At 44.6% G+C, this 64,680-nt stretch overlaps 1 protein-coding gene across 1 annotated transcript; it reads right to left on the reverse strand.

The window, feature by feature from the left end:
* Window positions 1-17,044: 17,044 nt before the first annotated feature.
* Window positions 17,045-60,251, reverse strand: glg1a (golgi glycoprotein 1a). The gene is made up of 26 exons (XM_056281512.1): window positions 59,866-60,251; window positions 51,937-51,966; window positions 50,769-50,855; window positions 49,990-50,205; window positions 44,998-45,204; window positions 44,249-44,320; window positions 43,108-43,294; window positions 42,248-42,462; window positions 39,760-39,881; window positions 39,472-39,573; window positions 37,702-37,855; window positions 36,476-36,613; window positions 34,248-34,334; window positions 34,043-34,105; window positions 33,771-33,884; window positions 33,246-33,334; window positions 31,750-31,867; window positions 29,154-29,246; window positions 27,875-28,012; window positions 26,729-26,852; window positions 26,289-26,431; window positions 24,269-24,370; window positions 23,485-23,592; window positions 22,781-22,901; window positions 21,198-21,304; window positions 17,045-19,716 (listed from the first exon to the last, which is right to left on the reverse strand). Exons 1-26 carry the CDS (start codon window positions 60,196-60,198, stop codon window positions 19,549-19,551), a joined length of 3,438 nt encoding a protein of 1,145 aa, XP_056137487.1. The 5' UTR covers window positions 60,199-60,251; the 3' UTR covers window positions 17,045-19,548.
* Between the last annotated feature and the right edge of the window lie 4,429 nt (window positions 60,252-64,680).

Here is a 64,680-nt window from a genome sequence, read left to right on the forward strand (position 1 = left end):
AGAGTCCTACGTTGCCTCATAGAGAGGTGAATACAGCTGTGGTAGAAAGAGTCAAGCTGCCTTCCAATCATACAACGTTGTTCATTGCAGTTGAAACTGAGATATTGCATGAGAAACTGTCTGATGAGTTGTCTTTTGGCGCGTTGTCACCAAACGACAGAGCAACATTTCAATTTCTCCTATACCTGACATATTGCTGCAAAGGGGAGTGTCTCCAAGTAACTTTGGACAACCCGGATTTCTGCAGCATGTCCCCTCCTATCAGAGAGGACTTCGCCCACGGGCACCTAATATGTTTCGTCCTAGACATAAGCAATGAGGAGTTGTATGGAACAATTGCTCGATCCTCAAGCCATGGTGTGCAATCCAGGTCGGGCACACTGGCTGCCTTTGATGACACGGACGATTACGTGTCCGGTACCCAGCTGTTCAGTGTCATGAGCATGAGTGTCAACATGGACGTGTTCAGACGAGATGACGGTGAGGATGACAATGACAACGATACGTTCTCGCATCGAGAAACCTCGGCAGCAGCAACCGAACTGTTGGAGGAGGCATTCAATGCGTTCATGCGACTGCAATTGGTTAGGAAAAAGGCAACATCTCTCAACAACGCTATGATAGCCATGAGAGACAACAATGGGGAACTGGGCTCCGTGTTTGACTGGGTGGACATCGTCAAAGACACACTGAATTCTAACAAGGTGGACAAGAAGAAAGTCAAGGAACTACAAGGTTCCATGTACACGCCAACCTGTCAGTCAGGGAGGCAGGTGGTTGTCCTACCAGAGCCTATAACAGACCTAAATCTCAAGGTTCTGGAGAACTCCATAAGTAGGATTACGGACAGCGCGAGCGAAGGAGAAGGTAAGACGTTGTTCCTTTCGCTCGTGTCTAAACTCACCAGCACCCAGTGGCTGAAACAGAAAGTTATACAAACGGGGTATAACGCAAATATGACAGATGACATGAGATTCCTGGAAAGACTGAAGGGTTTCACGAGTGACCTCAATCAGTCCACAGGAAGCGGCGAGGTGAACATCAGAGGATTGTTGGTATTCAGGTATTCCCTGGACAAGCTCATCGACAGGGAGACCCCCGACTTGTTTGTCCAAGCGTTGATCCACAGGCATGTGCCCATATCGAAGACCCGTATCGACAAGGTGTTATGTGACATGAAGAGCAAACGCAGCACCCGAGAACTTGCGTCTTTGCTGACGAATGGACAGTGTTATTGTAACCGAAGGCACATTGAGGACCACAGTGGAGCGTGTAGCGGAGAGTGCCAGACCGCGTACGCGTGTTTCTACAACTCGTCTGAGCGCCACCCATTCATTGTGAGCAAAGATGACCACAGTTACTACTTTGCGCAACTGTACCCTCATCTGGGTAAACTGGAGCGCCTGAGCAAAGAAATGAAAGTCAAGTACAGAGGACGCAGGCAGTTCGAGAGCATAGCGGATATGGTCTTCAATATCCTGGTCAGGGCCCAGTTTAGCGCCACCGAGTCGCTGTACGAAGGTTTGAGCGACGTGATAGACGATGACATGAGCAACTCGAACCTGTCTCTCGGTCATAGTCTCGTCGAGATCCACGAGTCGTTGTACCTTGCGCCAGGTGATCATGATGACTATTCGGAAAAGCACAGCGCTCTGGATCCGGTGAAAGTGTACGACCACGCATTGGTGCGCTACTTGTTTTGTGACAGCCTGCAAGTGGGCAGGCTGTTCCAGGCGTCGACGATGTTCAATTACATTATTGCCAACACCGCTCCCAGATATACGATCGAACGGGTGATGCTCTTCAACATCACCGGTCCTGGAGAAGGTAAGAGTTAAGCCAACAAGGTGCTGAAATACCAGTTCAGGAGGGTAAGAGGTTGCATAGAGACGCTGACGTCTTTCACTCCGCAAGCTTTCAAATACAAGCAGAAGAGGTCCTCTTGTGTAGTCATGATAGACAACGCCCATATAACCCACGAGAAGAACATGAAAGCTGTAGACAGGGAGTCTAATGTGATCCCCAATACGTTCAAGAACCTCCTGGACACCAGCGTACTGGAGAGCGATGTAGTGACCAGAGACATGAGTAGCGGCAAGGTGGACACGATCAAGTACCACGCCGTGCAGTGGAACACAAACACGATGGGGTTTGTGAGCGAAGCATGGGCCGATCGGTGTGTGATCATGGAATCCGAGTTTCCTGAGCGTGTGACTCGCATGCGTAGCACCAAGCAGATACAGGACACGCTGGAGAAACGAAAGATGGAGCACATAGCTGCAGTGTGCTTGTACAGGCAGAACCTGATCCAATCCGCTACAATGATTGCAGAGTCTGAGATCATACAGTTCAGCGAGAGGTTCGACTATGCCAGAGACGCCTGTGTGGCTGCCTTATACGCTAGCCATATTGTGTGCACGGGAATCATACGTCGGAGGGTTTCGTTCTGCATCAACCAGCTGGTGTTTGCAGAGGCCATGAAGTTAGCATGTCACTTTGTGTTCGACATATGGATCCCTCCGTGGACCGAGATCCCGGATAAGAAGAATTATCCCAACGTGAGGGGTTACATGAAGCAGAGGAACAAGAACAGACTGGAAGCACTGAACAAGCTATCCTACGGACAGATCTGCCTGGAGACCAATGCTGTCTACAAGCTGTGCGTTGCGGCCTGTCTGCCGGACATATGTCCCCGTGCAGTTGACATACAGGGTCGATTTGCCTGTAAGGTGCTAGGGTACATCTTAACCCAGATCCATGAGCAGCACCTGAAGACGAGTTTGAAAAAGTGCCACTTGTGCATTAAGGGTATAGATGCTATGTTTTTTCTGATAAAGACATCAAGGGTGGCAACGATGTGGCGCATGAGATGATCCTGCTGTGCTCGACATGCAAAGTCCCGGCTCGCGAAGGTAAGAACCCTACCGTGAAGAACTACAAGTTGTGTACGTACAGATATGCCACCAACCAGAACACTCCGCATATCAGGAGAGGCCACACTAAGCCGTACAGGAAAGTAGGTTCCATCACAGTTCCACTTGAAGCGATGTATGATATGCTGGCCCTATACGCACCAAGTTCTCACTCAGGCTTTTGGGATCAGGTGCGCGAAGCGACGGTTGAGGCGTACGAGAAAAGACACTTCGAAGACGGCAATGCTTTCGGGCAGTGTTCGAATGATAGTGGCGACGAGCATGCACCTACGTGCAGATTGCTATTCACCTTGGACTTCAACAAGGACCCGGTGCGCTCTGTGATACTGGAAGGGACAGCGGCCATCGAACCCCTGAACGAACTCACGTTTAACAAGTGCGTGCTGGGAGGGGAAACGTTCCAGTGCTCCGCGCCCTTGTATTACGGAGGGGTTCTCAGAAGGGCGATGTCTCAGAATGCACCTAAGGAAACGTACAACAAAGGGTATGGCGACAGAATAGTGCCAAAAAGAACTCGCGCGATAAAACATGCATTCGGGCGTATTATATTATTTCACACACGTAGATATTAACTGCGAGCGCGCAAATTATCTTTGGGCGTGCGCACTCAGAGGAAACTGCTCCCCGAGCGAGGAAAAAAATGCTGCGAGCGAGGAGGAATCTGTGACCAGCGCGCCAAACAACCACTCGAAAATCACTCCACTCTCTCCAAGTTGATTTCTGCTCGCGCGAAGTGAATTTCTGCTCTCTCGCGCGAAACTTAAGGGGCGGTATTGGCACTTTGGGGGAGGGAACAAGGGGAGGTCGGTACTTGCTCTGCTGTGATTGGTCGTTTCTGAATAGCGCGATTTGATTGACAGCCCTTTTCTCATGGAAGTCTGCTGAAACGAAGAAGACAACGGCGTCTGGGCAGAGGTTCCTTCAGGTAAGAAACCCTTGGCTGAATTCGGGCATTTATGATGAACAAAAACAGTGGCTTGTGTAAAATTTCATCTAAGTATGTTTCTGAGAAATATGTTACTGTAGCTAAACATCAACATAAGTCTTTGTATAGTCTATAACGTTATTAGATAGTCCATAACGTTAACCGTAGCTAGCGCTAGCGAACAGCTAACGTTAACTTACAGCGTATATGTCAGGTTAACAATCATTTTTGACAAATGACTCTAAATATTGTTCTATTGTATTTAAAGTTGAAATTTTCAAGAGAAATCTCTTCTCACTACTATTTTGCTTCACTTCGCTTCATTTGTCAAAAATGATTTTTAACCTGACATAGGTTAACATTATGTAGCCCGTGGAATTAGATACCACACAGGACACAATTACTTCCGGGGTTCTTGTAGCTTTAATTTTATTGTTTGAACCTTCGAATGCAGATCGTTTTACTGAGTGCATAAATTCCTGTGTGTTTCGAGCAAACAGCTCATAAATGTTCACAGATGTGGCAAGTTTAACAGAAAAGATTTTAAAAGGAAAATAATAAATACAAAATACAACATACGGTGCAAAATACGGCAGTGGACTATGTATGTTAAACAGGGTTTAACAAAGACGTGTGGAACTTCCTGAAGATCGCGCAACTTCTCACTCTGTCAGTTACCTTTAAACAGAATTAAAATGCATATAAAACCTTTACATTTCCCTTACTGCCCAAATACAATGGCATGGTGTGGCTTTATGCACGCCAACATTACCTTGTCATGCCTGCAATGGCGAACAGTGGTCGACGGCTCGCGCCCAAAATCACCGAACATCAATTCCAGTAGCGTCTAAATCAAACCATCTTGTCAAATTACCGACATACAATATTGTTTGGAATAATGTTACAGGTATATTTCACAAGATATTTACCCTTACTTACTGCGGAGTCAGAGCACCGTCACACTGCAATCTTCAGGTGCTTCACATAAGAAAAAAAGAAAGAATACCCAAGATGCACTTGGATAACTTGCGGAAAGAGTACCCAAGATGCACTTGGATGACTTGCACGGAGTTACAATAAAAGTCCACAATACTGCCACTTACTGGTCAAAACATGCAATGACAACCAAAACTATAAAAATACACTCACAATCTACTTCACAATTTAAATACATCAAATGACATTTTACATGGCTTGACAGTGTAACAATTACATATATTAACAGTTAAACTATACTAAATTTAAGTGGAAAATCATTTAACATATTTAACAGATTTACCACCCGGCTACAATTAGTTAGCGCCATGTCTGGCTGGCAACAATGAATATTACGTTATTAACTGAACTACATTAAATATATATTAGTAAATATTATTTTAGAAACTTGCTGGTTGTGGCATTGGTCAAAAGTTGATGCATGTTCGTACGCATTTCTCCCCACCCCTCATGTTTGTGCCCTCAAACTCATAGATTTCACCGAGTTTCTGTACTAGCAGCAGCATCTAGAATGGAGGTAAGTCGGTCAGCTGTACCACTTAGGTTAGGAGTTGTATTTGTGCAATGCGCTGTCAAGGCATGTTGCTGTACCGACAGACATAGTACAGGCCCTAGAGAACTTTTTTAGGCATGTGAGGGACCACCTTGAGAGGCAACACACTGGTAGTGTCCAGCCCGATACAGTACCTGGGGAGGTGGGGCGTCCCAGGTTTGATATTGATAGGGAATGCTTGGAGGAAGTCCTGGAGCTAGACCTCCCTGTTCCCTGCATCGCAAAGATGCTCAGTGTGTCAAGGAGGACAGTGTTTAGAAGGATGAATGAATTTGGTCTTTCTGCTAGACGTTACCATGAAATTGATTATGAGGAGCTGGATAATGTTGTGCGGACCATAAAGAATGAGATGCCAACTACAGGCTACCGCATGGTTAAGGGGAGGTTGCGGTCTATGGGTATCCATGTTCAGTGGAGGAGAGTGGCTGCATCATTGCACCGTGTAGACTCCCTGGGCATTCTCTCAAGACTGTCAGGCCTATGCTGCATTTTGCGAAGGACCTACCCTGTCAGGGCCCCTCTTTCTCTGTAGCATGTGGAAACAAACCATAAATTAATCAGGTTGGTACTTATGAATAATAATAGAATGGTATACATATATAGGCTATTTATTGTGCTGGTGTAGTAATTACAGTCAAAACTTTGCTCCCAAGGTACAACATTGTGCTGTTTGGAGCAGTGGACGGGTACTCCGGGAAGATAAATTATCGTTTTGTGTAACATGGTTTGTCTCTTGAAGCTAAAAAGATATTTTTGGTAATGTATTGTGCATGACTGCCTGAAACTTACCATAACTTAAAAGAATTTGCATTGTAATTTTATAAAACAGATAATGTGCCTCAATGCTGCCACCAACAACCTGGCTTCAATGGCATTTGCTGCCTTCAAGCAGTCTACGGAAAGATATGGCATTCCCTCAAGGTAAACATTTTTTTTAAAATGTGAACATATTTGGCATGGGATCAGAAAGATCCACTTCATTTTGATCATTTCAGTTCAGTTCTTCACCTTAATACTTTCCTGTAAGACTGAATTTTATGTGCTCAAAGCTGTGTGGAGAGGTAAATGTTAAGTAGAGGTTGTAATGGGTCTCTTGTACTTGAGTCGGTTGTATGGCACTATCAATGTTACCAGGGCACAAGTTGCCACAATAGTGTCACCCTCTTTCTAGGGATGGGTCGGAGCCTTTAAAAAGCTGACAGACTGTTGCCATGTATGCTGTATATTAACTTAATACACAAACACTGGTGTTCAGTGGTTTGGATGTTGAGATGTATCTAAGCCACACTTGACATGTTTACACAAATCTGACAAAACTTGTCACAAACTTTGCCATTTTGCACTACTTTATCTCCTGTGCATCATAGGGTCAGAGGTGATCAAGGCATTGAGAATGTTGACATTGCCAGGTTTATGTTCACTATGCGGGGTACCGACAGGGGAAGCGTCATGTCAGGAAAAGGCGTTCACAACCAAAGGTTTGTCATGTCTGCCTCGTTCATTAATTCTCTATAACAGTGCACCTCAGCGGCCATTGTGCCTTACTTATTAAAATTCTTCTGGCTGATGTACATTTGGCAGGGTTAAAGAGATTGTATTTGTCGTTGTCATTAGAATCGAATGTCTGTGGCGGGACGTGAAGACCTGTGTCACCTCCAAATACTACAATATGCTTCGGAGTCTGGAACAGGATCAGTTGCTGGATGTTTCTTCCACAGGTTCGAACCAAAATCACTTTTACGGAGCTTGTCTGAAGAGTATTGCTAATGGCGTGAATAACATTGTCAAAAAAGGTTATTTGGTTCTAAAAACATTTACATGTGACTATTGTGCTATTTTGTGTTAGCCTTGATTCAAGCAGTCTTCAGAGGCAAAATTAATTTGAAATGTTTGACTGCCAGTACTGGCTAAAACCTAACCTTCATATTACCGACAGTGGATATGTATGCATTACTCATTTCATGGTTTAACCCCTGCCTTTACCTATCATGAACTCAACAGAAGACCTTTCTGTGTCCACCTGGTCTTTCTCCCCAAACTGAAGATGGACCTTGAAAGTTTTGTGGAAGGTTGGAACAATCATCCTGTCTGAACTGAAAATGATAGAACTCCTGAGCAGTTGTGGTGGCTGGGTTTGATGACCACAGATATTGACCAGCCAGAAAACATTGAGGCATGTTTTCTAAATATTGTTAAGTGTTAAAACCTTGTATAGTGTCTGATAATTGGGTCAGGTTTTGGAATCCTGTAACCTTGGGGGTGGTATTGTTCTATGCAAACAAGTACTATTATGTCAGATACATATTCTGGGAGGATAGACTACCAGCCACAAATGCCATGTAAAATTCTGCTTTTTCTCTTCTAGGACATTGAGGAGCCAGACATTGACTGGGATATTGCCATAGACCACAATGGTGAAACAGAAGGAGTTATTGTGGTTCCTCACATTGGCTGTCCGGTGAGCGAGGAACAAAGGGAAGGTGTTCAGGCCCTCCTTGAGCAGAGCGACCCAGACATGGCCGCTAGGGAATTGTACCTCCTATGCCGCGAATATTTGAGCCCCTCTTAACTCCCACCACACCCCTCAAGAACTCCCCCACCCACTGGTCTCTGGTGCGACCCTGATTAATTGTATTAATAAACAGCTCATTCAGTTACATCAGCCTACCTCCTTGTGTGCCATGCCAGAAAATCTATTAGTTCTCTTGTAGATAATTTATCTAATTTAACTGTGCCTTTTAGGTAGCAGTCCACTAGTTTTCTGAATTGTTTCAATTTCAATAGATTCTTGGTCATGCTTTGTACAATTAACAAAGTTGGGGTTCACTCCAATATGTTTGGAAATACAACAGTGTATGTAGAGGTACCTAGCTATGCTTTGCAGCATTTACTTATTTTGAAGTTTTTCTGAAGTAGGCCTATTAAAATCTGGCAAAACAAGATTAACAATAAAGCATTATTTGTAGGTCCAATCTTAAAACATCTACAGACATACAGCAGCAGATTTGGAACATTACTGATGTCAAAATGTATGACTTGTTCTGATATTACAGGGGACATACAACAGGGTGGTAGTTGAATGTCACATTCTACCTTGTTCCTTGGCTCTACTGTATTTAATGCAATGCAAGTGTGAATGGTACATGGAACCACCAAAATTGCTTTTAAACAATCTAGAGGCAAGTGATAACCGTAGCCTATTTTGGGGTGTATCAACATTTCCCATTTAAAATTTGCTATTCAAACTTAAACACTTTGGTAATTGCAAAAAGGTCCCTAATTTAAATAACATATTTGGTTTTACATAAACCAATTTTGGGAGGCTGTCTGTGACACTACATAGCTCTAATGGATAAATAGAATTACAAATGTAGTCGTTTTATGTACAGAATTTTATTTCAAGACAAGTTGACCGGGATAAAAATAGTAAACACATTCGGCCCTCTACCATTAACATGGCTGTGCCCACTAAACTCATAGCAACAATCTACTGGCCAAGATACATTTCTTCTAGACGACCTGTTAAAATGATCAAGGGAAACAGTTTCTTGGCAGAATCTTTACTTCGAGACAGGCAGTAGAAATGTTGACAAAAGAAAAAAAATAGCAGCGGAGTTCAAAAACGAAGTGGTAATGGAGTCTTCTTCTTCAGGGACTGGGAGTTCACTGTCCTGGGCTGTCCGAAAGGAGGGCTGTCAATCAAATCTCGCTCGTCAGAAACGACCAATCACAGCAGAGCCAGTACCGACCCCCCCCCCTGGTTCCCTCCCCCACAGTGCCAAAAGTTTCGAGCGAGAGAGCAGAAATTCACGGCTACAACGGCGTTTATGTATTGTGCAAAGTCTATGGGTCGACCTAGGACATAATCACGTGACAGAGGGAGCCTTTGATGCTGTGTTGGACCGTAGACACGCGTCGACTGCACTTATCAACAAATACAGTATCACGCACACAGCCATTAGACCAACAGTCAGCTTTTACGATCATGTAAGTACCATGGTAGCATTAGCGAAAGGGTACAAGTGGATCCTACAATGGCACTGGTCTCCTTGTACAGCACTGTGTGACCACAACATGACGGTAGTTACTGTCAACAGGCTCACTGTAATGTCCGTAGACGCCTTGTCTTACTGACATAAGAATAATTCAAGAACGAGCCGACTTCGTAGGTTCTTAACTGTGTAGCTTTTACTAGCGTTCATCCAACATACAACCTTCATAACATGCGCTTCTAACTTCCTGTATACGTCACACACACTGCACGTACATCCGTGAGTAGGTCAAGTTAAACACGTGACCTTTCATTCATTACATCTCCCCCTCTAAGATTATTTTCTAAACATTTCTCTGAACATTTACTGCCAACAATTTTAACCTGTATATCACCCCCCTTTTCACAAAAAATTAAAAATCTCCCACAGTACACAAGTCCATACGCCTCACAAATCCAGCCGGATTGCTGGCTTGCTCACCCTGCCAGAGCGAGTAACATATGGTGTGGAAGTTGGCATTTCTGCTGCTCGGGACTCATCCGTGTTTCCACTCTCCCCTGGAGTGACATGGTCAGGATCCCTGCTGACAGAGGTGAGTGTTTTGGGTGTAGCCAACAGGTGGCGCCTGTTCCGTCTGTAATGTTCACCTTGAGCTGTCTCCACTATGTAGGATCTGGGAGTGGAGCTCTGACTGTGAACAACTGCTGGCATTGTCCATGTTTTCTGTCCATCAGGTTTGGTGAGTACTGCGTCACCCGAGTTCAGTGGGCGCAGTGTCCGCACGCCGTTCCTGCGGTTGTAGTAGAAAGCCTGCCTCGATTTGGCTGCGGCGTCAGCGGTTTTGATCAGTTCCTCTATAGGCCAGGCCGGTTTCAGGTTATGCTGCAATGTGGGTAAGGTGGTTCTGAGTCTCCTACCCATGAGCAATTCCGCTGCACTGGCTCCAGTGGAAGAAGAGGGTGTAGCTCTGTATGTCAACAGGGCGAGGAGAGGGTCTTCCTGCCTTAATATGCTTTTGGCTATCTGAACAGCCCTCTCTGCCTGTCCATTACTCTGGGGGTAGTGTGGGCTTGAAGTCACATGGATGAAATCATAATCCTCACTGAACCTCCTCATCTCTTCTGAAACTAGCTGTGGCCCATTATCGCTAACTACAATTTCAGGGATACCAAAACGTGCAAATGTAGCCTTCAGCCTAGCTACAACCTGACTGCTAGTAGTTGTTGGTAGATTTAGGATCTCCAAAAACCTGGAATAATAGTCAGACACTATCAAGTAGTTTTGCTTTTTGTACTCACACAGGTCTATGCCAACTTTCTGCCATGGTCTGGATGGGAGCTCACTTGACATTAAAGGCTCTTTTCTCTGTGTGTTCTTGTGTTCTCTGCAGAATTGACATTGCTGTATCTTTGTTGTAATGTGCTCTGTCATTTTGGGCCACCACACTGACTGGCTAGCTCTCTCTCTGCACTTAACTATCCCCTGGTGCCCGTCGTGTATTCTGTCTAAGATCACCTCCCTCATCTCTGTGGGAATGACGATACGACTGCCTCTGATGACTAAACCATCTACCGCAGATAACTCCCCTCTCACCTGATAAAAGTCTCTGACTGTCTCCGGCACTTTATCGACATACTCAGGCCAGCCGTGTCTGATGAAGCCCAACACTGTCTGGAGCTGCAGATCCCCATCCGTGCTCTGTTTTATCTCCTGCATCCTTTGAGGTGTGGCAGGCACCTGGCACACGATGGCATCAATGTGCGCTGCAACATCATCATGAGAAGCACCATCTCCGTAGCGCTGCTCTGGGCCTCTGGAGAGTGCATCAGCCACAGCTAAAGTTTTGCCTGGTGCGTATTCAGCCACTGCATTGAAACGCATCAGCCTCATTAACAGTCTCTGGCACCTAATGGGCACATTATCCAAGTCTTTGCTGTTCATGAGAGGCACTAGTGGTTTATGATCGGTGACAAGTCTGAAATTGTCAAGCCCAAACAGGTACTTCTCGAACCTTTCACATGCCCAGACGCTGGCTAAGCACTCTTTCTCGATCTGTGCGTACCTTGTCTCTGCGTCACTCAGCCGTCGGGAGCAGTAGGCCACGGGCTTCCAGTGTTCCCCGTGCTGCTGGAGCAGAACGCCTCCCAGCCCGTAGCTGCTGGCATCTGCTGACACCACCGTAGCCTTAGTGACGTCGTAAAAGGTGAGTACCGGGGCGGTGGCGAGTGCTGCTTTAAGGTCTTGGAATGCTGTGTTCTGTGCAGGTCCCCACAGCCACTCTGTCGTTGCTTTAAGCAGTCCATAAAGCGGCTGACCTACAGTGGACAGCTCTGGGACATATTTTGCCAAATAGTTCACCATCCCGAGGAACCTCTTGAGTTCCGTCACGTTCTGGGGCTGAGGAAAGTTCTCTATTCCGGCCACTTTGTCCGGGTCAGGTCTGATGCCTGCCTCGTTGATGATATGACCAAGGAAGCGGACTTGTTTCTGTTTGAACTTGCATTTCGCTTGGTTCAGTTTGAGACCTGCTGTTTCAATGACCCCCAGCGCTTCTGCTAGGCGCCGGTCATGGATTTCCTCAGTCTCTCCATGTATAAGGATGTCATCCATGTACACCTCTGTGCCCTCTAGCCCGGTCAGAGTTTCCGCCATCTTTCTCTGGAAAATCTCTGGAGCACTCGTTATACCAAATGGAAGGCGGCAGAAAGCATACCTCCCAAATGGGGTGATGAAAGTGGTGAGCCCCCTGCTGTCTTCATGCAAGGGGATCTGGTAAAACCCACTTGCTGCATCCAACGTTGTGAAGAACTTTGACCCTGCGAGCCTTGGCATTATTTCCTCCATAGTGGGCAGCACGTATTTCTCACGTTTCACCGCTCGATTCAGCCTCCTGAGGTCAGCGCAGCAGCGAACCTCTTTCTTGTTCGGTTTCAGCACCGGCACCATAGCGGCGCACCATTCTGTGGGCTGAGTCACTTTTTCAATAATGCCCTCATTTTCCATGCGCTGCAGTTCTTTCTTAACCAGTGGTACAAGTGGCAGTGGTATCCGTCTGGCTGTATGCACCGCGTATCCCTCCACCAGAGCTATTTTCACTGGGTCTGTTTTCAGCAGTCCACTTGAACCGAAAACTCCACTGACCTCATTCATCCGCTTCACTAGACCCATCTCCACTGCCTCTGGACGACTCAGCAGACAGCTGCCTCTCCCCTTGATCACATACACTGGAAAGGAGTATTGTTTCTCCTTGTATTTGGTTGTGGCTTGAAACTGTCCTATGCAGCTGATGTTTCCACCTGGGCTTATGAAGCATGTGTCAGGAGGTCCCAGTTTTATGTTTGGCTTCAGCTTTTTAAATGTCCCTTGGTTGATAACAGTAGCGTCAGCCCCCGTGTCAATTTTAAAGGTTATTGGTACATCACTTATTGTTAAACTAACAGTCCAATCTTCCTGACTGCTCTCTTTGCCAACTTCTCCCAGAAAGTACAGCTGTTTAACCTCTTCAGTGACTTCTCTCACCGCTTTAGAGTGACATACACGCTCCCAATGTCCCTTTTTATGACACTTGTTGCACTTACTGTTCGTTGCAGGACACTTCCGCTCATCGGTGTGCTGCGTCTTGCCACACCTCCCGCATTCATCTACTTTGTTGGTTGCCGGACTGCCGCCACCATGACGCTGTCCGCCCTTTTTGTTTTGGCGTTCGTCCCGCCATCGGACAACATTGACGTTAGCCAGCAGGGCCTCTGGTTGGTTAGCTTGGAGGCTGAGCTGCTTTGTTATTGCCTCCGCCTGGCGCACTTGTTCAATGACTTTCACCAGAGTAAGGTCCGCTGTGAGCTGGAACTGAAGGGAGAGCACCTTATCTTTTATGCCCACTACCAGACGATCTCTGATATGTTCATCCCTCTTGTCCCCAAACTCACAGTGTTCAGACAGCTCATACAATGTCCGGATGTACATCTCCGCTGTCTCTCCTGGCTGCTGGCTACGTTGATAGAAGCACGCCCTCTCATGTATGATGTTACGGCGGGGAATAAAGTAGCCGTCGAACTTTTTCAGTACGATATCATAGTCCACTTTATCACCCTCCGCCGCGAAGTCAAACGAGCTGAATATCTTTTCAGCCTCGCTGCCCATTGCATAAATCAGCGAACTCACTTGAATCTCCCCGTCGTCTTTATCCAGCTTTGTCGCGAGCCTGAAGCGCGAAAACCGTTGTTTCCACTCCCGCCATTCAACGGGGCAGTCAAACTTGAATTCACTCGGCGGATTAAACTTCGGCATGACCACTCGTGTTCCGATACACAGACTATTCTGACACCATGTAATGTCCGTAGACGCCTTGTCTTACTGACATAAGAATAATTCAAGAACGAGCCGACTTCGTATGTTCTTAACTGTGTAGCTTTTACTAGCGTTCATCCAACATACAACCTTCATAACATGCGCGTCTCACTTCCTGTATACGTCACACGCACTGCACGTACTTCCGTGAGTAGGTCAAGTTAAACACGTGACCTTTCATTCATTACACTCACCTTCAATGATGCCTTTGGGAAAGAGCCCGATGTCTCCACATTCTGCCACAACGTGTGTGGGGCCCGGGGTAATACTGCAACTGTTATGGACACGGGGCACCCCGTTTTCATTAGTTTGCATTGTTGGTCACATTAATTGGTTTGTTTATTTATCACAACTTTAATATTTGGCTCTATGAATGTGGGTTACATGTGACTGATGTGTCTGTGTCTCTGAATGATCAGATTAAAAGGAGTGAAAACCCATGCACGCCTGGAAGTCCCTCTTTGTCCAAGTGTGCAACACGTGAAACATGTTCAGATACAAACTCGGCGGAACGCACCGAGATATAAACCATACACGACGCCTCGCCGTCCAGTAGATGTACCACTTCTACCAATGTTGAGGATCCCGGGAACAAACCCCGCCGACACAGAGGTAGAGTGTACACCGGTTGCCCTGTACTACGATGATCGCATGTCCACGCTGGGCAATGTCATCAAAGCCGACGGTCGCTTCGTCCCGTCTGCCCAGTATGTGGATCCCGACGAGGGGGTGGAGGATACCTACATTGTAGAGGTGGGACCTACCAACAACCTCATGATTACAGGTATGTGCGTCATACATCACATACATTCCAACCGTTACGCACATTGCGCATTGATGTACTTGTATCAGAAAGTGATTGTGTGTCTCCGCAGGTGCTGACAGTGCTGACAGCGCAGATGGGACAGATGACGAAGTGGAGCCCATCGACCCCTTTGCTTGCTACTGCTGTTATAACACTGCCAATGCATACCTTAACTGTGGACACCTGTGTTGTACAGCATGTTTGGCACAACTGAAAAGAGAAGGTCGTAGGGCATGTGGTATTTGCAGAGAGGACGCCTGTTATTACAGACCTCTTGAGATATCCTCCGACACGGATTTCACGTGCTATGCATGCTGCAAGCAGAAGGACTGGATCGCAGATTGCGGCCATGTAACACATGTGCATGTACGTGTAACAAGACAAGATGTCCTGCTTGTGGTAAAGTGATCACCACGCTACGAAGAGCGTTTCCATCGACATCATAAAGACACAAAATAACTGTCAGATACTTTATTAGAATAGTTGCACGATACTATGCTGACACAATATGACCTGTGTTGTACTACACCCACCCTATTACATGTAGGCATATTTACATTATTTGACAAAGTACAGTATGGTATCTGTGACATGACTCTATATACCACACTGTCTTGCATATTCCATTTACAAAACAAATGCATTGTACAAACTATTCAATAAATGACATATGACAAGGGTTTGTTGTATAAGCTGTAGTTCTTATAAGTCTCCAAGTATACAAACAAATTCTCTTGTGTTCGATTCCATATACTTCATGTCCTCCCCCTGGAGTCCAAGGTATAAAAAGGGTACTTCTGAGTCTCTCGGAAAGTCGTTGCATCTGTGGGCAATGACAGGCATTTTGTGTCATTTCAGAACAGCTCATTAAGGAAGACGTCCGGAGTTCTGACGTAAGCACTGCTTAGTTTCCCAGCAGGGGGCGCTGTTTTCCACGGCCTAGCTGTTAGCTCGCTGCCACGGGAGCTTGTGCTGTGTGTCGGCGTTGTTTCGTGTGGCGAGTAAACGCACTTCGCTCGACTCGATCTCTCCGTCTCCCCATTGCTGCACTCTGCCCACAACATGTATCATCCAGCCCATCACGGCTTTGCTCATATCTGTCAGGGCGAGGACCTCAAGACTCAATATGAAAGTTATTAATATATGTTGTAGTGAATCCCTTCTCTGTCTGGATTTTTAAAGTGACCATTAATGATTGGTTTTAAATAACACGTGTAATGTTTTGCTGACCAAAAATATTTCCACCAGTGTGTGTGTGTGTGTGTGTGTGTGTGTGTGTGGGGGGGGGGTCACTAGATTATTTTTGGTGCCTGTACTGCGCTGGCTGACAAAGAGGGGCCCAGAAATTTCGCTGAGAACAGAAATTCAACAATTTTATCAGGAGGCTGTGATCTGGGCACAGGGGTTAGCGCGGTCACCTCACAGCAAGAAGGTTCTGGGTTCGAGCCCCGGGGGAGTCCAACCTTGGGGGTTGTTCCAGGTCGTCCTCTGTGTGGAGTTTGCATGTTGTCCCCGTGTCTGCGTGGGTTTCCTCCCACAGTCCAAAGACATGTAGGTCAGGTGAATCGGCCGCACCAAATTGCCGCTACGTAGGTGTGTGTGTGTGTGTGTGTGTGTGTGTGTGTGTGTGTGTGTGTGTGTGTGTGTGTGTGTGTGTGTGTGTTGGCCCTGTGTGACGGCCTGGCGGCCTGTCCAGGGTGTCTCCTCGCCTACCACCCTATGACTGCTGGGATAGGCTCCAGCATCCCAGCGACCCTGAGAGCAGCATAAGTGGTTCAGATAATGGTTGGATGGATGGATGTGATCTAGAAGCTGAACCAAAAAAATAAATAAATAAATAGAATTATAACGTCCACTTTCGGGCGTCCGGATAGCGTAGCGGTCTATTCCGTTGCCTACCAACACGGGGACCGGCGGTTCGAATCCCCGTGTTACCTCCGGCTTGGTCGGGCGTCCCTACAGACACAACTGGCCGTGTCTGTGGGTGGGAAGCCGGATGTAGGTATGTGTCCTGGTCACTGCACTAGCGCCTCCTCTGGTCGGTCGGGGCGCCTGGGCTGGGGGGAATAGCGTGTTCCTCCCACGCGCTACGTCCCCCTGGTGAAACGCCTCACTGTCAGGTGAAAAGAGGCGGCTGGCGACTGGGAGGAGGCATGTGGTAGTCTGCAGTCCTCTCCGGATCGGCAGAGGGGGTGGAGCAGCAACTGGGACGGCTCGGAAGTGTGGAGTAATTGGCCAAGTACAATTAGGGAGGGGGAAAAAGGGGGGGGATGTCCACTTTTGCAGAACAACCATCAGACAAAGTAGGCAGCAGAATCCACTCACAGTGAAAGTTAAAATGAGGAGTCAGGACAGAGGAGTAAAAACCTGCAGACTTTATTATTAACAAACTGTACAGAAAACTGAAAGAACAGAGAAGCCGACAAGGGAGGGCATCAGTATGACTCCTGCACACACCTCCACAGATTCATACACAAACAGCTTTACAAAAAAAAAAAAAAAAAAAACCCAGCTTTTTCATCATAATCTTAATCATATGTACTATGTCATAGTTCTGGTCACTTCGGACAAAAAAACAAACAAACAAAACAAACGAATTTAAAAAAAACAGCTAGGAATCGATAGATAAAACAATTTGAAGATGGCACGCACGGTCTCTCTGAGAGAGGCGCCGTTCTCCAAAATAACATCCAAACAGGGTGTGCAACATGCATACACCCTTTCCAATACACCGACACACCGACACACACACACACACACACACACACACACACACACACACACACACGCTTGCTTGCTGTTGGAGTCATGTGGTCCGTGGGGGGGGGGGGGGTTCTCTCAGCGGGGAGGTGAGAGTAGGCACACTTCGACAAATCAACATGTGATGGTTCAGCAAAAGGCATTTCGACAAGCCAATTTCAGAGGGTCTTATTTACACATGTGGAGAACAGCGCTTACCAATCCACGCAAAGCAATGGCAACTTCAAACGAAAGCATGATACATTGTTCCTGTTGTTCACCCGATACAGCACGCGTGTGTCGATATTAGAGATCTAACTTTTTTTAGGAGGTGAGTCGTTTGATTTCTACTAGTGCAAGCAGGTGAAGTTGGACGCCATCGACGAAATGTTGTGTACTTTGAGGTGGAGACGGACTTGGCGGTCTCCGTCTCGCGCCACTGAGGCAAACGGACAGTCGCCACGGAAACGAGGGATGCTCTCAGGCAGCGGAGCAACAAGGCAACAAGAGAACATTCAAACTGTAAAAAAAAAGGACTCACAAACTTTGACCATTAGTAAACAAATAAATAAGGCTATGACAAAACAATATATATTTATATAGATATATATAGATATAAAAAAAAGAACGCAAAATGTGCAATGATTCCAGTATCATCTTAAAACAAAAATGTTCACATCTCTAAAATAATCTAGCATCTTTTTTTTTACTTTTTATTTTCTTGATTTGCATTTCTCTCAGCTTTTATGTACCAACTAAGATGATACCGACTCAGACCCCTGGTATAAAACCTGCAACAACTGTGCAAACTGGGCTCTGGGGAACTGGGATGTTCTGAAAACGTTAAAAAGCTTGTCCTCAGCAAGTCTCCGCGTCAGGTTAACCTGGGAGACTCTGGACTGGGAGACTCTTGACTGGAGACTCTGGACTGGATCTATCAGTCTATCAGGATGTGTGACAATGATGTGACCAACAACAGAAACTAGACCTGGTGTTTCCAGGCAGCTAGCGTGATGCTAACCTTTTTTCACCCAAACAGCCCGTTCTGGAAGTACCTCACCAGGGTGGGAAAATACCAGCTTCAAGTCAGACGCTGCTGTAGCTTGGCAAGGACTGCTAAACTGGCGGCCACTGGGTGAGCCGCCATCATGTTCAAGTCCTAGTCTATTCCAAAAAACCCGACTCTCTGGCTTAATGGTGAAAGAGGGTTTTTCCTGCCCTGGCTTGGCTGAATTAGGAGCAACAGGAAATGTGTTTGGCACAGGGGAAACCGGATGCCAAGAGGAGAGCTGAGGTTGCCAGGTCTGCCCACAAAGTGGCTAGAAATTGAGCAACCTGTTCTAAAAGGAGCTAGCAGTGAGTCTGATAAAGTTTTGTCTGAAAGGTGGCTCTCCTCAGTGGCTCAGTGGAGGGCTGGTTCCTACCGCCCGCCTGGCAGTCCCATGGCAAAATTCAAACTAACACACATACACACCGGCAAAGTGAAATATCAAAAATGAAACACCCTTAAAACTCTCAAGAGATGAAAAACATATGATAGAAAGACAGCTTGGATCCCCCTGACCTATACGCACACACGCACGCACGCACGCACGCACGCACGCACGCACGCACGCACGCACGCACGCACGCACGCACGCACACACACACACACACACACACACACACACACACACACACACACACGCTGCGGTATTGAGTCATTTAACTGCTCAACAGATGAGCTTTTCTCCCCCACAACACTTAATGTGACCCCCCCACTCCCCTCCCCCAGCAGAAATACTGCTTCTCTATCAGGTATGAAAGAGGGACAACACTGAGAAGAAGGAAAAAAAGCCCTCTAGTGTGTTTGGGGTTTCATAGGCATTTCCTGTAGCGGCTGAGGGGACTAGAATGGAGGAGGGGCTTCAAGGCTTGTCAACTTCACATGCGTCACGTCCACTTTCATATCAGCAGTTTGGAGACTAAGCCTGGAGGATTCTGGATAACGTCATTCCAATACGGACCTCCCAAAGGCAATGTGAGAGCACTCCGTGTGCTTCACAAGACTGAGGAGCAAAGTCAATGAGAAAAAGAAACTAAGCACTAAAAACCAGAGCAAGAGAGGGGAGGAGCAAGGAAGAGCAGGGGAGGGGAGGGAGGGGAGAAATGGGTGGAGGAGGACAATCACTGGGGTACTGTTGAGAGCCAGCGAGAGGGCCTGTCTGTGGTGTGGGTTCTCTTGCAGACGTGTTGTGACCCCAGGGATCCGGCTGGGTCTACCTGTCCTTCAGTTCCTGGGTGACTCGCTTGGTGATGCGACCGCAAAGCAGGCCCATAAGGAAGAGCACAGACACGCCTAGGCCGATCATGGCCAGGATGTAGTTCTTGGACGGCGAGGTCAACACCTGATTGGCCAGGTCTGAGAAGCCTTCGGCTGGAGCAACCTAGGAAGTAGGCGGAGACTATTGTTAGGTACTGCTCACATTTGAACAGATACTAGTACCCAGTGGTACCTTTTATTGGTACTTTACTCTCTCTGTAATAACAAAAATGTAATTTCAGTTGTAAAAACTAAGTTCAGGAACATTTAAGTGGACAACCAGTATCAAATATTTAGGATTTGTAATACGGAACATTTTATTTTGTTACTCAATAATATGAAGACTGACTTGATTAAATGGATGAATCCTTCCTATCAACTTTACCAGAAGAATCTATCTGTTTGACGTGGTTTCTAACTTTTTTGGGCCTGATCGAGGATGTGTGGTGTTGAAAGATCCGAAACAACTGAGGACCTCAGAAAACAACGATGATGATGTGTCCCAGCACATCCTAGGCGTATCTCTGAATCAAGATATGTGACAGGATGCAGTGAGGGACCCCTGGAGTCAGATTATTCTTTTTTCATCAACTGTATTTAAGAAACTGATACTCCAACACTGGAGATCCACATACACATACAGTACTACACTGGAAGAAAGACACGTGTTATTATTTGAACATGGAAAAGACTACAGCCACTGAAAAGAACAAATCAACTCAATTTGGTATCATTGGGGGGGGGGGGGGAGTACTAGCAGCATTAAGTACACAAAAAAACATGGCCTTTGTACTTAAACCTGGTTTGAGGTTTTTGTTTGTTTTCTGTTCTTTGCTGCCCCCCCCCCTTTTTCTCCTCAATTGTCTTTGGCCAATTACCCCACTCTTCTGAGCCGTCCCAATCGTTGCTCCAGGCAGAAGACTACCACATGCCTCCTCCGACACATGTGGAGTTGCCAGCTGCTTCTTTTCACCTGACAGTGAGGAGTTTCACCAGGGGGAAGCAGTGCGTGGGAGGATCACGCTATTCCTCCCAGTCCCCCACCCCCGAACAGGGGCCCCGACTGACCAGAGGAGGCGCTAGTGCGGTGACCAGGACACATACTCACATCCGGCTTCCCACTCGCAGACACGGCCAATTGTGTCTGCAGGGATGCCTGACCAAGCCGGAGGTAACACGGGGATTCGAACCGGCAATCCCCATGTTGGTAGGCGACGGAATAGACCGCTACGCTACCCGGACGCCCTCATCTTCCTAGCGTATACTTTCTCATCCAGATGCACACTTGTAACAAGCGGTAAACTAGGAGGGATTTTTCCAAAGGCTCATAAAGAATCTTATCAATATTCATTGTAATTCACAACACAACCCGCTCTCACGGTACCAACATTAGTAGTACCGACATAATGGTCGGTACCCTTAAAAGTATCGCATTCAATACACAGTCCTTGTGGAGACAGGCAGACAAGGGTCAGAGTTCAAGAAATCCCCTGTGTTTAGTGCCGTGAGTTTGAGTTATAATATACAGATTTAAGGTGTGGTACACTGTGTATATAGAGATGCTAGTGCGGTGGAGAGCACAGGTGTGGTGTGGCGTTTGTGTACCTTGGCAGCGTAGCTCCACATGTCAATGCGGTCCTGTAGTCTCTTCTTACATTCAGGTTGGAGACGAACCCGCTTGTCCTGCAGGGCCTCCATTAGACATGACATCTCTGATTAAAAGTAAAAACAAATATAAAAAGTGGATCGACTAGCGCTTCCTGTTTTTGCTACAGGCGGCACGTTACCCAAGTCATCTGACCCACCCTGCTGCTTCTGTGCTGGTGCCTGTTCTGCTTTAGAGGGCGTTTTTTTTGTGGAAGTTTTTTCTGTCTAATATGTCAAAATCATTTTAATTCCTTTCCATGATATCACTGTGCTAACCTGATTTGGGACAAACCCGTTGGTTAACAGTTTCATGGATGAGCTGAACTTAAAAAAAAAAACATTACGGTAAAGTCTACGTGGGATGTGGACCAACGTGACATGGTAATCTTAAAATGACAAGTCCTCAGTCAGGGTGTGTATGTGTGCATGCATGTGTGTGCACACAACTGCAGCATTATGACTCCATAACACCCTCTAAATAGCCATACTAACATCCATCCATTCATTATCTAAGCCGCTTATCCGAATTCGGGTCGCGGAATGCTGAAGCCTGGCCCAGCAGTCATTGGGCGGCAGCTGGGGAGACACCCTGGGCAGGCTTCCAGTCTATCACAGGGCCGACACATTCACACCTAGGGACAATTTAGTATGGCCGATTCACCTGACCTACATGTCTTTGGACTGTGGGAGGAAACCGGAGCCCCCAGAGGAAACCCATGCAGACACGGGGAGAACATGCAAATGCCACACAGAGGACGACCCGGGACGACACCCAAGATAGGACTACCCCGCAGTGGCGCAGTGGTTAGCGCGGTCGCCTCACAGCAAGAAGGTGCTGGGTTCGAACCCCGGGGGTACCGATGGAAACTACAAAATCCGCTGTGGCGACCCCTGAGAAATGAATTAGCAGTGATTTCCCTGAGAGGATAGGAGTTTCGTGAAAGCTTCTCAAAACGAGGAGGTTCCCTGACTCTGTTTCCCTGCATTTCCCATTTTCAGTTCCAGTGGTTAACAACTAATTTCTCTCCCCACATTTCACTTTTATTAAGTCTTGAAAAGAAATTACGAATGGAACACAACTGGCTACCACAAATAATTAATATTGTAAAAATGGGTAGAATAAGAAAGAAAGAGGAGAACCACTTTATTTGACATTATATTCTTACAATGACTTCGTTCTCTGCATTTAACCCATCCTATTGTGTAGGAGCAGCGGGCAGCTGCAGCGCCCAGGGACCAACTCCAGTTCTTCTTTCCATTGCCTTGCTCAGGGTACAGGCAGGAGTATTAACCCTAACATGCATGTCTTTTTGATGGTGGGAGGAAACCGGAGCACCCGGAGGAAACCCACGCAGACACGGGGAGAACATGCGAACTCCACACAGAAAGGACCTGGGACATCCTGGGGTTCGAACCCCGGACCTTCTTGCTGTGAGGCAATAGTGCTAACCACTGGGCCACCATGCTGCCCTAATAACATTATGATTTATTCTATAAATATAATATAAATCTACGGCCCTAGAGTGTGTTTAGTAACTTACGGCGTCCGCGGCCAGGTGGGATAGCAGCGCAGTGGTGTTTGATATCCAGGGCGCAGGCTGTGTGGAGGACAGGGTCAACAAAGATGTCTGCCTTACTCTCCTTTAACATATTCAGCACCTCCTGCAAGGCAGAGGAAGTGAAGGGATAAATAAATTAATAAAGCTGTACATATTCACCTTGCAGACACTACTATCCAGTGTTTATTGCTCAATATGAAAAAAAAATTTGCTAAATCTTCAGAAATGAGTCAAGCTTTGACCCTTGAAGAAACAAAATAGTTCCAAGATATAACAGTCTACAAGAAGACAGAATATCGGTATTACATGCAAGTCATTCTGTTGTGGATGGTTGAAACCTTTTTTTTTTGTTGCAAGTTATGTTGTTGCTTAAAATGTTTTTGTTAGCTGACCCCATTCGCTGCCACCCAGGTTTTCATTTCAGCCCAACACTGCACAAGCCGATATCATCCATTAGTCCTCCCATCTGGTTGCAAGGGTACTACTCCGTGAAATCAGCTGGTGTTGCAATTGAAATGGAAATTTAACAGTAGGATAAACCAACTGAGATAAAACATCTCCTTTTCAAGGTAGTGTAGGGTTTCAAATTGAGACCCATACAGATGGCTTTCTGCGGTACCAATGATCCCAAGCTTGGTGCAAGTGTTGTGCTGAAACCTGCCCTGTGATGTTCTGCTGTACGGTACCTTCTTACAAGCCTCTTGTTTGATCTTCAACAGGTTGACCTTCAGACACTCCTCAACCTGACCCGTCTGTTCCTGGGCTGCTGCCTCCTCTGGACACAACCGAGAAATCTAACACAAACACACACTAGTGAACTGCGGGTATCCCCACCCTTATAAACAAAAAAGTGGCATAACGCCCGAAAACAGCGATCAGTTTCATATGCAAATTACTGTGACCATCAGCTAGAGTTTCAAAGGCCATGTGTACTATTCACAGAGGATTGGGGAGTAGTTGCAATCACAGCACTGTAAGATGGCGACAGATGTACTCTTAGCTCCCCCCCACCACCACCACCCAAAACATACATGTTTGTATGTATATTCTATGCATTTTTTTCCTTACCCTATGTATTTCTGCTATTTCATCTTTTCTCATGTAAAGTGCATTACATTTTCATGTACAAAATCCATCCATCCATCCATTAAACAAACCACTTATCCTGTTCTCAGGGTCACGGGGATGCTGGAGCCCACAAAATGCTATATAAATATGCTATGCTATATGCTATGTACAAAATGCTATATAAATAAACCTTGATTGAGTGACATATGACAAATATGCTGGAAATTTCTCCTGAGTCTCCAACCCACACACATATTCCATCTCTCCCCCCTTTTAAAAATAACACACAACATCAAGCAAACTATGAGGATGATTAATTTGTGCCATAGCTCCCTGGATGAGATGAATCAGCTAAAGGACTTGGAAATGTGGATGCGATTAAGATGTGGACAAAACTCCCACCTCCTGGGTGCAGTGGAGCTGCAGCTGTGGGTCCAGTCTGTAGTCCAGAGCAGACTCCTGAAGGATCACCCTGATCTGGTCCTCACAGTCTGGAGACAAACGCTGGCAGGAGATAGACATGACAGCCCAGTCAACACCCAACCCATAATATCAAACCACCGCTGGCTGGTTAGATTACAGAGAAAGTAGAGATATGTATAATCTACTGGTTATACATAGGGTCATCTGTATGGTCTCTATCCTGAGTGTATAAGTTTGCACTGTGGAAATTCACTGTTGGAGGTACTGTAATGTGTGTCAGTATGTACTGTGGTACTACGTTAGCTGTCGATACGCCTCTGAACCAATATCAAGATTAATTCATGTACATTGAATATTTGTGTCAGTGTTTGACAGATCAGATTTTTCAGATCAACTTAGAAAATGAAATAATTCTGAATCCAGCATTTGAATAATATGCCAAAGAGGATTGTACCAATGCTATGTTTAGACGGCCGGCAAATCTGATTTGTTTCTCAAATATGACCTTTGGGACCTACTGTCCACACTTGTTTGCAAGTGATCAGGCTGGATTTGTGTGTTCAGGCATCATTAACTTATCTGGATTGGTTGTCATGGTAATGAAAAAAGCAGAATCCGTGTGTTTAGCGAACCAAAACACCAAGCTGCAGGCTATTGCATCTAATGCATCTAATGTCTAGTCGCGGTGAAGAACTCATACCAGACAGCATCAGCAAAAGAGGAGATCGTTATATGTATACAGCCTTGTTTTGTGCCGCAGTCACAGCTGGGTCACTCTGTATCTAACGTGTTACGTAAGGTATAGCCACATGATGGCAGACATGATGGGGTTTCCTGTTCTTTGCAGGGTTTGTCATATATTGTGAGTAATCTCACATAGCTATGCCATTGTCTCGTCACTTCGTTAGATTACACTGAAAGTGATGTCAAGGCCAGTGCGAAATACAACTTCAGTGGCCAGACAGACACAGATCTAGAATTGTGATGTGTATCCCATTTCAAACTACGTACCTATGAATGTCTTTATGCATGCTCAATAATCCAGGTAAGGAAATCACAGAAAGTTGAATCGGTTCATCTGGACACGTTTATTGGGAGAAATGTTTCATCACTCATCTAAGTGACCTCTTTTGGGAGGGGCGCTAAGAGTACATCTGTCGCCATCTTACAATATTGTGATTCCAACTATTCTCCAATCCTCTGTGAATAGTACACATGGCTATTGTGACTCTAGTTAACGGTCATGGTAATTTGCATATGACACTGGTCGTTGCTTTCTGTTGTTGTGCCACTGTATTGTTTATAAGGGTGGGGATACCTGCAGTCAGCTGAGACTGAAGAGGTCACTTAGATGAGTGATGAAAAATTTCTTCCAATAAAAGTTGTGTCCAGATGGGCTGATTCAACTTTCTGTGATCACCTATGCATGTGGTTTACATCTGACTTGCAAAAATCAGTTTCCATGTGGGGGGGTTTTCTGTCCAGACTTCATGAAAGTAACCAGACTCCATTATGAATATGACAAAACTCAGATTTGAGCTGCAAGTGTGAACACAGCCGACATGTCCCAAACTTAATCTAGATATCAATTTATGGCTAACTGGCTGAAGACCTAGGTACGACAACAGTAGCAGATGATAGCATTGCATTGATTTTGACTTCCTTGAGTACACAGCAGGTGGGCTTTACCACATGAAGATGATTTAGGTTTAAGTAGAGTTGACACTCAGAAAACAGAAAAATTCACTTTAAAACTCCTACTTGTAATTGGCTAAACATACTAGCTGCCACAGCATGGTCCAAAGTGGCGAAGCCCACCCATAAGGGCCATAACAGGACGAGAAACCACAACTAAACAAACACTCTCTGGCTCAGATGGGAAATGGCCGTCGCCTTAAGTCCAGAATTTGGCAAAAATAATGACAAGTAAACAGGTGACAAAAACAGTTTCTGAGGCATGAAGGGCAAGGCAGGCTAGTGTCAGTGGACTGTGACTGACCTGGTCAGCATATTTCAGTTTGAGGCAGGAGATGACCTGGCCCTCCAGCTCGCTGTCCCCGGTTGCCTTACTCAAGATGCCCTGGCAGAATTTTGGGATGTCGGCCTTACAGGACTTCCTCAGAACCGGGTTTAGCCTGTAGTCTGAACAGGAAACATATGCCATGCACCAGTCACTCGGCTTAACCACTCTAAAAAGTGGATCTGGAGAGATGGTGGGATGAGGGTGTTTGTGTGTGTGTACACATACAGAGGGGTGGGCCTGTGTTCTAGATATGTGTGTGTTTGTATCTATACTTACGTCCTCTGCGTGTGAGTGTAGACTTGTGTTTCAGGTTTGTATGCATCTGTGCCTCAGTCTAAGTATGTGTTTATTACATGCGAGTTAACTGTGTATTGGATGGGTAATTTCTCCATGTGTGTGAGTTTGTAAATACATACCTGTATTCTGGGTGATCTGTCTCTTGGTGATCATTTGTTTACATTTAGGATCCATCAGCTCACTATTCTTGTTCTGTTTCAAACACTGAAGAACGTTCTTCCCCTCAGCCTCAGTACAGAACCGCTGAAACAAACAAACTGCTGTTACACACAAACCCCTCTATACCTCCCTTTCTCACACTATTTCTCTCTCGGGAAAGAGACAAAGGACTGGTAGATCATAGAGACCCAGTGGCTCTGTGGGAGGGGTATTCAAAGATCCATGTTTGTTGAAAAATACTACGGTCAAAACCAAGGAGTCACTCGTACTTCCAAAAAAAGGTCATTTTAATTCAAACACCATAGCTGCTAAACTGAACAGGAAAAAAAAAGAAAAAAAAACCTTCGACAAACTAATTCCATTCATGGTCCTTTTTCCGCCTCAATTAATGACCTTTTAATGATGTAAACATGACACAAACAAGCACATAGACAAAAACACACCCATAATCTGTCCACAGCCACACAAAACTCAAGTCTAAGTTCCATCCATTATCCAAACCGCTTATCCTGCTCTCAGGGTCACGGGGATGCTGGAGCCTATCCCAGCAGTCATTGGGCAGCAGGCGGGGAGACACCCTGGACAGGCCGCCAGGCCATCACAGGTCCCACACACACACACACACACACACACACACACACACACACACACACACACACACACACACACCTAGGAACAATTTTAGTACAGCCGATTCACCTGACCTACATGTCTTTGGACTGTGGGAGGAAACCGGAGCCCCCGGAGGAAACCCACACAGGGAGAACATGCAAACTCCACACAGAAGACGACCCGGGATGACCCCCAAGGTTGGACTACCTCGGGGGCTCGAACACAGGACCTTCTTGCTGTGAGGCGACCGCGCTAACCACTGCGCCACCAGGCCCAGGTCTAAGTTGGTAAACTTCATTACTAGTAGAAATTTGGCACACCCAAAACTCCTACAATCTACAAAGAATGCACTCCCTTGAAATATTTAACTCAAGTACTCATTCTAATTCTACTAATAAAGCAATACTAATGGTGCTCCCCATAGAAGTAGGATAATGATGCTGTACCCACTGGGAGCTGTTCTGGGTGGCACCGACATGCAGTCTCTGTCTTACCCTGATCATATGCTTGCAGACTCTCATCAGCTGGTAGTCCAGCTCTGGATCCATCATCTCCACCTCTTGAAGTTTAAACACACGCTGGTGGCAACGCTGAGACAACTTTTGCTTATTTTCCTTCAGACACTCTATCACCTAGAGACAGACACAGACAGGTAAAGTGAGAGTGAGTAAGAGTGAAGCCAAGAGACAGTGTTTTGTTTATGATCTATACTGTGCTACGGGAGATCCTGATTTATACAGTAAAACTGCCAATTAAGTGTTAATCAAACTTTATTCATGTTGAAAACTTGAATCTGCAGCGTTAAAGCGGCGATCTAAGATTTACAGGAAAATGCCAATTCTGATGCTTTCAAATCACTGGAGTATTTAAGACAACTCACAAATGTCCAAATTATGAGCGCTTGTGTATTTGCTCATTTCAATGGTTAATGTTGGAGAGGAGCTGCCCCAGAAAACAATCACTTCCATGGCCAGATGCAGAAGAAGAGGGTAGGGCAGTGAAAAGTTTGAAGAAGAGGCAAACCTATAAAGGTAACAAGATCTCAACAGCTAAACCATGTTCAACCATGTTTTTCTATTTAGGGGTGAGAAACGTGCCGACAACAACAACAACACTGGTGACCATTTCATTTCAAATGGAGTGGGACTTACACCAGCACCAACACAACTGCCAGCATCGCCACAGTCGGAAACAAAAACGATGATCTTCAGGATTGCAGCTTTTAATAGGGCTAGCAGCCCTATTGAATGGAGCAACACTGCTCTCTGCTGGAGATTTGAGACTATGACTAAGGCAACTAGGGTCCCTACTACCAAAGTTCATTGCGTCCACGTGTAAATTCCACACAATTCCAGGATGTTTGCTGTCATCGACTAGAAATATAACCAACTTGACCATATCTCAGGAGTTACACATTATTACACAACAACTAACATAACAACGCAACTGTCAGCTACACCATATTGTTTTATAGTTGAACATTTTTGTACATTTGCAGCTAATATTACAATATTTCCCTTTGTAGGTCTCATGTTGTGTGATGTTACCAACCTGAGGATTTTTCCAGACTTTGTGTCATTATCCAATTTTTCATGACCTGGAAAACTTTAAATTATTTTCCAAGCCTGTATGGAGAACCGTGTTTATTTAGACCAAAACTAAAAACCATTTTTCCCACCAATAAGATTTGATCTTAAACGGAATAAACGATTTCACAGGAAATGATTAAGGCCAAAATGTCAATTCTCAGGATATCCCTGGAGCAAAACTGACCTGTGCATTTCCAAAAGCGACATTCTGACACAGCTTGTTAATGTCCTGTTTACAGGAGTCGTACAGCTCCGGCTCCAGACGGATGTCCTCTGACTGGGGGAGAGATTCACAGTAAGGATTAGCGGATTCAGACAGATAATGAACAGAGAACAGACAACTATGTCCTGGTGAGCCAAAGAAACATGGCTTTCTAGAAACATCGGCAGGGCAAGATGAAAATTATATAATAAAACCAAAATAGCAGAATTTAAAACTTCCCATCAGGACTCGTCTTGCTGTTGGATTAAGATTAAATAGGGCTGGACAATAATTTTACATTTATTGTCATTCAATGGTATCGTATCGGGATAAAATTCAGATATTGTCATATTGTGTTTCACAATTTTGTTGTCTAAATTAATAAGAATCTATATTATTAGGCTATATTATTTGTATACTTTACATTCCCAAACAGTTCAACATGCTGAACCTCAGCTGGATTCTTAAATATGGTATTTCTGCATATCTTTTTCGGGCGGTGTGTCTCTTCCTCAAGCTTGGGTCCTCTACCAGAGGCCTGGGAGTTTGAGGGTTGTGTGCAGTATCTCAACAGTTCCTAGGACTGCACTCTTCTGGACAGAGACCTCAGATGTTGTTCCTGGAATCTGCTGGAACCACTCTCCCAGTGGGGGGGGGGGGTCACAGCCCCTAGTGCTCCTATTACCACTGGGACTACTGTGGATTTGACCTTCACAGCCGATCTAGTTCTTCCTTCAGCTCTTGGTATTTCTTTAGCTTCTCATGCTCTTTCTTCCTGATGTCGCTGTCGCTCGGGATTGCTACATCAGTCACTAGCGTAATCCTGACTCTCCAGGATTATGGTTACAGTGGTATATACATGCTAGTTGGTCTCTGTTATGGTGGCTGTCGAGATATTGCATAAGGCTGTGTTCTCATCTGCAAGCAGGCTTTGTGATGGCACTTTTTCACCAAGTCATGGAAGCAGAGACCAGGGTTGAATGGCTTCATTCTGGCCAGGATTCTCTCATTTGAACCTCAGTAGCTTCCGCTGTCATGGCTGGTAGGATAGTTTCAGCTGGTTGGAGTATGTCCTCATGTATCTCCTGCCTCCTGGGCAGCCCTTCAGGGTGCTGAATTGTATAGTCATCCTGTTGGAGCTTCTCCCTCTCAAGTTGTGACAGTAGCTTCCTTCAATTGATGTTTGAGCATTGAGCCACGAGCTGCTTCTGAGTCACATGTGGAAGTAGGTCTCCTACTAGTCCACAGTTCTCACATACACTTCATATAACCCTATATATACACACATACATATGACGATGTCCACAATGAAACATCGTGATGGACGATGACGTCGTTGTTGGGGAGGGCAGCGAGTACTCCTATACAGATACTATAATTTTTTTATATACTTTCTCCAAGTTCAAGTTTCACTTAATTAACATGTACATATAAAAAGTACCATGTACCTTCAAATGCAATGAAATGCATGTGCCCTGGCTCTCAGCCCTTAAGGAAATAAATAATAAAAACAATAAATAAGAAATTAGAAATCCCACACTGAGGTTATGTAGGCGCCTCCTTTTCATTACTCTGACCGCCTGGGTGTGGTGTAAAAACTGTCTTTGAGGCAGCTGGCCTGAGCTGATGCTCTGCAAGCACTGTCCTGAGGAGAGGAGTGAGAACACACCATGTGCTGGGTGGCTGGTGTCCTTAATGACACTTAGGGCCTTCCTTCTGCAGCAGGTGGTGTAAATGTCCTGAAGCTGTGGCAGTACTGTTCCTATGTGTGTGTGTGCACGCCTGCGTGCACTGAATGGGAAATGAGAGGAGAGTGGTTGTTGAGAGTGTGGGAGGATGAGAGACCAGGGGAAACTTTTCACAATAACAGACAGAGGATAGGCGTTATAGTCCGGAAAGCATACAAGCTTGTGACCGCTCCTGCCGTCATGTAAATAATTGGGAATGATTTCCTGAAATGAAAACACGTTAAAACTAAAACAGAATTCACAAGTGATGCAACAGTTGCAGCATTTGCATGATGCAAAGAAGTGATGACTTGATTTTTTTTTCCTTATCTTGGTAAAACTTGAAGTTCTCTGGCTCAGGAAATTTGAAGTGTGTAGAGCAGTACACTGACAGAGTTGTTGAGGGGAGTGACAATATTGTGAGGGAGTACCACCCAGTGGTTCCACCCAACAACAAAAGATGTTTTTTGCAACCGTCTCACACCGTTACCAAGTTCCTCTTAATACAGAATTGTTTTTAACAAAACTGTCCAGATGGCAGTGGTAAATTTCAGACGGGACCACCCATTATGGTTGCTGAATCAAAAGCTTTCTTACTTTTGTTCCCTTTTAGAGTTGTGATTTTAATCATTCAATTGTTTTTGCTTCATGCCCCTTCAACTGTTCTATTCTTTCTTTAATTGTTGCCTTTTTTTCTTCTTTTTTTGCTCTACTGATCTTTTACTCTGTTAAGTGCTCTTGAGCTTTGGCGAGGCCCTATATATTTCACTTGTACTTGTCTGCCTAGGTTCTGCATCTTGTTTTATCGATGTCTGTTAAGCAAAGCATGGACTTGGTGTTAGGTAACATACCATCTCCAGCTCCTCCACACGGAGCTGCTTACGGCACTTGACGGAGACACGCTGCTCCTTCACGTCCTGCAGGGTGTCATTCCTCACTGTGGTACTCAGGCAGATCACCACATCCACCCTGACGGGAGAAGAGGAGTGGATACACAATACTCCATCACTGCCTCCACATCAAGTCAGCATATCAGAAGTCTGTGTGTTAAGTACAACCTAATTCTACAACACTAAGGTTCGCTGAAGCATGTCAGCAGATTTTGAATACGAGTTTACAGGTTCTATGTGCAACAATGCTCGACTCTCCTGACCACCACCATTTAGCAATACAAGTAAGCCATGGTAGAACATTACTATCAGCTTGTAAATTTTGTGTCTAGTAAGCAAGTCTACCGTATCAGCCACTTTGACAGACGACCAGCCACTATCTAGAGGCTTTGTTCTAATTTTTTTCCTTTTTTCTTTTTTTTTTTTGGGGGGGGGGGGGGGCTTTTTTTTCTTCCCAATTGTACTTGGCCAATTACCCCACTCTACGGGGCCATCCCGGTCTCTACTACACCCCTCTGCCGATCCAGGGAGGGCTGAAGACTACCACATACCTCCTCCGATACACGTGGAGTCACCAGCCGCTTCTTTTCACCTGACAGTGAGGAGTTTCACCAGGGGGACGAAGCACATGGGAGGATCATGCTATTCCCCCAAGTTCCCCCTCCCCCCCAAACAGGCGCCCCGACCAACCAGAGGAGGTGCAAGTGCAGTGACCAGGACACATACCCACATCCGGCTTCCCACCTGCAGACACGGCCAACTGTGTCTGTGGGGACACCCGACCAAGCCTGAGGTAACACGGGGATTCGAACCGGCGATCCCCGTGTTGGTAGGCAACGGTGGCTTTGTTCTATTCTATTCTCTCTCCTTTTTTTTTTTATAATTTATTTCTGATTTTCTCCCAATTTAGTGGCCAATCGATCCCTATTTTAGTTCAAACTCCCACCCTCACACTGCATGGATTCGCCAACTGCATCTCACCAGCCGGCAGTCTTGAAGGAGATGCCTCCCCACTTTCGCGACAAGGTGAATCAAGGTCGAACCACTGCTTTTTCCCCACACACACAGAGACACATTCATGTGACGAACACAAGCCGACTCCGCCCCCCTCCCAAAGACAGCGTTGCCAATTATTGCTGCTTCGTCGAGTCCGGCCATAGTCGGATCTGACGAGACCGGGGCGTGAACCCCGGTCCCCAGTGGGCAACTGCATCGACACAGAGCCGATGCTTAGACCGCTACACCACCGCAGACCCCGGCTTTGTTCTATTCTTAAAGTGTTCTCTCTGGCTAGTAAAATCGTTATGTGGCAGTTGGTCTCTGGGATTAACAAGCCACTAGGATTCTTAGACAAAAAAAGCAAGTTAAGCCACTGGTCTTGACAATAACACCATCTTTGGACTCGAGTATGCTTTTTTATACAAATTTCATTTTATAATCAAATATCTGTCCCTTACTTCTTCTTGATGTTGGGGCAGAGTTTCAGTACATCCTCCTTGCAGGCTATCTTGAACTTGTAGGAGAAACGGAATTCTTTGATCTGGATCTGCAGTTGACAGAGAAACACATTTGATATGCACATTTGTCTTTTTGAATATACTGAAGATATAAATCACAGTAGTGAGAAGTGTCTTCTTAGGGGGAATATCTCCCTGATAGACACTTTTGTGTAGAATAAAGTCTACCAAAAAATATGATACCATAATAAAATGTACATTGCTTGCCAGGAACAAGCTTTACTTTGGACTCAAACTCATAAAGATCTGAAAACTAGCATCTAATTTCCCCTCTTCCACACCTCTGGTGGAATTCTCTATCAACCCTGTAAAATCCAAATAAATAAATAAATAAATAAAAACTCATCATAAAATACTGAATTTATGATTCCACAAGTTCACAGTCAAGATTTCAGCAAGAGAGCGAGTTAATCATGTCTCTGGCAAACAGTCCTGAGGAGAGAGATGCTCCTCCTGCAGACTCACCAGCTGGAAGTGGGTGACTCCCACGGCACACTTGTCATTCATCTCCTTCTGATGTTTATTCTGAACCAGGCACTCCATAAGGTCGCCTGTGTCTATCTGATTATCTGCCACCTCCTAAGGGACAGAGACAAAGACAGATCAGACAAACACACACACATCATATGTCAACAGCCCCTAACCAAAAAAAAAAAAATGTCAAGTCTCCAAACCTGTATGTGTGACTCTCACAGAGGTCAGAAATTGCAGAGAGAGAAAGAGACCGAGATGCTTACATGACAGTGGGATTGAATGACCGGATCACAGGCTCTCATCAACAGCGCCTCAATCTGGATATCCTGTGAGAAGGGCTTATTAGAAAAACATAGGCTGGAGATTTCTGGGATGTCTGAAATGGCTTACCTCAGACTCCAGCTCTGTATATTATACAGAGCTAGATTACCTGAGACTCCAGCTTTGTTTATTATAAAGTTATCTTGCCTCGGACTCCAGCTCCGTCAGGTTTGCCACCACTCCTCTGCAATCTAACACCAGGTCCTCCAGGTGGTCCTGAAGACACTCCAACTCCTGCATTACCCCACCCCCAAAAAAACCCAGTTGTCAATCACAGCATTCAGATACAAGCCAAGATGCTTTTGATGAGCTCACTGTGCACATGATCTTTTCCTTACTGATGTGCTTTGCTCTTCTTTTGGTTATTCTGTGGTCTGTGGGGTATTTTAATACAGTTCCTCTGTTGGGTGGGGCAGGCAAAACAATGTCCTCTAAAGTTGATGGGACTGATTCATTCTTAGTTACCATGTCAGAGTGGCCAGGGCTTTTATTTACCACAACCAAAGAAAGAACAATGGCTTTGAGACAGGCAAATATTGTAATTTGTTCCTTTTTCCTCTCGGTAGTATAATTCATAATATTTTTGAAAAGTATTTTTGCACAGATGGATGAGTAATTAAGGGAGAAAAATTGTGAATTTCAGCTTTAAAATAAGAAACAGAGCAAAAGTGGTGAGTATGGCATGACTATGATGTTGTATTGATGTAATTAATGATGTCAAAATACGGGGGGGGGGGGGGTAAACATGACAGCTAGAAATAATCATTAGTCATGGTTGTCTTAACGGGTGAACAAACTATTTCAACCATAGTGACAATTCCCATTGTGCATGGCTGACTATGCATTCTCAGAAAGTTTGGTTATCATGGCAGTGCTTGTAGGGAACAGGAAACTTGGTAAGGGCCCCCCCCTTTTTTTTTTTTATTCTTCCCCCTTTTCTCCCCAATTGTACTTGGCCAATTACCCCACTCTTCCAAGCTGTCCCGGTCACTGCTCCACCTCCTCTGCCGAGCTGGGGAGGGCTGCAGACTACCACGTCTCCTCCGATACATGTATTGTCGCCAGCCGCTTCTTTTCACCTGACAGTGAAGAGTTTCACCTGGGGGATGTAGTGCGTGGGAGGATCACGCTATTCCCCCTCAGTTCTCCCTCCCCCCCTGACCAACCAGAGGAGGCACTACTGCAGCGACCAGGACACATACCCACATCCGGCTTCCCACACACACACATGGCCAATTGTGCCTGTGGGGGGACGCCCAACCAAGCCGAAGGTAACACAGGGATTCTAACCGGCGATCGCCGTGTTGGTAGGCAATGGAATAGACCGCCACACCACCCGGACGCAGAGTTTCCTCCTTTTTATGCTTGTCCACTACTTTTAAAGAAAACTTTTCGATTATGAATTTTTATATAAAGACCTTTGTGCTCTATTGGGCACTCTTTATTTAGATAAGTAGTTTTAACATCACTGTCAGTGCTTGGCAGTACATCTTACAGGACAATCCTCTAAAGGTGTAACTGCTGTAAAAACTTCTAGCTATACAGTAAGCTGTTAGGCCTACATTACACATGAAACTTTTTATGCAACTTGGTTGGATTTATGAGTTGCAAGTTGCATAATGTTTGTGCAACTAAATGTTACTCTAAATGCAATCAAAACTACATGCAACAGTCAATGAGAGTCAGAATAAATGAATAAATGTAACAGAGTTATTTTGTTTAGAATTGGTTATTATTGTTGCAAGTTGATGCCATTTGTAAATATTGGCTTCACTGCCACTGGCTGTTACGGTTACCAATAATAAGCTAAGTTAACGGTCTACATATTAACGTTGATTACTGTTGATTAACGTTACTTAGTAACAAACACAGTTGGTAAATCTTCTACCAAAAACCGGACTAATTACATTAAACTGACTCACCTTCAAAATATTAAATCAAACAAATATCCCTGTGTAAGTTCCATGCTGTTAGATGTCTCCATCGCGGTTTTAAGGTCAGGTTTTGAAAGCGTAAAAGAACAGAATGGGTCAGATTTGCGGAGTGAAGTGACATCAAACAACAGGTATGCTCTGATTGGTTGTTGCATGAACCTTGTTGAATCAAGCTGAAACAGTTTCAACTTCAACTTTCAACAAGTTTCTTGCAACTTTTCAGCTACTTGCAAGAGCTGATACATAATGCTAATGACAAAACTCAGTTGCATGTGACCAAGTTGTGTAAAAGTTTCACGTGTAACATCAGCCATAATGTAGTACAGTAGAACCTCCTTTTAGTTGACAGTCAGGAGAGACCAAATAGTGTTGTGAGGAGGTTTGTAGTGGACATGCAGCCCGTCAAGAAGAGATGGACCTTGCAGGTGTGTAAGGTCTCACCTGTCCAGCCTCCGTTTTTTCACTGCACCACTTTCCCAGATCGGTCATACAGCGCCTCTGCAGCTCTGGGTCCAGCTTCACATCCAGCGCCCTTTGGTGGAGAATCCTCTGCACCTCCACTTTACAGTCCCGAGAGAGCTGTAGGAGAGGACATCACCTCAGCAAACACAAACTAAAAACCAGTAATAGTATTACAATGCCATGGAACCTTGAGAGCAGAAAACAAGTAATGTGGTATTGACTGTATGACTTAAAATAATTCAGAATATAGCACCTGATTCTTAATGTTGCATTAGAAATATGGTACATATTCTTTACAGAAATATTACCCACCATTCACGGACCACAATTGCTACTCATAGTTCATTACAGAAACCCACTTCAGCAACTGAAAAGAACAAAATCAAGTCATGCATGCACTGACAACAGAAAATTAATTCTACAATCATTAACCTTCCATACATTAGTCACAATAGGTGTGAATGTTCCATCCATAGTTTCTTTTAATTGTCAATATTGCAGCTGATTCGCCAAGTCATTAGAGCTGTTGTATTCCAACAGTAAATACACTCACTGCCCATGGCCTCCTCCTTCAGACTTCCCTTCTGGGAACTATGAGAATGATCTATTGTCAGTTTAAGAGAGTTTCCATGTAATCTGTATCTCCCCACTCAGAACATTTGTGGTATGTGTTCACTTAAGGCATTGCAATTATGTTGTTATCTTGAAATGGCAGAGGTTTTATTTCCTACCAACAACATAAGAAACCAATAGCAAGGAGGTCAAGGAGCAGAAAGATGGTAATCTTGACAGCTGATAAAACAAATTTTGTCCCACAAATGATGAAGAATGACAGTGAGAGTGATCCTGATTTATAACAAGTGACCATGAGAAGGGTTAATTATTGTGAATGGTAAGACAGTTAACCAGGACAGGAGAAGAATAGCATGAGAGAGAATGATGAGGTGACAGAGAGGGAGAGCGAATGATCATGGATAAAAAAAAAGTGACCAGGAAAGAGAATAATTATGCAGAAATGACAGAAATAGAATGATTATGGATGAGTTAAGAGGTAACGGAGAGAAAGACAAAGTGGAGAAGAGGCAGAGAAAAGTTGTTTATGAAAAAGAGGAGGAATAGATAGAGGAAGAGTGTAAGGGAGAGAGGGCAATAGAAAGCAGGCAGGAGTTAATGGAGGTGGTGGTATTGCAAGTGTTCAGTCATACCCGTCTGCCCTGCTCACTCGAGCGGTAAGCGTGGCGGTAGAGGCAGGAGAAGATGGTGCCTGGTGGCATCATCTCACTGGTCTGGTTCCAACCGTGGGCATGGCACAGCCGGGAGGCATCACCCTGGCACTTCTTATACAAGATGGGGTCAAGTCTGGGAATGACACACTGATTTTGACCCTTCACATATGTACAGGAATATGTTGGACATCAGTTGTTGTGTTTAGCTTTACAAATGTCAAGGGTTTTTTCAGAATTTTTAAACCGTGTGCGGTTCCACTGTGTTTTAAGAAAACCACATTTGTGCCTGTACATAAGAAAACACCTGTCTCTTGCCTTAACGATTATCGACCTGTTGCTTTGACCTCTGTTATTATGAAGTGTCTGGAAAGATTGGTAATATCATATATAAAAAGTAACATTCCTACACCCCTTGACCCATTACAGTTTGTCTACTGTTCCAATAGATCTGTAGATGATGCTATCTCACTTGCTCTGCATACCGCTTTAGTACACCTTGAAAAGAAAAATACCTGTCAGAATATTGTTTATTGATTACAGTCTTGGTCTGGGCAACTCTATCTGTAATTTGCTATTTGATTTCCTGAGAGGCAGGCGCCAGACTGTGAGAACAGGTAAAACATGCTCATCCACATTAGTTCTTAGGACCAGTGCACCTCAGGGCTGCTGTCTCAGTCCCCTATTATAGAGTCTGTTTACACACGACTGTCTAGCCAAATATGACGACAACAACAGCATCATCATTAAATTTGCAGATGACACCACAGTGATTGGACTAATAAATGACAGTGATGAGAGAGTCTATAGGAGGGAAATGGAAGATTTAACCACATGGTCCCATGATAACAACCCTTCTAAATGTCAATAAGACAAAAGATATCATTGTTGACTTTAGAAAGACCAGCGGAAATCACATTCCTATTTCCATCAATGGGTCATCTGTTGAAATTGTGGACAGTTTTAGATTTCTCGGTTTATACATCACAGACACCCTCACATGGTCTCTCAACACTAATTTAATCCTCAAGAAGGCACAGCAGAGACTATTTTCTGAGGCGTCTCAAGAGTTTTGGTATGAGAACCAAAACTCTTATGAACTTTTATCTCAGTACCATGGAGTGTGTCTTGACAGGCTGTATCACAGTGTGGTTTGGGAACCTAACTGCTCAGGACTACAGACTGCTGCAAAGGACTGTAACGACAGCAGCAAAACTACTACAGCTTCATAATATTTATACCACTCGCTGCAAAAGGAAAGCCCAAAACGTCATTAAGGACACCAGCCACCCCGCTCATGTTCTGTTCTCGCTATTTTCATCTAAAAAACACTACAAGAGCATCATATCACACAACACCCATCTCAGTAACAGTTTCTTTTCACAGGCAGTTAGGTTGCACCCATATGCACCTTACATTGTTGTATTATCGTGTACATGAGGTAAAAATTCATTGTGTACATAGTTATGTTTTTTTGAGATGGCATGTCCTGGTGTTCTTTGTCCTTGTGTCCCCTGTGATAAGGCAGATACAGCCAAAGCACAAGAATTTCATTGTATTCTAAATACTCAAGAGAATACAATTTGAACTTGAACTTCAACATGAACAATGGAGGTTCCGTTCTGTACTACTCCAAATTATATTTGGCTGGTTTAATGGTTAAAAACAACCAACAAACAACATGGGATTTTGAAATTCATTGGTCACTGTGGCCTGAATAGCAGGACCCATTTCTTGGACAGTGGTACTCACTTCCAGTCTCTGGCTATGAAGTATTGCAGCTCCAGCAGTCTGTGCTCACAATCCTCCACCATCTTTTCTGTGTAGAGGTGCTCCATGAGACATGACAGAATCCTACAGGAAGAAAGAGACATTTATTCACACATCATACCCTCCAGATACACATCTACCCTATTTCCAGAGGGAGCACTCTTCTGAAACATCTCCCATAAGACCTTTATCATTGTCCAGCCTAGAGAAATGAACAGAGCTGGAAGTCATACATACAAGATTAGATTAGAGAGACAGAAAGACACTCACATGGGGTCCCCATTGCGAATGTGTTTGCATGCTGTCTGGATGACGGATTCACACGCTTCATTAAGAGCCCGATCAATCCGGTAGTCAGCCCCTGGGTCGGCTTCCTGGATGAGGGTTTGTAGCTGAGCAGAGATAAACACACACACACACACACACACACACACACACACACACACACACACACACACACACACACACACACACACACACACACACACACACACACACACACACACACACACACACACACACACACAGATTAAACCATGTTTCTCTGAGGCGAACAGCAGTGAGGAATGGCTGACTGACATGACTAATTCATAAAACTATTTGTCCAGCTAAGTTCAGGATTTATCTTTAGGTCTTTAGTCAAGATCAAAGTTTATTGGATGTCACTAAATTTCCTGCTTTATCAAGTAACAATAACAATCAACAACTCTGTGATTTCACCAAGTGTGGCGGCCAAAAATCTTGGTGTTACACTTGATCCCAGCCTCTTTCCTTTGATACCAAGACTTCCTTTTTTCACTTAAGGACCAGCTCAAATTCGGTCTTTCCTGTCCTTGCCTGACACAGAGACTCTAATACATGCATTTGTTTCATCCAGACTTGATTACTGTAATGTTCTGTTTTCAGGTCTGCCACATGCTAGTACTAAAAGTCTTCAGATGGTTCAGAATGCTGCAGCTAGAATCCTAACTAAAACTAGAAAATCTGACCATATTACACCAATTCTTGCCTCCCTTCACTGGCTTCCTATCCATGTTGGATCAGACTTCAAGGTGCTTCTGCTGACTTATAAAATCCTAAATCAGGTAAGATGGGGTCGCTTGCCCCATCTTACCTGTCTGATCTCCTTAAACTGTACATTCCATCTTGAGCTCTTCGCTCTCAAAATACAAGGCTCCTGTGTGCACCCAAAGTTAAAAAGAAGTCAGCTGGTGGCAGGACCTTTTCCTATCGAGCCCCGTTCTTGTGGAGTAACCTGCCTGCTGCCATCAGACAATCAGAGTCCATTGAATCCCTTAAATCCAAACTTAAAACTCATCTTTTTGCCTTAGCCTACAATTAGTTGCCTTTAAATTGAGTACTTCACAACCTGTACTGCATGGCGGGTCAGTTTCTGTCTCAATGAATTTACCAAGGACTGTTCTGCTGACGAGATTATAGAGTATAGATTATTGACTATTGCAAGCTGTTCTCTTCTCTCACATGCCTTTTCTCTCTCTGAATGGTGTTCTCCTTTCTCTTCTGCTGTGTATGTGAATGGTGTGATGAGTCTCCCGTGTGCCCGTGCAGTCTGTCCTCCTCCCAGGTCTCCATGGTGACGGTGGTCGCCACCTGGACACTGCTTGGCATCCTCCTCCTCACATTTTTTATACACCTTATAAATCCATATAATTTCGTTATCCTGTTTTAGTGTTCTATCCATCTCTCACGCCAATGTGTGAGTGATGTTTTCTCTTGCCTCTTCTCCCGTGTATGCAAGTGGTGTGATGTGAGTCTCCTCGGTGTGCATGTGTAGTCTGTCCTCCTGTCAGGTCTACATGGTGATGCTGGTCACATGGTTCAGATTCTGGGCTGTTCCGGTGGCATCTGGACACTGCTTGGCATCCTCCTCATCATATTCTTCATATATTTTATAATTCCATTATAATTCTATTATCCTCTTCCATTGTTGTATTCTGTAAATTGTGTAAACACAGTATCCATTGCACGTCTGTCCATCTTGGAAGAGAGATCCCTCCTCTGTTGCTCTCCCTGAGGATTCTTCCTATTTTTTTCCTCCCCGTTAAAAGGCTTTTTTTTTGGGGGGGGGGGGGGTTGTTCCTTATCTGATGCGAGGGTCAAAGGACAGGCTGCTGTATTGCTGTAAAGCCCACTGAGGCAAATTTGTAATATTCGACCATACAAATAAAACTGACTTGACTTGAGACTGCACATCCACAGACTGACAGGCAAAACACTTTTATTAGGTAGATTTTTTTCAGCTTGACCAATGCATGTTAAAAACGTTTTCTTCTCCCATTTTTCCCATTCAGACGACCTCAGTGCTGCGCAAAGGTTTTTCTGCGCGCATCTGTCTGCTGTTAATCTCACATACTACTGCGCATGTCAGCCTAATAATTTTTGTGCCGTTATGACTGTACGATCAAGAACCTCCCGTGGTTGCGGTGATTCAAAACCTTTAAAAACCTGTTTTATACCGCAACTGAGTACTAACTCTTCAGCTGGTTTTTCGCCCAAGTCCGAGCACTGCAGAAGGGGAAATACAGACAGTGCCTCCGTATTTTAGGTGAAAAAAGGGGTGGTTTGTTGCCAAGTCTGAGCACTGGAGAAGGGGAGATACGCCTGGTGGAGATCTGCACTCTACTAAGTGCACTCTTATAGTTCTACTATTATTGCTTTATTTTGTCTAAACCACTATGTTACTGTATTTGACACCAGTGCTGTACCAAAATATAGGATTATTACTAGTGGAACTCACAGCCTTCTGACAGAGGTTGTCGACTGCTCCCATGTCCCCCCGCCCCACCCTCATCAGGCAGTGGAGGGTGCGTCCTTTACGGTGGAGGCCAGAGCAGTGGGTCTCAATCTCCCCCCGGCAGTGGAGCACGATCTCTGGGCTAAGAGAAAAATCCTCCATCAGCATCCTCCTGTAATCCATCATCTCTCCCTGGCACTCCCCACTCACTGTCCGACCTGTCAGCCAAACACACAAACAAACTCAAGACCAGGCTTTTAAAAAAAAGACACTTGGGATGGAGAACATGTGACATCATTTCCTGTGTAATGGTGACCAGCTTTAGACTCATTAATAGATATAAGGAACATTGTGTGTCATAACTGGTGGGGCTTATGTAAATAAAGGAAACCAAGCCAAACCTTATCAACATTTTGGCTTTCTAACATGATGGAATCCTGGTTCCAAGTGGGGTCTTTCCACAAAAATGGAAAGCTTCAACATCAAACGATAGTAAGCTCACGTTGGGGGAAAAAAAATCCTCATCTTTTTTTATTATTTAATATTTGTTAAATCTAAAGCTTCCAATCTGGAGGAGGTTCTGTGAAAGACCCAAGTCAGAAACTATCTTAAAAAAAAAAAACTAACTACAAGATACTACAGGAACTGGACCACAAAACTTTCAAGAATTCTGAGTTGTCATTATCGATAAACCATGCATCTTGTCAATATGTAAGGAAATGTAACCGACCACTGATTGACTTATTGCTTGGCCAGTAGAGGCAGCTCATTGTAAGAGAGACGGCAGTTCTCCAGAATGGTGACTGGGTGGGACAGATGCTAAGTGAGGTGAAGCAGGTTCAATGGGAGGCTGAGAAGCGGACCTCTGTGCACAGCAGACTCAAGACAGAGCAGCAGGTAGGATAGGCGGGCCTCTCGGGCACGGGGCATGTTGGTGTCCACGCTGCAGCGGTACTTCCTCAGGTCAGACTTGCAGGCTTTGGCCAGGGAGTAGCTCACCTTGTAGTCCTGGGCAATAAGCTTCTGTCTAGTGGTCAGGGCCTCACGGCACTAGTGACAGACAATTCCAGTTAGTATTATACCAAACTCCAGTTAAATTATACACAGTATGAGTTGGGTTCAAATCTAGGTTTGTATACATTATTCTTATCAAAATTCCAAATTTAAAAAAAAATTTTCTCGTAAAAGTTTCATCCTTTTCAAAAAAATTAGGAAAACAAAGGCCTCGAAATCTGCCAATGTGATTGTTGGTGTTCAAGTAAGCCTCACTGCTGAGTACCGACTACATTTTCAGATGGCTTGAGTCCTTCACTCATAAGTTAACAGTTTACACACAACAGCACCCTTTTTATTTTTTGAAAGATCAAAAAATGCACATCAGGCAATATTTTAACCCCAAACTAATGTATGGCATTTTGGAGGGAAACTGCAGAGAGCTTGTTAATGGTAAGTCAACAATGAACCCCCATGGAGATCTGATACACTGTCCGAGCGGACCAGGGTTCACTGATGGTTGCATCCTACACCAATCCCCGCCACTGTATTTTGACTGAATTTTTTGACTGTATTTCAAGATTTTGTTCTGTGTTCAATAAAATGTTTTTGATTTGACAATGTCTGGACAATGACATCATAACTAAGTAGAGCATAGTAGAATATAATCAACTCTAGCTGAACATTATGCTCCACTACAAATATCAAAACATGACATGATCAGTTTTTATCTTAACACTAGACAACAGCTACAGCAGAACATGTGTAATAAGAGTCTACAACTACATTACAATGTGTAATGCATGTATCAGTATATTTCCAGTTTTATCCACACGTTCTGCACACTTCACAAGCTTTTTACAAGGCCATAAAATATCCAGATCATTTTTCTATAAATTACCTTTGTTGGGTCTATCCCCACAATGACCAGAATGTAAGACCGTTAACATCCAATGAGCTTTAGTTTTACTATGAATAATCCATTTACCATATGGACTTTCCTCAGCTTACCCTTTCAGACATGGCTTCCTCAAACTTGTGGTTAAAAAGACACTTGTAAACTCGTCCCTCTCCAGCAGGGGTCTGCAAGTCACACAATACACACCAGTGACTCAACAGGTCAGAGATAAGCTTTCAGAGAAAGCATACACAGAGGAAAATGAAATTCTCAACATCAGACAACAGAATTGTCCCACTCTAGAGAGACATTCAATTATTTAAAAAAACAAAACAAACAAAAACAAAATATGTTCACAGTAAACAACTGGCTCCACAAGCCTCACGTCTTTTATGTCCACAACAGTTACAGCTCGTGAACCTTAGGTATGAGGGCTTAACTACGTCACAAAATGTCTGGGGAAAATGGTGCAATCGCTTGCAGATTTAATTTCAGGTCCAATGCCAATGCCCTTATTTGACTCATATGAAATAATGAAAGCCAACATTATGAGAAGGCTGATGCATGATTAAAAATGAACGAAATGCAACTAAAGCTAGGTAAAACCACTAGTGCTAACAAAAAAAAAAGGTGTCCATTTCTATAGAGAAATATATATGTCTACATGTGTGAGTCTAGACTGCAGTCTGCTCACTGTGGGCTCCAGGGCAAAGAAAACCCTTCGGTTACAATACCGGTAGAATTTGTTCAAATGGTTAAACCCATTGTTGACTCAACAACAGCACACATTTGTAGGGGTAACACTTGTGAGCTTCCCTAATTAGAGTTGAGATTGACAATGAAGGAACTAGAAGTGACTCACATCATCACAGAAACGGTCCCGGTCGTCACGGCAGGCGAAGTAGAGGTAGCGGTCCAGGTGGAAGTCATCGGACGACAGCTCAGCCACGCGCATGATGGCCTTCTTACATTCGTCCTTGATGGTAAGGTTCCTCGGCTGCTCCTCCTCAGCCTCCCGAACGAGCCCCTTTTCCAGGCATGCTATGACTTCTCCCTGGGAGTGGATATCCTGGACGGAGTGGAGGAGAATCGACATTTTAAATCCGTAACACGCTGAAACGTATCCATGGCTAACTTAGCACATGGTAGAGGGAACGTGGTTCGGGTATAACAGCACCTTTAACAGAAAAATACATTTCTAAAGGTTAGTATACTGAACCACAACACAGATCCATATATTCGCCTGTTGTCTGAATTGCTCTTTAGCATAAGTGCTCCCTCTGAAGGATGGCACAGGGATTGTAACACCATGTCCTGTGTACTGGGAAACACAGCACCACAGTACATATTGACAAACCTTACAGGGACAAAAAGGCTATGAGCATTCTAACCAAGTGCCCCGCTAATTACTGATGCACTGACAGGAAGAACCAAACCTCAGACTTATACAGTACCACAGACCATACTGGTATACATCACAGTATACAGCCTACCCACACACACAGCACCAAGACAACACCACGTAATGCTTGTAGAGTAAATGTGATCTGTGTACTTGGCAGCCAACGAATTTTCATTTTAAAATGCAAAAGCCAAAATCGGGAAATAAGCTGTTTTCCCGACTACCATTTAGAAATACAATTGATATGGGGGTGTCTGGGTAGCGTAGCGGTCTATTCTTTGCCTACCAACATGGGGATCGTCGGTTCGAATCCCCGTGTTACCTCCAGCTTGGTCGGGCGTCCCTACAGACACAATTGGCCGTGTCTGTGGGTGGGAAGCCGGATGTGGGGTGTATGTCCTGGTCGCCGCACTAGCGCCTCCTCTGGTCAGTCGGGGTGCCTGTTCGGGGGGGAGGGGGAACTGGGGGGAATAGCGTGAGCCTCCCACACACTACGTCCCCCTGGCGAAACGCCTCACTGTCAGGTGGAGAGAAGCGGCTGGCGACTCCACATGTATCGGAGGAGACGTGTGGTAGTCTGCAGAGGAGGGAGCTCTCTCCCAAGATGGACAACGTCCAACGGATGTTGCGTTTACACAATTTACAAAATGCAACATTTGAAAGAGGATAACAGAATTATAACAGAATAATAAAATATATGAAGAATAAGTTGAGGAGGATGCCAAGCAGTGTTCAGATGCCACCAGAACAGCCCAGGACCCAAGCCACGCAACCAGCATCACCATGTAGATGAAAAGAGGAAGAAAAATAAAACAGTCACACGTCTGAGTGAGAGAAGGCTATAACATTGAAATGGGATAACGAAATTAAAACAACCACAGCAATATTTTGGCAAACAAAAATTCGTTGGCCGCCAAGTACACGGGCCAAACGTATTGCAAAAGGGAGGTTTAAGTACCACAATTTCAATATTCAACATTATACCTACAGACAACATTTGAATCTGGCTCTCTGGACAGATGCCTGGGATTCATCTAATTCTTTTGTTTTTGTTTTTTTTTGTTTTTTTTAGTGGCATTAATTCCAATGAATAGTCCTGTATAAAGAAAAGGCACGTTTGACAGATTGTAAATATCTAAATTTGAAGAGTCTCTCAAAGCCAGTATCTAATGCCAGAGATAGCTGAGAGAGACTGACTGTTTGCCCTGCCCAGGCTGGGAAGCGGCTGACCACTAGCCAAAAGCTCGACATTTCGGACTATAGCTGCCAAGTAGCTAACGGTCTATTACTGAGGTGTGAGCATATGGCTCGATGAGTGGACAGAATGAGAACAAATTTAGTGGTTGTGTAAATGGAGTGATAACCACATTTTGTTTTCACTGTTATCAAGATATTCAGACATTTGGAAATGTATGAACCTCCACCAAAAGCTGTCCACGCCCTGGTTTCTAAGCCAGCCACCTCCTGGTGTATGAACCAGACGACCTGCTATTGCACCTGGTGATGCAAAGGCACCAAGTAAACCAAGATAATGACAGACCAACTTAAGCAAAGCCATTTGTGTAAACAGTGACAAGTGTGATATTTTTATAATAGTTTATAGCCAAAAATCACTTCTTCCCTAGGTTTTTGCTCAATATTTATTAAATGCATTCTTCCACCCTTGAAAAATTTTATCAATTTTCCATTTAAGCTCAGGAGAGCTGCTAACTTCACTATGCAATAATGAAAGGCAATCGAAATGTTCAAGCTCTCATCCTAAAAAGAAAACAGAGTGTTGTCATCATATATATAGCTCAGACTTTTTGTCACACTAATCCCCCAACCAAGAGCAGTAACAGCAAACTGCAATGAGCCACTGTGACCCATTCCTGATAATGAAACTGACTCAGCGGCTGCTAACAAATAAATAATTAGCACAGAGTTGTAATGCACCGATAAGATATCCCATAATAAGTCCCTGTCAAACAGGATTAAGGATTTTGGGTTTGGCTCACAATCAGGAAATCACGTTCCGATGGGATTCATTTTCTCTGCTCGGCGGCAATCTGGAGACAAACCTCCATCTTATCTGATCAAGGTTCAGTGAAACTTTGTGGAGAGTTTCAAAAACAAGCAAACTCATTTCTGGTTTGAGGCAGAGCCAGTGGTCACAGAAGCCAGGCTGGGGCATCACTTCCTGCTACATGCTAGGCCAGGGAGTGCATTGAAAGTTAGTTGACTCTACCGGCCACTTTGGACAAGCACCAAACAAGCTTCTGATGTTGTGCTCCCTTTTAACAATCATATCCATCTGGGGAGATCTGAGATCCCTTGGCCACTGTAGCTTGGAAAAAAAGCCAGGTCCCTGCCTTGAATCAAGACAGCCTCGTTCATATAACACTGTGGTAACACTGAGCTAGTGGGTACATACACTGATAAGACAAAACATTATGACCACTCACAGGTGAAGCGAATAACATTGATCATCTTCAAACAAGGGCACATGTCAAGGTCTGGGTAGATTAGATGGTAAGCGAGCAATCAGTTCTCGTAGTCAACATGATGGATGCAGGAGAACTGGGCAGGACCTAAGCGACTTTGAAAAGGGCCAAATTGTTATGGCCAGATGACTGGGTCAGAGCATCTCTGAAACAGCAAGACTTGTGGGGTGCTCCTCGTCAGCAGTGCTGAGTACCTACCGACAGTGGTCCAAGGTACAAACCACAAACTGGCAACAGGGTGTTGGGCACCCAAGGCTCATTGATGCATGAGGGCAACGAAGACTATCCTATCTCGTCTGAACCCCACAGAAGATCTACTGTGGCACAAGTCACATAAAATTTTAATGAGGGTTACAGGAAGAATGTGTCTCACAACACAGTGCATCGCACCCTGCTGCATACAGGCCTGCGTAGCCGCAGACCAGTTAGAGTGCCCATGATGATCCCTGTCCACCGTCAAAAGCGCCGACAATGGGCACACGAGCATTGGAACTGGACCTTGGAGCAATGGAAGAAGGTGGTTTGGTCTGATGAATCACATTTTCTTTTACATTATGTGGACGGCCGGTTGCGTGTGCATTGTTTAAAAAGGGCAAGTGAGCGTGCAAAATTCCCCTTTTGTTGTGAATAATCAGATAACCATGACGTCTGGATTTATGAGTTTAAGTATGCGAGTCATTATTCCTGGTGCAATTTTAGTTATTTAACAGTCAGGGTAGTTTATTCAGACAGGTCTTGCCAGTAGCTAATCTCCTATCAGATTAAACAGGTCAAAGAATTCTCTCAGGTTTTGCTGGTCACCTTTTGCTTTCCTCACAGATGTGGTACAATACTTTGACACAGGCCAAGTTATTCTCAGCGTAAATAAAAGCAGAAGATATGGGCATGTTCTCATGATGTGAATGTCGCCATGTCATGTCTGATATGTTACATTTTAAAACACCGGAACGGAATCAGACTAATGCTGAATTCAGATAGAATCAGGGAAATGATAAGACAGCAGATGGAAAAGGGCAAGAGAAAGCAGCAAACAGGACTATGGAATGGCAAGACAGCAAAAAAAAAAAAAAAAACACACAGTGTAGCTATGGAGACATTGCCTTCAAAGAATGTATACAAAATGAAGTTATTTCTTGTATATTTTATGTAATATTTGTAATAACACATGTAGCATTATCAATATTGCCCATGATTTCTTCTTGTAAATTCTGTCACCCCCGCCCCCCTTTTCTCCCCAATTGGATCCAGCCTATTATCCCACTCTTCCGAGCCATCCCGGTCGCCGCTCCACCCCCTCTGCTGATCCGGGAAGGGCCGCAGACTACCACATGCCTCCTCCGATACATGTGGAGTCGCCAGCCGCTTCTTTTCACCTGACAGTGAGGAGTTTCACCAGGGGGATGTAGCACATGGCAGGATCACGCTACCCCCCCCTCCCCAGTTCCCCCTCCCCCCCGAACAGACGCCCTGACCAACCAGAGGAGGCGCTAGTGCAGTGACCAGGACAAATACCCACACCTGACTTCCCACCAGCAGACATGGACAATTGTGTCTGTAGGGATGCCCGACCAAGCCAGAGGTAACACGGGGATTCAAACCAGCGATCCCCTACTTGGTAGGTGACAGTCTGTCGCACTTTTTGCAAGCATAAAGTTAATTAACTTTTGACTTAACCTGACTTAAATTTTTCATGCCGTCTACAATTATTGTTATTCTTCGCTCTCTTCCTGCTCGTCCACTTCAGTGACACCCAGTTTGCCATCTACCATCTCTCCTTGAGTCTATCTGAATGTAGCACGAGGCGTTTACTTGACAACTGTCATGATTTTTTTTTTTAAACAGGGTGTGATGTGAGTGTGAATGTAGCTTGAGATTACTGGTCGACAAAATTCTAGTTTCTTTTACAATTCAGTAGCAATTAAAATGTGGAACTAAACTTAATGGAGGGAGGCTCTGTGCTGACAGTCACCTTCTCTCCTGTGCTGATGCTGCCACAGTGCAGGGTGTTGATGTCATCACGACACTTGTCCATAAAGCCGCAGATGAGTCGGTAGTCACTGAAGACGATACTTGTCATCTTGGTGATGTACTGGTTACATTGGTATTCACTGATGTTGCCACGGTGATCCACTAGACATGACACCAGGTACCCCTTTCCCCGTTGCTCCGCAGCACACTCTTTAATCTGGAGGGAATGAGAGGAGAGAGAGAGAGAAAGGGGAAGAAAGGGAGAAGGAAACATCTCTCTGAGAAAAACATCAGTCACAACACAGCACCAGAGCTTTCCAGAGGGCTCCAGTGTATTTGAATCTTGCCTCTTGCCTCGCCCTCTCATGGAGAAATCTATCTCATTCTCTCACAGAGACAACTGTCTCACTCTCGTAGGAAAAACTGTTTCAATCTCTCAGAGGAACATATGTCTCAACAGTCACATCTGTCTGTTTCCTGTATTTTGGTGCTGTGGAGAATAAACACCCAACAGAACAGAAAATCATTTACTTAGTTTTACTTGACTAATCCTGGGACTTAGCTTCTTCACACAGTAGGTAGAAGTCTTCCTTCATGTATTTATCCTGTAAATATCCTGCACTGTTATGTACAGAAGTAACAACCGCAGGTGTCAACCTTCATATATATATAGTATTTATCTTTGATGCATAAATCCTGCATTAGTACTGTATACAGCAGTAGTCGCTGTTTCAGCCAATTCATTTATCCTACACCTACAATGTAGGATAAATATCTCACCTCAGAGATAGTGGTCTTGCAGACCTCCACAGCCACAGTCTCAAACTTGGAGTCAGTGGTCAAGTTCAGCTTGTAGTTCCACAACAGCTGAAAATGAGAAGATACATGTGGGATGATACAGATCCACACTGACTTGGTGCAGGCTACCATTCTCTTTTTATATCTGTTAGCGTAAGGACAAGTTTGTCTACCTATGCTACTGACACTGTCAGCATTAAAGCAGGCTACAGCTGAATGGCTAGCCATGCTACCAGCTGTTTGCATTAGAAAGTTGTTAATTTTTAATATTCAAGTCTGATGACAGCAGAACAATCAGATATATGTTATAGTTGACATGGGTTGATATCATGACAGCCTACAAATAATATAAAATAGTTAGATCCTGGTTTGCTGACAGTACAAAAATCTTGATTTGGAGAGAACTTTTCAGGCAGGAGAGCAGTGGAGAAGATACATTAATTCTGGTGCGTTTCCTGCTCTTACGCAGAGGCAGGCCATAATGAGGGTTCAAGTCACACAGCGTCCACAGAGGGCACGGCTTAAGTTTGTCTGCTTTGTTGAAACGAGGAGATAGCAGCACAGAAGAAACGACAGGTAACCAAATAGTACGGTGGTCCTGGATCATCAGACTGTGGCCAGACCAGCACAACTCTTTGCTAGAGGAAAAGTTGTTTAAAACCCCTTCAGAGAACTGGTGGACAGTTACCAGAGAGGAAAAGAGTCTCCTGTCTCAGGTTAGTCACAGTTTGATAACCCTCTAACAGCATCCATATGACTACACTTATATTTCATACCTTAAAATCAAGGTTTTATTTTCTGTCTTTGTCGTTAGATCACCGTTGTTTTGTTCTACTATGATGTCATCAGAGTGTCTGTTTCTCATATTAAATAGAGACATTTCCAGAACTGCCCCCGAAAAGTGTCTCTGTCTGTCCTGTACTAAATGGACATCTTTCTTTCTTTCCATTGTATTTTTTTTCTATATGTACAAATAAACTAAAAATGTTTGATTCACCTTGTCACTGTGACAAAGATGTTTTCTGTCCAAAGGTGGGTGGTTAAATGTAAAAAGTGACAGTTAACAGACTGAGACTGAGCAGTTGACATGGTGGGAAGGAAAGGTGAGAGGACAATCTGAAAGAGTGACGGTGGAAGTCAAGACACTTACGTGGTTGCAGTCAGCAGCGATCTCCGTTTCCTGCAAGAAGAGACAAGTTAGACCAACAGAAACAGACCGACACTATGTTTAAAGCATATTCAGACGTGCACTTGCTTTTGGATCATTCACCTGTTAAATTTATTTATCTTATTTATTCGTTTGAATAGGGACAGTGCATATTAATGAATACTGGTGTCGCAGATACACATGTAAACATGTCAGATTGAAGCAATACTGCTAATTTACATCCGTTGTACCTAGGCAGGTCAAAGCAAAAAATAAAAACAGACGTGGTACACTACAACACAATACAATAACACTAAAATACACAACAATACATACAACAGTATACACCCCACAAAACCACACACCACAATACAACATAATACCATGAAACATGTAACACACAAGTGACTGATATAATCAGCAAAAACACAAGGCTGCATTTTCACTTGACATCTTATGCAGCTTCAACTCATATTTGCACCCAGGTTTTAGTTGCCACTACGTATTTTGTGGGTTATTAAAAATGGGCCTCCATCAGTCAAACTGAAATCCAACTGTCTTCTTCCTGTATTTCCCTGTGCAACATGAAAATTCCTCTAGCCTACTTTTACCCATCTGGAGGAGCAGAGACATGTGGCTTTAAGAAAAAGCTCCATTCACACCTATCAAACCCGCAGCCATAATTCTTGGGATTCCAATCAGCCTCCAATCCAATGGGTGTGTTTACGCTTGGATTCTTATGAAAAGAAGCACGATCTGACTGAGTTCTGATTCATTTAATACCAGCTGCAACTAAGGTCACACCTCAGAACAGAATATGACCCTCAAATGATGGTTAGTCACCTTTACAAGTGGCTACTGCAATACCCTAGCTTACCGGATAACGGGGAAAATGTACCTGATGATCCATTTTCTATCCTGGAAAATTACAAATTTAGTGAAGTGTTTTTCTCCTGAGGACCAATCAACAGCAAACTGTCTTCGTTCTGATTTTTTATTTTATTTTTTTTGTGCATTTATTCTACAAACCATTTAATCAATGAACAATTTTGGAAAGTGCCCAGACAATTAAAAAAAAGTCCAAGCATATTTTTAAAATATCTGTTTGGTGAAGCGGTGTTTCGGGAATTGACTGACCACTGAGGTCAGCAAGTTATTATCCTATTTTCTTGCACTGTCCTGGGCTCACCCCAGCCAACCTGAGTGTGTGTGTGTGTGTGTGTGTGTGTGTGTGTGTGTGTGTGTGTGTGTGTGTGTGTGTGTGTGTGTGTGTGTGTGTGTGTGTGTGTGTGTCTCTCTCTCTCTTTATCTGGGCTACATGAGGAGAGCCTGGACACCTCATCTTTCCGTCTGAAATCTTTTTCATCTTATGCCATGTCCACATCAACATGGATAAATTGGAAAACCATTCCTTGGCATGTTTTTTTTTTCTTCTCTTCTCCGTTTTAAGCCGGTGTTTTCAACAACCAAAAACCTATCTTTCAGAAAACGCTCTCCAAAGTGGATGAATTTCAAAACCCCAGTTTCACACTGCTGTGTGGATGGAGAAAACTGGGCTTTTGGAAAGTGCTGGCTTATTATTGTCATGTGATCAGCATCAAGCTGCTGGCTCAAGTGGTCCGTGCATTCCCAATACAAGAGACTAAGTGTTTTTCTTATTTCGGGGTTTTTCTTATTTCAGCGTGTTTTTCATGGTGGTTAACTCTCTTCTGATTATGATTGTTTCTTTTCTCCTTCACTCTGGGAACCAGACCAGTGCATAGAAGAGATCAAGTTGTGGATCTCACGCAACCTGCTTAGAGCAGGAGGGCATTTCATTTTTCATTCTGTTGTAGAAAGAACCAAGGAACGACTGCAGCAAAGTCACCGGAGGAAGTCCGACATCCATCCCTCTCACATACACAATCTTGTTAAACATATATATTTATATATCCCCCCCCCCTTTTTCTCCCCAGTTATACCCGGCCAATTACCCCACTCCTGCGAGCCGTCCTGGTCGCTGCACCACCCCCTCTGTCGATTCCGGGAGGGCTGCAGACTACCACATGCCTCCTCCGATACATGTGGAGTCACCAGCCGCTTCTTTTCACCTGACAGTGAGGAGCTTCACCAGGGGGACGTAGCAAGTGGGAGGATCACGCTATTTCCCCCAGTCCCCCCCCCCACAGACACCCTGGCCAACCAGAGGAGGAGCTAGTGCAGCGACCAGGACACACACCCACATCCGGCTTCCCACCCGCAGACACGGCCAATTGTGTCTGTAGGGACGCCCGACCACGGGTCTTCGAACTGGGTTAAACATATTTTAAGTCTATTTCACACAGATTTCACACATTCAGTGGGTAGCACACAGTCCTGACACCGCCCGGTTTAGGGTTTCCATTCCCTGTATAGCTCAATGTGTTACTGCGACAATTTAAAACTGAAGCACATTTTTCAATTTTGGGAATGAGAAAAAAGAAAAGAAAAGAGAGCTCAAACACCTTCGTAGGCTTGAAAGCAGAAAACTGGCCTGAAGGCCATCATTACTGGGACAAGGGAGAGATACTAGGAGAGGGGCTAGGGGGTCAGATAGCAAGGCCAAGAGACACAACAAAAAAAAAAAGAAAAAAGGATGCAGTGACCGAGCCGGCTAAAAGGAAGCCAGCCACGTCAAAGACCTTGTGAGTCATGAAGCCGCTCATCTGTTTTGACATGCCTGCCAAGAGATGACAGCCTCAGAGCAGAGGAGGCCGGTTACGGCTAAGAGCCCTGCTCCTGAGGTCACCTCCCCAACGCTGTTACCCCAGTCACCTCATCAGCCGGGGTCAACCAAAAGCCAAAGGACTCAATACACAAACAGTGAAGTAACAATTACTGGTAACTAATACGAGTTCACTTGACGGTAATAGCGACAAAAGTTCAAGTTCTGCTCCTAGAGGAATTAAAAACAAACCCCCATGGTGATTACAAAAAAACCTTTGCAAGTTGTATACCGGGAAAAGAGTTCCAAGGGGCTTCCTTAACAAGGTGTCTTGGTGCTGCGGAAGATCTCTGGACTTCACAACAAGCTACCTGGCAACGGTTAAATTTTATCATTATTCTACTTTAACATTATCCATCAAACCTGTCTAAATTCAAAAGAACCCAGTGTCCTGCCATACTATTTTTTAGACCTTGCAACCACATAAAATTTGCTGAAAACTAAAATTATGTTGAGACACGGGTTCCGCTGCAGAATTAAACCACTTCAGCAGCTAAGCTCTCATTATCTTGAAGAGGCTTTGCCATTTTGCCTTACTAACACACAGGCAGGCTCTCTCTCTCACACTCTCTCACACTCACACACACACACACACACACACACACACACACACACACACACACACACACACACACACACACACACAAACACAAACCTGGGAGGGTGTTAAAAATGGGTACCAACCCAATATAGGACAGCACAGCTTCACTAGTGACTTCTGCTACGATGAACTGATCTATAGCCTGAAACAAATTTGGAGACTTTTCTGGCATACGGTTTTGGGTTTATTCAAAATGAAATGACATTGACAGTGGCTTGCAAGGAAGGTTTCGACTCATTTTTTTGTAGATTTTATGTTGGGATTCTGTTACGACCTACACTACCGTTCAAAAGTTTGGGATCACCCAAACAATTTTGTGTTTTCCATGAAAAGTCACACTTATTCACCACCATATGTTGTGAAATGAATAGAAAATAGAGTCAAGACATTGACAAGGTTAGAAATAATGATTTGTATTTGAAATAAGATTTTTTTTACATCAAACTTTGCTTTCGTCAAAGAATCCTCCATTTGCAGCAATTACAGCATTGCAGACCTTTGGCATTCTAGCTGTTAATTTGTTGAGGTAATCTGGAGAAATTGCACCCCACGCTTCCAGAAGCAGCTCCCACAAGTTGGATTGGTTGGATGGGCACTTCTTGCGTACCATACGGTCAAGCTGCTCCCACAACAGCTCAATGGGGTTCAGATCTGGTGACTGCGCTGGCCACTCCATTACCGATAGAATACCAGCTGCCTGCTTCTGCTCTAAATAGTTCTTGCACAATTTGGAGGTGTGTTTAGGGTCATTGTCCTGTTGTAGGATGAAATTGGCTCCAATCAAGCGCTGTCCACTGGGTATGGCATGGCGTTGCAAAATGGAGTGATAGCCTTCCTTATTCAGAATCCCTTTTACCCTGTACAAATCTCCCACCTTACCAGCACCAAAGCAACCCCAGACCATCACATTACCTCCACCATGCTTAACAGATGGCGTCAGGCATTCTTCCAGCATCTTTTCATTTGTTCTGCGTCTCACAAACGTTCTTCTTTGTGATCCAAACACCTCAAACTTGGATTCATCCGTCCACAACACTTTTTTCCAGTCTTCCTCTGTCCAATGTCTGTGTTCTTTTGCCCATCTTAATCTTTTTCTTTTATTGGTCAGTCTCAGATATGGCTTTTTCTTTGCCACTCTGCCCTGAAGCCCAGAATCCCGCAGCCGCCTCTTCACTGTAGATGTTGACACTGGTGTTTTGCGGGTACTATTTAATGAAGATGCCAGTTGGGGACCTGTGAGGCGTCTGTTTCTCAAACTAGAGACTCTAATGTACTTATCTTCTTGCTCAGTTGTGCAACGCGGCCTCCCACTTCTTTTTCTACTCTGGTTAGAGCCTGTTTGTGCTGTCCTCTGAAGGGAGTAGTACACACCGGTGTAGGAAATCTTCAATTTCTTAGCAATTTCTCGCATGGAATAGCCTTCATTTCTAAGAACAAGAATAGACTGTCGAGTTTCAGATGAAAGTTCTCTTTTTCTGGCCATTTTGAGCGTTTAATTGACCCCACAAATGTGATGCTCCAGAAACTCAATCTGCTCAAAGGAAGGTCAGTTTTGTAGCTTCTGTAACGAGCTAAACTGTTTTCAGATGTGTGAACATGATTGCACAAGGGTTTTCTAATCATCAATTAGCCTTCTGAGCCAATGAGCAAACACATTGTACCATTAGAACACTGGAGTGATAGTGGCTTGAAATGGGCCTCTATACACCTATGTAGATATTGCACCAAAAACCAGACATTTGCAGCTAGAATAGTCATTTACCACATTAGCAATGTATAGAGTGTATTTCTTTAAAGTTAAGACTAGTTTAAAGTTATCTTCATTGAACAGTACAGTGCTTTTCCTTCAAAAATATGGACATTTCAATGTGATCCCAAACTTTTGAACGGTAGTGTATGTCCAACGGCTGTGGGGTTGATACCCATTAGGCAGGCGAAATCGGAGAACCCTATTGGGCCATAGGCTGATGTGTAGCTGTCACGGGGGTCAACTGAACATAAAAAGAACGTAGCACAGGCCTGCTAATTGGAAATTATCTTGGACAAACCGATTGAGAAAAGTACAGGGCACAAGACACAAAAAAAGAGAGAGGCTCTGCGCACGCTACAGGCCACACCAAGGAATGGTTTAGCCTCCTCCCTCCTCCACACCACGTAAACAAAGCCACAGCCACTGACCAGACTGACAGTGGGCAGGCTGGAGACAGACTTAACCACTGTGTCTATAACCAGGTCTAATCTTAACTCACACCACCATCAGTAGTACAGTGCCAATTGGACTGCTGTGGTTTTTCAGATAGAGGCTCCAAGGCCTACGCTGGCTGCATGCCTGCTGACCATTGCGCTTTAAGCGGATGTAATGAAGAGACACCACACCCAGGTTCAAGTGCAGAAAACTCTGGCCTTTCACATTGCTAACACCGAGGCCTCCTAGCTTTTCTTTGCCTTCTTGGTCATCCACCTAACCAATAATGTGCCATGGAGAGCCATGTGTATAGAGGGCCCAATATCCACGTCCACTCTTAAGCACTGAATCCTCACAGACTTCAACTGAAATCACCTGTGTGATCAACGTAAATACATGAGGGTATGGGGGTACAAGGGCTTAATATGGCATAAATACGAGGAAGGGGACAGCACTTGATGAAATCACGTTACTTTGACAACGCTGGCTATTGCTTCCGGGATCTGCCATGTTTCTAACAATCGCAGCTTTATGAGTGTGTTATCTTAACGTGTTGTTTTGCATTGCGCACAATGGAGGAACTTAGGGGAGACAACTGCATGATTTTACCATTTGGTTAACTGAAGAGTTTATTGTTCACTCCGTTTATGAATAATAATGTTGTGGGCTCAAAACACATGAAAATACATTTGGAAATCATATCATCCAACATGCACATTGTGCGATTTAGAACATTTACAGGTAAACTTTTGCCAGCTCCATCCATAATTTACATTTTTAACACTTCCAGGGTTTCCCCTGTCATCCCCACTTTAAATGTCACAAAGCTATGAGTTGTTAGTAATTCCCTCAAGCACGGTCTGCATTATTGCAGACTTATGCACTTGCCTTATTGGGAACACACACCTCAGTCTGCGAATGTGTGGACTAGAGTTTGGGGCCAGGTTTTCTTAGTGGCTTGGTGAAAGCTTTTCCAACCTAACACTACACCAGCTGATTTCACTTGTCTTTTTCACTTTGGGTCCTCCCCTGTCTGGTTGAAGACGCGCCAAGCAGTGAAATCAGCTGGTGCTGGGTTGGAGAGGCTGTCACCAAGCAGCCAAGAAGACATAATAGCAAAAGCTTTAAAAACTTCCGTCTGCTGCCACCCAGATGACATCCTTAAAAGTCTTAATACCCTCTCCTCTTGAGAACAAGGGGTATTGTGGCCTAATGGAGATGTAGGCTGGTGACCTCAAAGTCACCAGCTTAAATTCCCTGACCACCTGGTCTAATATAGGCAGTGCTGTGTGTGTGGTGGTGAGTAATCCTCTTCCTTTCCTCAGCAATTACCTTTGACTTGCTCTTAAAGCGCTAACCTCCAATTGCTTCTGCTACAAGTAAAAGCAACACACACACACACACACACACACACACACACACACACACACACACACACACACACACACACACACACACACACACACCGTAGTTTAAGTGGCCTAACCTTATCTAAATAGTATCTCACATTACTAAGCAAAGGGTTTGGTCATAAATTAAGATTCTGTGCATCAAGTAAACTTGTCAAGACAATAACAGTCAATAAACCATCACTTTGACGACAGACCATTCAGGCGTGGTACTCCAGCATGCCTTCTAGCCCCAGGAAGAAGTAGGAGAACCTGAAATCACAGATCCTCTTCCCCAGGCTGCAGCACGTACACAAGACAGAAATATGCTGTCCGGACTCCATTAGGCAGCAGTGGCCCCATTTCTCAAGAGGAGTGGGTGGCTAACCATACAGCTGAATATTTGAAACTAATTCTTCAGCAGCTTGTTGACTGGAAAGGTACTCTGTTTCAATCGGCTGCGTTATAACTTTAGCACCCTACTACTTGTTAAGTTACCAAAACCCACTGGCCATAATAAAAGATCAGTTTAAGTCCTTTAGCTAAAAGGAAGTGCTGTTGACACCCAGCCATTACACCCGCCTGGTTGGGTGGGATGAGCGGTCTTCAGTGAAGAGGCATCGCTAACGTTAATTCACCAAACCAGCAATTAGCGCGCCGTAGCCTGGCTAGTCGGGTCAAACCCAGCTTGTGAGCAGAACTGTTTGTAGAAGCCAACAATTAAGCAAGCCAGTTTAATTAGCTGACGCCAGCGACTCGGTCAGATCGACTTCCAGCATTGGAATTCGTGTCCGGTTGTAAACGAGGGGACTTGAGCACCTGTGTGGTTTAGACGTTACGTGTAGCTAGTACCGCCAGCAGCTTTGCTAGCTAACTAGCCGAGCGGCTCGCTGGTACTATCGTAAACTAGCGTACGGCGGCTAACGTCGGCTAACCAGCGCGCGTCGATGCGGTCCGGCGAGGCACACCCAGAGCAAAGCGTCCCTCTCCGGTATTCCCCGAACGCCGGTCTCACCTCCTTCTTGTCCTGCAGACACTCCAGCACAGCTAGGTTGTTGGTCCAGGAGTGTTTGGGGCAGAGCCTGGTCAAGTCGTCCCGGCAAACCGGCTCCTCAGCCAACTTCCAGCTGGCGGAGCGCCGACGAGGCGGCGAGGCCCCGACTACCGGGCTTCTGTCAGCAGGACCCGCGTTGGCCGCAGCGACTCCGAGCCCTCCAGCTTGATTTTGAGAATTATCGACGTTGCTGCCGCCTCTGGCGCCGTTGAAGGGAGCATATCCACGGATCGGGTGTACACAGAACAGGACGCATATCGAAAGGATAAGTGGAACACGTATACAATCCGCCATCTTCAGACATCCAGTGAGCCTGAGCCGTGGTCTCCCTGGTGGCAGCCGCAGCTCTTCAGCGGTTGGACGTTTGCTGTTACGTCGCTTTGTGCGTCGTTGGCAAGCTCAAGCACAGAGATAGAGAGCCTAGACTGAACCATCCTCCTGGCTCTGAGAGAGAGAGAGAGGGAGTGTGTGTGCGTGTGTGTGTGTGTGTGTGTGTTGAATTTGCTCAACCCAGTCGCACGGACTTTCGTGATGGCGTCACGTTAATTAATAATCGTGATACCGTCACGATTATGACCCGATTTACGTGATGTGGTCACGATCTGACAGAACCCTTAACCCTAGCCCTCGAGTCGTGACCACATCACGTAAATCGGGTCATAATCGTGACGGTATCACGATCGAAAGTCCGTGCGACTGGGTAGAATTTGCTACATTACGAAAAGGTCAAACGATGCCGATGTCATCAATCGTTACAGTAGTACCAGCTGTGTAAAAAGTGAGCAACGCTGAACTATTTCCCCCAAGTCCGCCTGCCCTGTACTTTCAATCTCACTGCTGCTTCGGCAACAACCTGAGCGCCAGTAGCCGAGCCCGGCATCAAGCACCGGCCACTGGGCGGAGGGCAATAATTGCCGCCGGCTTTTTCAGTTTTAGTACACATTGATGTTTAGATAGTTATCCTGTCCAAAACTCTGCATGCCAGAATACGGTGGGCCTTTGGTCAAACAAGCGTAGCCAAGCAAACGTGGTCAAAGTTTCAGCGTTTGGGAGGCGGGGGGCGAGGTTTGATTAAAAACGAGACGAGGTCTGGCGAGGCCTCCGCAGGTTAGAACCTGACGTTCCAAGCGTCCGAGCCTCCCTCCCGATTTTAAGCAGTCCGTTGAGTAGTTCAGGGGCTGCTAAACGCATTTTCAACAAACAGACTAAAGGTTCTTCATATTTTTGTCTGTGCTGTTGTTTTAGCTGAATGTGAGCTTCCTAACGGCTAGTGTAATTTTGAAATAAACTCCGAGAATGTCCTCCCAGCCAGCAGCACTATGGCTGGTACATCTGCAGGAAAAACTCACCAAGAGCAATGGAAGCCCATTCACGTGGACCTCCCTTCCCACGGAATAAAATGGAAAAAGACTGGATTCTGACCCCCCCCCAGAATTGTGGCTATTTTTCTCAATTCTAATTTTTACCACACCAGGGTGTGAGACTTGGAATTCTGGGTTTTTTTTTTAACTCAGCTCAGTTTAGCATATTTCTTGCAAGTTTTTCTTTCTTTCTTACCCCTCACCATTGTGGGTTATAGCTCGCTGAAGTCTCAGTTTATTTCCCAACGGTGGCTTCGGAAGTCAGGATTCTTACCACTGCGATCATGCCAACAACTCCCCTTTTCCACACCATGGCACATGCATTGCACTGTCTCGTGTGACGCAATTAGAGCTGAGAAAGCTGCAATGGCATGCTCTCCAACAGGGTAATGCTTAGCCCTTCTGACCTAAGATCAGTTTCCAGCATGAAGACATTGATCTTGAATTCTCCTGCAGCCATGCAATTTCGGGACTGCCAAAATTCTACAAAAGCTGTTATGCACAGTTACGCATTACAGAATCCAAATCCAATGCAATGATGTTGAAGTTTACAATCAAAAACATTGTCCATTTTGTCATGAAGCTTGCATTTACCTGATTTCCTTGTGACAACGCATTAAAAAGTCATACATTCCTCGTGGTACTCCAATGTAGGATCAAGTGTACAACCACGAAGGGTCTCCAGGATAGTGCCCACTTAATGCTTGCATGAAAGTAAGAAACTCATCCAGGACGATCTTTTAAAACCAATTTAAGTAGTGCGGTATGTATTTAGAAAAAAAACGTACTGCAAGTTGTCCTACTTTAATATAGGCATTAATTGGGCAGCAACCGACTCTACCTTGAGGCCCTTCAGGCTTGAACATTTGATCCCATATTGGACTACAGCAAGGAACTTGCAACACTTCAATGTATTTTTACATGAAAATGGGGAAAGTAGCCTACACAATTCAAAACAAGATGGACAATGTTTTTGATTGTAAACAAACACCATGCCATTGGATTTGGAATCTAATGTGTAAATTTGCATAACAGCATTCGTAGAGTTTTTGTGGCCTTGACACAGCCATTGCAGAACTCAAGATTCATATAAATGTAATTTTGCTAAAAACTGAGTCAGCAGACCCAAGCATTACCTTGTTGAACACATCCTTGTAGCAGTCTCAGCTCCTTTATCTCATTGCGTGAGACAGTGAACACATTGTGTAGTCACAGCATCATAAGGGAACGTTATTAGAATTCTTATCACTGCAATCATTCTGACTTCCTGTCACAGATGTGAAATGGACTCTGAAGTCCAAGATATGTCACAACTGCAAGAACTATTCTAATAAATAAAGCTGAAACTGAGTAAAAAAACAAACTCAGAATTGCAAAATAGTCACAAATCTCACAATAATGGGGGGGGGGGGGGGGGCTCAGTTCAGAGAAAGTCAAAACTGTGTGAAAAAGAATCTCAGAATTCCGAGAAATAAAGTCACAGTTGCGAGAAAAACACTAGGAATCCAGAGTGACAATGACTATAAATAAGGATAGTCACGAAAAAGCTTGAACTGACAAATTCTAAATTTGTTACACTTACTACAGGGATCAATGTTAACCTTTATTCAAAATAGTCTCCATTGGGCATGGCTTGTAACACTTTTAGATCATCGATGGAGGGAGCAATGAGAAATCTGCTGCAGAGTTCACAAGAAATCCTTGGAACCTTCCAAATAAGTTCAGTACAAATCCATTAATGTAAAGATGGAATGGTGGCAATTTCAGTGTTCAGCCAATGTCATTTTACAGCATTTTATTTTCATCCAACCCTCATTTAATAAATCAAAAGATGTATTTGCTTAAATGAAATTCTAGATGCTCATTATTGCATGCTTTATTATATCCAAGCCCTATAACATCCAAAATGTCATAAAATACATGTAAACTAATGAGTTATTCACTTCCATTGTTTTCATAACTTTTGTATTGGTTACAATGGAATGTTACGAAACTTTTATTTTTTGTCCCCGCTGTTGAATCCTTCCTGCCACACATGACAAACATGCTCAAACCGGCTTGAACCCTGAATTTTAGGCAGCAGCTACATTTCATTGTGATATGGTTAAGATTTTAGCCCTCCAGGATGGGCTTGGTCTCGTCTCGGACTTGACGGCATAATGACTTCGACTTGAAATTTTTAAGACTGGTCAAGTACAAGACTTTATTTTTTGGAATATCAAACTTCCCTGAGATCAGTAAAGTGCAATATCTCTCTTTTAAAAAAAAAAATCAATTATGACTCCAACACTGGAAAATCCAAATCCAAAACATTTCTTCCTCGGTGGAGGAAAAGAAAAACGTCAGTGAAATTTCTACTTTTGCTGTGATGGTAGACTAGTTACAGTCATGTTGTTTAAATTGACTTGCACTGTTCTGGGGTTAGTCTTTTAGAGTTTAAGTTTTGGACCCATTATAGTCTTGAGTTGAACGCACCACCTTAAAAAGTCTTGGACGTGACTGATGCAATGAGTTTCAGTATCGGACTTGACTCGGACTCGTCTCTCTTACGACTTCATCTGGACTTGGTCTTGCTTTGAGTGATCTTAACTTAAAGGCTAGATATTGTACACATACAATCAATACATACAATCGGACGAGAACAGGCAGGAGTCTCCGTGGACTACGAGGTTTGCGGACGACATTGTGACGATCTGTAGCGAGAGTAGGGGGCAGGTTGAGGAGAGCCTGGAGAGGTGGAGGTACGCACAAGAGAGAAGAGGAATGAAAGTCAGTAGGAGCAAGACCGAAGACCTATGCGTGAATGAGAGGGAGGACAGTGGAATGGTGAGGATGCAAGGAGTGGAGGTGACGAAGGCATATGAGTTTAAATACTTGGGGTCAACTATCTAAAGTAATGGGGAGTGCAGAAGAGAGGTGAAGAGAGTGCAGGCAGGGTGGAGAAGAGTGTCAGGAGTGATTTGAGACAGAAAGGTACCAGCAAGAGTTTTAGGGAAGGTTTACAAGATTGTTGTGACACCAGCTATGTTATATGCTTTGGAGACAGTGGCACTGACGAAAAGACAGGAGGTGCAGCTGGAGGTGGCAGAGTTGAAGATGCTGAGATTTTACACTAGGAGGGACGAAGAAGGACAGGGATAGGAATGAGTATATGAGAGGGACCGCTCAGGTTGGACGGTTTGGCGACAAAGCAAGAGAGGCAAGATTGAGATGGTTTGGACATGTGTGGGGGAGAGATGCTGGGTACACTGGGAGAAGGATACTGAATATGGAGCTGCCAGGGAAGAGGAAAAGAGGAAGGCCAAAGAGGAGGTTTATGGATGTGGTGAGGGAGGACATGCATATGGCTGGTGTGACAGATGAAGATGCAGAGGACAGGAAGAGATGGAAACGGATGATCTGCTGTGGTGACCCC

The sequence above is a fragment of the Lampris incognitus genome, chromosome 6 (assembly GCF_029633865.1).
Source record: "Lampris incognitus isolate fLamInc1 chromosome 6, fLamInc1.hap2, whole genome shotgun sequence".
NCBI classification, from domain to species: domain Eukaryota; kingdom Metazoa; phylum Chordata; class Actinopteri; order Lampriformes; family Lampridae; genus Lampris; species Lampris incognitus.

Coding starts and splice junctions, on each gene's coding strand:
- glg1a (XM_056281512.1), bottom strand. CDS start 60,198: ATGGCGGATTGTATACGTGTTCCACTTATCCTTTCGATATGCGTCCTG. Junction 37,856..39,471: donor TTCATAGCCAGAGACTGGAA/GTGAGTACCACT, acceptor TGTCATTCCCAG/ACTTGACCCCATCTTGTATA. Junction 34,106..34,247: donor TGACGGAGCTGGAGTCCGAG/GCAAGATAACTT, acceptor CCCTTCTCACAG/GATATCCAGATTGAGGCGCT.